This window comes from Taudactylus pleione, unplaced genomic scaffold (genome assembly GCF_031769625.1).
Source record: "Taudactylus pleione unplaced genomic scaffold, aTauple2 ptg000435l, whole genome shotgun sequence".
NCBI lineage: Eukaryota > Metazoa > Chordata > Amphibia > Anura > Myobatrachidae > Taudactylus > Taudactylus pleione.
Genome location: NW_028284837.1, coordinates 3,125,973 through 3,198,061, shown reverse-complemented (window position 1 = coordinate 3,198,061; position 72,089 = coordinate 3,125,973). Strand labels below are relative to the sequence as shown.

General features: G+C 46.5%; 2 protein-coding genes across 2 annotated transcripts in view; both read left to right on the top strand.

The window, feature by feature from the left end:
- LOC148505910 (protein mono-ADP-ribosyltransferase TIPARP-like) overlaps nt 1-5,084 on the top strand; it is a 19,522-nt gene extending 14,438 nt beyond the window's left edge. The window contains exons 5-6 of the mRNA XM_088447624.1: nt 4,181-4,429; nt 4,640-5,084. Coding sequence (XP_088303750.1) covers nt 4,181-4,429; nt 4,640-5,084 — 694 coding nt within the window. The remainder of the gene's footprint in view (nt 1-4,180; nt 4,430-4,639) is intronic.
- Nucleotides 5,085-36,584: 31,500 nt separating this feature from the next.
- LOC148505909 (protein mono-ADP-ribosyltransferase TIPARP-like) lies at nt 36,585-63,099 on the top strand. The gene is made up of 6 exons (XM_088447623.1): nt 36,585-36,773; nt 46,419-46,846; nt 46,952-47,117; nt 54,993-55,180; nt 61,845-62,108; nt 62,392-63,099. Exons 2-6 carry the CDS (start codon nt 46,422-46,424, stop codon nt 62,843-62,845), a joined length of 1,497 nt encoding a protein of 498 aa, XP_088303749.1. The 5' UTR covers nt 36,585-36,773; nt 46,419-46,421; the 3' UTR covers nt 62,846-63,099.
- Nucleotides 63,100-72,089: the final 8,990 nt, after the last annotated feature.

The following is a 72,089-nucleotide window of genomic DNA, read 5'->3' as shown; positions in this document are numbered from 1 at the left end:
TGAGAGGGGACACAGACATGATCTCAGAAACACTGGAACTTTTTATGGGGTTACACACCAGACTGAGAAAAATGCTGTCTAAAATTTACTACCCACATGCAAACATACCTGTACTTTCAAGGAACCCTAATGGTCCAGGTTTGAAGGCTATCCATGGTTGAGCACAGATGGTTAAATAAAAAAAGTTAAGTACAAATAAAGTAATCTGTGCTCAAGCATGGTTATCCTTAAAACCTGGACCATTAGGGTGCCTTGATGACTAATTTGGGAACCTCTGGTATAGGGAATGATTATTGGCCTGATGCAGACTTGCATGTGAAGTGGCTGCAATTTCTGTGCTGAGATCTCCACCTGTATTCAGAGACAGAGTGGAATATTTGGCCATTGGCACATTGGCCATTGGTTTTCATCTCAAAGCCACAGGATTTACTATGGTGAAAACTCCAAACACTGGTGATGTGCGGTGATTTCAAACCCCCTAAATTGCACGCAGTTCATTGCAACCCATTCGGCCTGGGAAATCCAGATGGGAAACATCCTGCTTCTCCATACATTTTTTTAACAGCTCATTGCCATATCTCTCAACAAATGGACTTTAAAAATGCGGGGTGTGACCTTGGGGGAAGAGCGCGTGGCTTTAGCCCATTTTCATCACTCTGGGAGGATGATATTTCTATCTGTTAAATCCACAGCTCCGAACATATGATGCCATGATGTCGCAATAAGGGTGGTGGGGCCGCGGGCACCAGGAATGAGCAGCTTGCTCTGAACATCCTAATGACGCTCCGGGCAGCTCTATATCTGATCACATAATACATAGCGCCCCCGCTGATCACATAATACATAGTGCCCCCTCTGATCACATAATACATAGTGCCCCCTCTGATCACATAATAGACAGTGCCCCCTCTGATCACATAATACATAGTGTCCTCTCTGATCACATAATATATAGTGCCCCCTCTGATCATATAATACATAGTGCCCCCTCTGATCACATAATACATAGTGCCCCCTCTGATCACATAATACATAGTGCCCCCTCTGATCACATAATACATAGTGCCCCCTCTGATCATATAATACATAGTGCCCCCTCTGATCACATAATACATAGTGCCCCCTCTGATCACATAATACATAGTGCCCCCTCTGATCACATAATACATAGTGCATCCACTGATCACATAATACATAGTGCCCCTGCTGATCACATAATGCATAGTGCCCCCTCTGATCACATAATACATAGTGCCCCCACTGATCACATAATACATAGTGCCCCCTCTGATCACATAATACATAGTGCCCCCTCTGATCACATAATACATAGTGCCCCCTCTGATCACATAATACATAGTGCATCCACTGATCACATAATACATAGTGCCCCTGCTGATCACATAATGCATAGTGCCCCCTCTGATCACATAATACATAGTGCCCCCACTGATCACATAATACATAGTGCCCCCTCTGATCACATAATACATAGCGCCCCGGTGATCACATATTACATAGTGCCCCCTCTGATCACATAATACTTAGTGCCCCCACTGATCACATAATACATAGTGCCCCCTCTGATCACATAATACATAGTGCCCCCTCTGATCACATATTACATAGTGCCCCCACTGGTCACATAATACACAGGGCCTGATTCAGACCCGGTCGCTAAGCTGCGCTCGCTTGCTAGGGGCGATAATCACACATCTGTGCATGCGTATGATTTGCAGTGTGCGTGCGCAAGCCAGTCACTGCGATTTGGAAGCATGCACTCATAGTACACTGACTGGATGCTACTTTGAGTGACAGATAGCGCCGTTTGTGGGTGGTAACAGGAGAAGGTGCTTGTGAACGGGGTAGTGGTGGTGCGAACGCAGGCGTGTCTGAGCTTCAAACGGAGTTTAATGGGCGTGCATAAATAGCAAAGTAGCGTCACTGAACACATCACTTGGTTGTTTTTTTGCCTGAACTGATAGCAGTGCTTGCAGTGGGGTAGGGTCTACCTCAAGGGCTGCAAGCTCCTGTGATGGCTCTCGATGTTACCGATGATTCATACACTTCCTGGAGATGACGTGGGTTAAGAATGAAAAGTGGGCATCTTTAAACACCAGCGTATGGTCACTGCCGTCACTCTCTAAGATATAGAGGGCGTCCTTAAGCCAGCCAATGTGATTGCGGGATTTGCATACCTGGCCCCTTTTGGAAACGAGCGAGCGCAGCTTAGCGACTGGGTCTGAATCAGGCCCATAGTGCCCTCGCTGATCACATAATGCATAGTGCCTCCACTGATCACATAATACATAGTGCCCCCCCTGATCACATAATACATAGTGCCCCCTCTGATCACATAATACATAGCGCCCCCTCTGATCACATAATACATAGTGCCCCCTCTGTTCATATAATATATAGGGCCCCCTCTGATCACATAATAAATAGTGCATCCGCTGATCACATAATACATAGTGTCCCCTCTGATCACATTATACATAGTGCCCCCGCTGATCATATAATATTTAGTGCCCCCTCTGATCCCATAATACATAGTGCCCCCACTGATCACATTATACATAGTGCCCCCACTGCTCACATTATACATAGTGCCCCATGTGATCACATAATACATAGTGCTCCATGTGATCACATTATACATAGCACCCTCTTGATCATATAATACATAGTTCTCCCGCTGATCACATAATACATAGTGCCCCCACTGATCACATAATACATAGTCCCCTCACTGATCACATAATACATAGTCCCCTCACTGATCACATTATACACAGTGCTCTAACTGATCACATTATACATAGTGCCCCATGTGATCACATTATACATTGCCCCATGTGATCACATTATACATAGTGCCCCATGTGATCACATTATACATAGTGCCCCATGTGATCACATTATACATTGCCCCATGTGATCACATTATACATTGCCCCATGTGATCACATTATACATTGCCCCATGTGATCACATTATACATAGTGCCCCATGTGATCACATTATACATTGCCCCATGTGATCACATTTTACATTGCCCCATGTGATCACATTATACATTGCCCCATGTGATCACATTATACATTGCCCCATGTGATCACATTATACATTGCCCCATGTGATCACATTATACATAGTGCCCCATGTGATCACATTATACATTGCCCCATGTGATCACATTATACATTGCCCCATGTGATCACATTATACATTGCCCCATGTGATCACATTATACATAGTGCATCCGCTGAGCACATAATACAGAGTGCCACCTGCAGAACCGTAGCAAGATGATATTTCTCCTTGTGATATCCACATTTCTTAACATGTGACACTATAATGCCACAAAGAGGGGGAGGAAGGAGCGGCATGCTCTGAGCATCCTAAGGACGAACCAGGCAGCTCTATAGGCTTCAGGGTGCCATTCACCATTCACCCTGCAAGTGAAACGCTGGTACACGGGGGAAGGCTGATGCCACCCTTTAGGCCCCTGCACCCTTGGTGGTGACACTACTTGCCCACCCCTAGTTATGGACCTGCCCCACACTACAGTACATGGCCAGTCTTGTGGTTTTCTGCTCACGTGCAGTAATTGTGTATAGCCCATATTTTTAGATAGCATCCTGCCTGCCCCTGTAAACAGAACCAGGACACGTTCTGTATGCTCTGCAGCACTGCAATGCTCTGCAATACTGTGTCCCTGTGAAATATTACTTTGTGGTTGATGTAGTGTTCTGCCCTTGCTCCTATCTGTCCAGCTGCCTCCTCTCTGTACTGCAGCAGATGTAGGAAGCCACAACTTGTACTGCAGATTGTTTATTCCAGTGACTGAACATGGAGCTTCTAAATGTCCCTGACTGCCAGGTGTAGTCTCAGATTGTAAATGTCCCAAGTTCTCCATATTGACCATATGCACAGAACAATTCCTGTTGCTTTGTGTACCTGATGTAATTTTCACCATCATTCTTATTCCCTGGCTTTTACAGATTAATATCTTCATACTAAACTATAACCTGTTGCTGACTGTAATGAAGCCAGTAAATCTAGCGTTTCAAGGGCTACTGAAAACCGTATCTGTGTCACCAAAATGGAAGGAGTTATGCGGATGAAAATGACTGACAGCAACTGTCATTAAATAGCTGCTTTTTGGCTGTTTCAGGACACTCTCCGTCTGCTTGCTAAACTCAACCGCACAGTCTAACAAGCACGAGAGTGCTGGAAGCGTGTACCCCGATACCTGGCTGATAACGGACACCTCACTCATTTTTGAGGAGACCCCGCTGACATATGCAGACAGAGAGTACTCGGGTGTGTACAGCTACTTCCACAAGACGATGCCGGAGCACAGATATTTCATCCACCAGATCTCCCGGGTACAGAACTACTACCAGTGGGAGAAATACTTCAGGTGAGATTGTGGGCTTAAATAATATTTGCTTCCATATTGGCTGAGGCCAGGGAATGTGACCGCCTGTAGCTGGCCTGCCGTCATTGGCTATAATATCACAGTGTGAGCGGCCGGTGTAAGGAGAGTTATTACTAGTATAAGAAGAGGTAGCTTGAATGATGTTAAGCTTGAGAGCATTATAGTTACACAATTTATGATTATTTGTTACAGGAAGAGGGCGTACATGTCTCAGAGTCCTGGCGACCCAGAGAAAAGCACTTTGGAACGACATCTTTTCCACGGCACAAATGCAACCAACATAGAAGCCATTTGCAAGCTGAACTTTGATCCTCGTGTTTGCAGTGTTACGCTGTACGGTAAAGGCAGCTACTTCGCTAGGGACGCCTGCTATTCTCATTCTTATTCTCCTGCCACCGCCGATGGTTACCACTTCATGTTTCTCGCCAAGGTGCTACCGGGGCACCCTTCTGTGGGCAAAAATTGTGATGTTCGTCCACCTCCTTTAAATGCAGAGGACCCCGCAAGTCTCCTCTATGACTCTTGTGTCAACAAATGCCGAAACCCAGACATATTTGTAGTGTTTGATAATGACCAGTTCTACCCCTACTTTCTCATCAAATATTCTGAGATGCAGGACGTGGTTCTACTGGATTAAGGACCCTTATTCTTATTTCAACTCTTCACTGTTATCTCACTCCCCAGGATTTTTCACTTTTTATCTTTAACCACAAGCCATACTGTACATTACAGCCCCTTTGAGGATTGTCCTTTTGTTACCCCTGTGGGTTACAAACTTCAGGCGTTGTTGGGGACCTGTTTTGAACTGTTCGTCAGCTGCAGAGCTTTTGTATTTCCCCAGGGATCAGTCCTTCAGGAAAAGAAAGCAAACAGCCGCCATTGTCACCGACGGCAATGTTGAGTACACACCACCGGCCCTCTGCCTCCGCACACCTTAGGATTGCTGCTGCCCACCTTATAGCAGCGGACCACTAAGAGAAGCCACTGTTGGGGACTGGTCATTGCATTTGCCCAGGTGTCGGCCCTTTGGTGTAACCGGCTGTCATTGTTGGGGTGCTGCAGCATGGAGTGCTTACTGCCGGTTGGAAGATCCTTTCTCTCCCTCTCTACACACCAAGACTGAGCTGTTGTGCCCTGACTATCATCTGCTGACCCTCATTCAGGGCTACAAGATTACCAGCTCGAGACAACCAGGAGGTAATCTGTGGTGCTGCCTGTGTTGGTCTAACTGGGAATCCACGGGGGTATACGTGCTCATCTTGGGCTCCTTGGCTGGCCAGGGATTCAGCATCTCCTTTAACAAAACACCTTGTCTGTTTTCCTACCAACAACTTCTCCCCTCCCTCCCTATTGTGTCTTCTCCTTTCCCCTCCTGCTCCCCACTCCCTGTCCTACATCCTGTTTCCTTCCACCCCTCCCTGGCTACACAGTTGTTCCTATGCCCTCTTAGTGCCTTGGTGCTGGACATTTTTGTCTGAACTCTCTTCAACTCTTCATCATAAACGCTCCACTACTGGAATACTGGACCCTCGCTGTCTGCGTGTCCTGCACAGAACTTTCACTCCTCCTGGAATCTTTTTTTTTTTTACTCTTTATTATTTTCGATTTACCCATTAGCTGCTGGACCTGTGCGATTTGTCCCCTGGTGCTGTAGGGGGTTTTCGTTATTCATATAGACGATCACATATTTGTGCAATCTACCACTGTTGTGTACTTTGCGCCTGCTTCAGAGATTTATGCAATGCTGATATTTATGCAGATCGAGCGATTGTTTGCCATTGTGAACGCATGTAAGCTGTACTGTACACGTGCAGTGTTTGCACAGAGGATCAATTCTCAAAGTGAATGCATTTGGAGGAGATAACAGGGGGGGGGATTAAGCAAACGTAGGGGTGTCTGACTGTTTGAACACCATTTTGTGGGTGTGCATAAATTAGCCATTGTAATCTTCTTTGCAGCATGAGACCTCTCTGCATGTCTGTAGAGATGCAGTGTTCAGACTTGGGTCCCTATGCTCGGGTAAGCTTTGTAATCATTAGCATATTTTTACAGCTGCGTTTGCATTAGAGACCATCTCTGAATCAGTCCTTATATACGCTGTGTGTGCACTGCCATCTAGTGGCCATACAGGAAATGCTTAGAGATTTTTTTTCTAATTCCTGTTTGGGTTTGTTTTCTATACTACTGTAACACTTTTTTTTTTAATACGGCATCTACTTACATTTATTTTTCTGCATTTGAATGCTGTGTGTTATAGTTTTCCTTAGTAATCCTATTTGCACTGTAATTTAGGGGCTTAGTTATTAAAGCTATTTTGCAGGATATCACCCAAAGATATTGCCAGCACAATCTAAGTATCCCATAAGATCGCATCAGATACCTCAGATATCTGCCACTGTCCCTCCATATCCTACCGCAAACCCAGCCGTCCTAGGTTTTTATGGGGGCTGGTGTGCAAGTCGGATTCCTAAGTGCTTGCTGGTGACTCTTTATATCGGCAGCTTATACACACTAATATTACACATGTTGAAGGCATGACTGCTTTGTGAAGGGCTGTCTCATCGATTATTTAATTTTATTGGTGGATTTTATTTTACATAAAAAATATTTTTAATGGTGACGGGGTCAAATATGGCCCCATCGTATGCAAATTTTACATGAATCCCCATGAAAAAATACACATCATATCTAATGTTACATTTTATAAATATATCAAATTATAGTTACGATATATTGATGATGTCTTCATACTGTGGATTGGGGGAGGTAGCTTGCTAAATGTTTTTTTGAAGAATCTGAATTCTCTAGCTGGAACTACTCAATTTACATGCATCTCGAGGTCTATAAACTATCTGGACATCACAAATACATATTCAAAAGACTGCTTCAAGATCACAGTCTTTAATAAAACCACTGATTGTAATACATTGCTTTCTGAAGACCGCTTCCATCCAAAGCCCCTTAAGAGGGGCCTTCTCTTTTTGCATTTGGTGATGGTTACCAGAATATCATCCAATAGAACTTTACTACCTAAAGTACTAAGTATAATGTGCAATAAATTCTGGGACAGGGGGTATGACAGAGCAGAAGTTGATGAAGCCATTGAACGTTGTCTAAAGCTTACCATAAATACATTACTCTCTTCCAACCATACAAAAGAGTGCATTATATTTTCAAGCACTTTTTCTATAACACCAAATTGTATGCGCCAAGCCATTTTTAGACACTGGCACATCCTCCGTAGTTATATATTTGCTACACATAGTTCACAAATTTAAAGGACTCTGAGTCTGTGGTATACAGTATTCAGACATCAACACTATTCAGATATCAGCACTGTTAATACCAGTAGGAGCTGGTTAACATTAAGAAATGGTTCATTAAGATGCACTGGTTGTGTGTATAGCCCATTCCTACAGAGTGGAGATGTGTTTACTCACCCTAGAGATAAATGTTTTAAAGTTTGGAGAGAGATAAAGGCCCAGATTTATCTATGTGTCATATTCTTGCTATCACTCATTGCTCATCTTACATGATGCTCCAGCTGATCAGCTCCTAGCTGTCATGTGATTGAAAAAAAGCAGTTAGGAGCTGATTGGCAGGAGCACCATTTAAGATTAGTAACGAGTGATAACAATAATATCACTCGTTGATAAATCTGGGCTAAAGTACCAACCAATCAGCTCCTATCACTTTACAGGTTGTGTTTGAAAAATAACAGTCACATAATCTGAAAACACAGAATGATATGTGAGAGCAAGTTCCTTGTGTACATGATTATTTGTCCATGCAATCACATGTATATAGGAAAATCTACAGTATTTGGCTGCTGAAGGAATCCATCGCACTCCATCGTTCCTCAATCAGACAAGCGATGACACCGATGGAGCATACTACCCCTTCTGTTGCTAGGCATTTTCAGGAAGCTTGCCATACAATGCGAGACTTTAAACTGTAAATGTATGCCTTTGTTACATCTGTTACACCTTTTTTACCTTTGTTACACCTCTGCATATAGGCGGAGTCAGGCAGAAATTACTACAATAAAATACGTGCAGACTTATACAGAAGTTCAATTGTTTAACACCAACGGGACTCCAGTCTGACATGTATCTAATAAAAAAATTCTACATCAACTACATATGTATCTGTATTTTTCTGCTTTGCTGTCTCTGTTAACTTCCAAATGGCAGCTTATATACCCGGCTCTCTGAAATAACTCCTGAATAAGCATTTTAAATGGTAATAGAGATCAACTATAAAATATAAAAAGAATACTAATAGACAGTAGGGGGCAATGTTGCCTCAATTATTGGCATTAGCAATAATATAATATACAATTATTTACCTGGATTAGTCACAGAGTTATCCAATAATGACTATACTTGCAATGTAAACCCTTATCTGTCTGGTCACGTACGAACCAGGCAGCAATGTTTTTGCCTGATTTATTATGGATCGTAATTTCAACCGTGCATGCAGATTGTTACGCGTGCGCATTGGCTGAACCGCGATCGAATTGTGATTACACAGAATACAAGAACCCATCACAGAGTGAGTGACAGGGGGGTGGTTGGATAAACGCAGGCGTGTCTGTCCATTTGAATGCTGTTGCATGGGCATGCATACATTAGCCACTGCGATTGCATATGCAGCTTGAGTACTTACTTGTGCGGCGAGGTTACCAATTTCTAAGGTCAAACCTACTGTAATGGTGTGTGAGAGGCCGATGTTCCTTGATGGTACCGATGTATACGCAGGACTGCAAGGTATTACGGATGTGAGATAGTGGGCATCTCCATGCTGGCTGTGCGATGGTTTGTGATTGCAGCCATTAGCATATTTTCGCAGCAGACCACCGTGCGCAATCGCAGCCGCGATTGCAATAGTGATCCGTGCTGAATCAGGTCTTCTGTCCTTTCTTAGGAAACACACATTTCTTTCAAAATACACGTTTGAAACAGCCTGCGGTATATAAGCGTCTAGCGCTAACTGTACCATAAAATGCACCATTTTGTATCCATATGACAGAAACCTAGGAGTCAATAAAAAAAATGGCCTCTATGTCACATTGTGGTGGTGAAAATGCGTAACTAAAGGACAGATTTTCACCTGCGCTGCTGCATCGCTAATAAACAGAATATGTGGGGACTGATAGGGACCCGGTTAATCACGTCAATGATTTCTAGACTTATATAGCACAATGTACTACTAGGGAATCAGTATGATTTACCCCTGGCCGCTTGGCCGGCGGTTAAAATCCCGACAGCAGAAGCCCGGCAGAGGTGAAGATCCTGATTGCTAAAGGTAAGTGCTAACTAACCTATTTTTTACCCCCTAACCCTCCCTTAGGGGTGCCTAACCCTAACCTCCCCCCCCAAGTGCCCAACCCTGACCCCCCTCTAAGTGCCTAAACCTAACCCCCTTTCCCCGCAGCATAACCCTAAGTCTCCCGGGGGGGGTGCCTAACCCTAAGTCCCCCCCGTGAGCCCCCTAAACTAACCCTCCCCCAGCGGATGTCCACGCCTGGTGCCCAGCTTACCTTCGATCAGTAAGCTGGGTGTCAGGCTCCCGGGGTAGGTCTAATGACAGGCGTTGGGATTTCAATGCCTGTCATTAGACACTTGGCAGGATTTGACAGTCGGGAAGCCGGTGGTTGGGATTTCGCCCGTTGGCTTCCCGACTGCTCCCCATTACTAGACCCTGAAGCATTTTTGCCTGGCTGATAGATTTTATGAACATTTCCTTTCATACCCGATTATCCAAGACAATTGTTTCTCACCAGTTCGTCACCCCTGGAAAGTCCATAATTACTATTCCCACTGGCCGCCTCCTCCCCACTGATGTTTTAGTGTTATGAAACTCCAGCACTTTTGGGTTGATCTTTGGAGCCAAAGCTTCTGGAGTATAGAGAAGCCGAGTAAAATACACTTTCCGAGTACAGTAGGTGGTCTGGGCGGCTGATTGCGCAATTTGTGCTAAATCACATTGCCGATAATCACAGCATTGTAAAGCAGCGGGCATGGCCACAATGACGTGTTTGCACCACCATGCCCCCACACAACTCCCTTTGCCATGCCACGCCCCCTGTTGTGCCAACATGATTGTGCCCTTGTGACCGGATGCACCTCGCCTCGCCAGGCAATCACAGATTATTTTTTATCCCTCTGGATCTTGGAATATTACAGCCAGTAACTGCCAGTTACTGACTCCACCCACTGCGCAGTGGGCGTGTAACTTGCTGCCACTACCAAACTCCTACGATTGGCACTTGGAACCGCTTACTTCTACCTACAGTATGCTACTACACTGGCACCACTTTTCCAAGGCTCCTACATCGGCACCTGGAAGCGCTTACTTCTGGGTTTGTGTGGGCACATTGCTGCAACACTTCCTGGATAACTTCCACCATGGACCAGTTTCTGCAGGGTAGGTGGCAGAGGCTTCAGCTTGGAGATATTAGGCTCAATACAGAACAGCCATAGAACAGGCTTGCCTACCCTCCCGATTTTCGGGTGCCGCTCCCGGCCCCCCGGAAAGGCAGGCAAGCCTCCCGGAAGTCTCACACCCTCCCCACCTCCCCACTGAAAAAAACAGAAATCCCCGCAGCGGGGGGCCCGGTGATGCGATTCGCGCAGAATCGCGTCATCGTGGCCCCGCCCCCTGCTTCACAATGCCGAAAATCACGGCATTGTGAAGAGGGGGCGGAGTCACGATGACGCGATCGTGCGGCTCCGCCTCCAGTGTGACCCAAAATGGCCGCCCCCGCCCCCTGCTATTAGCCGTCAATCAGCTCCCTCCCGGAAGGCTTGAGCTGATTGTCGGCAAGTATGCCATAGAACAGGACAGGGTTTTGCACTATTCTGTTGGTCACAGAATACAAGTAGATGCATTGTCTAAAAGCAAGTTTTATTGCTCAATACTCTTTAAAAAGACTAAGGGGTCTATTTACTAAGCAGTGTTAGGAGACAGAGTGAAAAGTGATAAGAAAGTGATAAGGTGCCAGGAGGCCGCTCCAATTTTAGGTAGGAGGGCCCTGATTCAGAGCGAGCGCTCTGGTCAGAGCGTCCAGATCTGAATCAGGCCCCTATGTTCCAACAGCAGCCATCATTTGAGAAATGCAGAGTGTCATAAACCTAACAGGTCCCATGAATGGATATCAGAGAAATAGTATGCGGAGTATCTTTCTGCCTCCCACAGTAGGTACAAGCACCAATGTAATGGGCACTCCCTCATGCTGTGAAGCAGACTAAGGGAGTTTATATAAGGGAGTTTCACTAAGCAAGCAGGCCCAGGACATATGAGCAAGTGGTGCTGGACCTGTGCTACTTTTACACGACAAGGAAGGAACCCTGCTGCTGTAAACATTGTAGCTAATCACCCCCCCGTTCCCATGACTGCGCAATGAGCACAAGGAGGAAGTCACTCACCTCGGAATGCTGCAGAGCTTGGTCATGGGCAGGCAGTGCACTAGTGCCGGGCAGGCAGTTGAAGCTCCCTGGTGGGCAGAGCAGCTGACTACACGGAGCAGCGCTCACACGGGAGGCAGCAGCAGCACCCAGGGGGCGGGTCATTGTGCTACACTGCTGCTGAAAGCAGCCTTGGGATAGGCTGTACATTGCCTTGTACTCATTAGTCTGTTAATCCGGGGGATTTTTTAAATTTTCCGGGGCAGCGGGAGACTCTACTGGGAACCGGGAGTCTCCTGCAGGATTCGGGAGGGTAGGCAACTATGAATAATGTTACAGCCAAGCACCACTCTGCCACTTTCAGGAGCTGAAGGTGGCGCACCCATCTCCTGCCTACCAAGGGAAGAAACAATGTAGATGGGGTAGCAACACCTAAGGGGAAGAGGGTACTGCCTACGTGTGTATGAGGGAAGCGTCACCTATGGCGGCTCCAGTGCTTGCAGCAGTAGAATGGGCGCACTTACCTCAGCACGAATTTCACAGTACAAAGTGACCACCAACACTGCGGTTTAATTTGCCATAACGCTGTAATAACCTATGTATACTAAATAAGAGTTTTGTTTTGAATTAAGAACATTGCAATAGTTTTATGCCCTATAACTGCACATCTTGCGCACGATTGTGGTTATAATATGTACACATGTAACTCATTTTTATACATTCATTGATAGGCTTACATAGGGGTGGTTATTGTTGCTTGTTTTGTGAATGGTACAATAGTAAGATTTGCAATACTAAAGGTGCATACACACACACACAACGATTTTTTGAACGATTATCGATAACAATATCGTTTGCCGTTCAGTCGTTGAAAAAATCGTTCACTTTCTGAGTTAAAATGATGAACAATTATCGTTCACGCGCGTTCACTTTTGTAGTTCAGTCAGACTGACTATCTCAATGATTTTCATTAATCATTTGTAGTTCAAAAAAATCGTTCATTACATTTAGTAAATGAATGATATTAGTAAACGATTTTTGTTCATTTTTCCCTTGAAAAAATGAACGAAAATCATTTACTAAATTCGTTCATTTACAAAAGCGTTGTGTGTGTATGCAGCTTAACAATGCATACTCATACATCCAAATAAATATATATATATATATATATGAGGGGGAGCGGGTTCGGATTTCTGAAATCCGAACCCCCCCGAGCCCCCCCGATCTGAGGCCGATCCGAGTCAGGCTCGACTTTTCCCGCCTGACTCGGATCTGAAATCGAGGCAAAACGTCATCATCCCGCCTTCCGAGTCTCGCTGGTTTTGGATTCTATAAAGGGTCCCTGCGTCGGCCATTTCTCACTCCGGCTATGGACAGTGAAGAGGGAGGGTGGGAGTTAGGGCTGGCTGGGCTGTATTGTGCTGCTGTTGTCCATAGGGGCTGGCTGGGCTGTGTTGTGCAGTCAGTTGTCCATAGGGGCTGTGTCCACTCCAAAGTCTATAGGGGCTGGCTGGACTGTGTTGTGCAGTGTCCCATAAAGGCAGTAGTCCTAGAGGGGTGCTGTAGTGTTGTCCAGGGGGTGATCTGTGCATCAGGGGTTCTCCCCCAAAGTTCACTCCAAAAAAAAATTTTTTTTTTCTGTGTTTGTGAATTGTGTGCGCAGTAGCCGCACGTGTATCAACAAAGTAGTGTCAAGCATGCGCCTGTGTCATAAGTAAAGGGCCGGCTGGCTTGACCGTTAAAGGGTGCTGTAACCCCCAAAGTGCGCTCCAACAAAAATAAAATAATCTTTTTTTCTGTGTTTGTGTGTTAAATGTATGCGCAGTAGCCGCACCTGCATCCTCAAAGCAGCAGTGACAAGCGTGCGTCTGTCTGTTAAAGGGTGGTGTAACCCCCAAACTACGCTCCACAAAAAAAAAAATATATATTTTTTTCTGTCTTTGTGAATTGTGTGCACTGTAGCTGCACGTGCATCAACAAAGGAGCAGCGCCAAGCGTGCGCCTGTGTCCCATAAGTCTGTTAAAGGGTGGTGTAACCCCCAAAGTGCTCCAAAAAATAAAAAACAATTTTTTTTCTGTGTTTGTGACTTGTGTTCGATGTAGCCGCACGTTCATCAACACATTAGCAGCGGCAAGCGTGCGCCTGTGTCATAAGTCAAGGGCCGGTTTGGACATCTGGTCCGGACTGAAGGACGTGCCAACAATTTCTGACATGTCTACTGTCACTGCATATGATACTGTCACCACTGACAGAATGGTGGAGGATTACATCGGTGACAGCATCCAAGTAGGGATGTTAGACAGTCCGTACCTGTACTGGCAGGAAAAAGAGGCAATTTGGAGGCCCCTGTACAAACTGGCTCTATTTTACCTGAGTTGCCCCCCCTCCAGTGTGTACTCCGAAAGAGTGTTTAGTGCAGCCGGGAACCTTGTCAGCGAAAGGCGTAGGAGGTTGCTTCCACAAAATGTGGAGAAGATGATGTTCATAAAAATTAATTATCAACTATTCCAGGGAGACCAGCCTCCAGAACGTACAGAGGGACCTGTGGTGGTGGATTCCAGTGGGGACGAATTAATACTCTGTGAGGATGAGGATGTACACAACACTGAAGAGGGTGAGGAATCGGTGGATGAGGAGGATGAGGACGACATCTTGCCTCCGTAGAGCCAGTTTGTGCAGGGACAGATTAATTGCCAGCTTGTTTTGTGGGGGCCCAAACGAACCAATCATTTCAGCCACAGTTGTGTGGCAGACCCTGGCGCTGAAATGATTGGTTTGTTAAAGTGTGCATGTCCTGTTTATACAACATAATGGTGGGTGAGAGGGCCCAAGGACAATTCCATCTTGCACCTCTTTTTTTTCTTTGCATTATGTACTGTTTGGGGCCTAGTTTTTCAAACTGCCATCCTGTCTGCCACTGCAGTGTCACTCCTAGATGGGCCATGTGTTTGTGCCGCCCACTCGTGTCGCTTAGCATAGTCATCCAGCTACCTCTGTGCAACCTTTTGGACATAAAAACACTATTTGGAGGTGTGAGGTGTTCAGAATAGACTAGAAAAGAGCGGAAATTAAGGTTATTGAGGATTGAGGTTAATAATAGCATAGGAGCAGAAAAACCCTCAAATTCTGTGATTTTAGCTGTTTTTATGCTTTTTTTAAAAAAAAATACAGATCCAAAACACAAAACCCAGAACCCAAAACACGGAAGGGTGGTTTTGGCAAAACCAATCCAGATCCAAAACACGAAGAAAGATCCAGATCCAAAACCAAAACACGAAAAGTGGCCGGTGCACACCCCTAATATATATATATATATATATATATATATATATATATATATATTTTTTTTTTTTTTTTCTTGCGTATCCTTACACCTGAAGCAGGGAATCGTGCAGGGGAAAGGTCAGCCAAGCGTAGTCATAATTAGATGACTAGATACATTAACAGTTTAGAAGGCATATTAATAGGAGTATTTAATGCAAGTGCTGGAGGACTAATGCAATGATGTCCAGTGGTCATAAGGACATCTAAGCTGCTGTCTGAATGGCTGCTTGATTATTAACCCTTCCCAGGGCCGGATTAAAGGGGGGGGCGACAGGGGCGATCGTCCCTGGGCCCCCACACCCAGCCATCGGGCTTAAAGTGAACCGGAGGAGACGGAACCAGTTCCGCCTCCTCCGGACACCTAACCCCGGTGCCGCCCAGAGACACCAGGCGCCCGCTGAGATTGTAACCAGCGGGCGCCCGGCTCCCTCCCCGCAGCGGCAACCAGAGCTGGAGACTAGAGCTCACTCGTTAGCTCCGGCTTACGGCTCAGGCAACGATCTATGGGAGAGACTCCCATAGTGCAGAGGAGCAGCGACAGCCGAGCGGATCAGAAGGCAGCGGGAGCGGGGCTTAAGGTAAGTATGATTTTTTTTTCTCTTTAGTGCAAGCGGCTTTTCCACTGCTGGGGGGGACATTACTCGGGGGGGGGACATTACTACTGGGGGCATTACTACAGGGGGCATTACTACAGGGGGCATTACTACTGGGGGCATTACTCAGGGGGGGCATTACTACTGGGGGCATTACTCAAGGGGGACATTACTACAGGGGACATTACTCGGGGGGGACATTACTACAGGGGACATTACTCGGGGGGGGGCATTACTACAGGGGGCATTACTCTGGGGGGGGCATTACTACTGGTGCCACTACCACAGGGGGCATTACTACTAGTGCCACTACCACAGGGGGCACAACTACAGGGGTATTACTACTGAGGGCATTACTATTGGGTGCACACAGGGGGCATGACTACTGGGGGCACAACTACAGGGGTATTACTACTGGGGGTATTTATACAGGGGGCATTACTATTGGGAACACTACTACTGGGGGTATAACTACAGGTGGCATTGCATAGGGGGCAATGCATAAGGGGCAACACTCCTGGGGGCACTACTGGGTGCACTGCATAAAGGGCATGTAATAGGGACCCCCATGTTTGTTGACCAGGGGCCCCCACAGACCTTAATCCGGCCCTGACCCTTCCAGCTGATACTACACAATTCATTCACGTCACAGCTATATTATATTAAGCCACAGCTGTCTGTTCCCATTACTTACTCAACATTTCCATATGGATTCCTACAGGAAAGAAGTTTCCCATTTGAGGGAAACAAAATTTGTATTCAATTCAATTCAATTTTATTTTATTTGTTTTTATTAGCGTCTGTATGCAATTCCATTTTATATATTCTCTTCATTTATGACAACAGAGAATGATTGCACAACACAGCTAGAAGATGCTGCATACTGTAAGAGTACAATAAGAAACACAAAACCGTCCCAAGAATCATATAATAATATACCATAAGGTGCATACACCCGCAACGATTTTCTGAACGATTATCGTTAACGATAGCGTTTATCATTCTATCGTTGAAAAAATCGTTCACTTTCTAAGTTAAAACGATGAACGATTATCGTTCATGCGCGTTCACGTTTGTAGTTTGTAGTTTAATCAGACTGACCAACTCAACGATTTTCATTAAGGGAATATGCAAAAATCGTTTGTAGTTCAAAAAAATCGTTCATTACATTTAGTAAATGAACGATTTTAGTAAACGATTTTCGTTCATTTTTCCCTTGAAAAATTAACGAAAATAGTTTACTAAAATCGTTCATTTACAATTTCATTGTGTGTGTGTGCAGCTATAGTAATACATTACCAGGAAACTGCACAGCATATACAATATGTGGAAAATTCGTGGATTGTTACAGTTTTATAAACACAAAATTCTGGGTAAGGAGAGAGGGACAGGGACAGGGAATAGGGGGGGTAAGAAATGAGTGGGCGGAATACAAAACACCTCACAGTGGGTGAATAGGGCGGCAGTAAAGGACTGGGATAGGAAAAGATCACCAGGGGTTCCTGCAGTCCCAGAAAAGTAGGGTTATAGAAAGCAAAGTGGGAGTATGGGATTAAGCGGAGCCTGGGGGAGAAGTGTTACAAAATGCAAACCAGGTACCCCAGATTTTATGACAAGTCACTTTCTGAGATGTTCATTATTGATTATGATTAATAACAATTTATTAATTTAATGACAAGAAACTTCTCTCTTGTGTATATGGTGTATTATTACTGCATTATATAGTGTACAAAAAAAAATAGGGTAATGCTAAGGATTTACTACTAACAGTGATGTGCGGCGAGGCAGGCAGAGCCTCTCCTGTCATACTTAGGTATACTCCAGAGTTTTGACTATAGAAATTCTAAGAAAAATGTCAAGAAAATATAATAAATATCTTTGTATTACTGTAATCATTTTTATAGTCGAAACTCTGGTGTAAGAAGTGTATGGTGGGTGAGGCACTGCCTCCCCTGTCTACCTTTTTTGCATATCCCTGATCAGAACACACCAAATTCCCAGCACTATATACTGCTGCACCTCTGTATAATGCCCACATGGACCCTCAGGTTCATATATGTATGTGTAACTCTGGCTCTGATACTAGCCCGTGCCTCCCTAGCCATTTACCTCACCGCACGTCACTGACTACTAACACTGTAATGCCACATCTCTACACCATAGTGAGGTAAAGGAGAAAGCATTCACAGTTACTGCGTCTGACGTATGCCTGGTGCAAATGCTGCTGTTATTGAGCTGCACCTGACTGAACAATAAAGGTATCTAGGTAAATATTTTTACATACATCGGACTGCGACTTTATGCAAATGCTGCAGCGAAGACCTTCCCTTGTGTACATCTGTGCGTCTGACTGTGCAAGGGCTGAGACGCCCAATGTCAGCCTCCGTACACGCTGTACTAGCGATTGATGGGTTCTTACACTCCACCATTGGTCGCACCATCAAAACCTGCACCAGACTTGCCACATTTCTGGCTGCCCCTTCCGGGAGGGAGCAGCCAGATCGGCATGACAGGGGGGCGTGGCCATCGTGAGGCGGCGGGGTAGGCCAGGTGTCATGTATTTGTGGGCGGAGTGTGGGGGTGGAGCCAATATTACACGCATTGTCATGTATTTGTGGGCGGAGTGTGGGGGAGGAGCCAAAATGACGCGATTCAGTGGGGTTACTAAGGTAATTGCGGGGGGGGGATAGGAGGGGCGGGCGGCAGCCGGGAGGGTTGCCTGCCTTCCCGGGAGGTCGGGAGCGGCACCCAAGTTTTCGGGAGGCTCCCGACCAAATCGGGAGGGTAGGCAAGTATAACTGCACCAGTCCTATGGCAGGTGCAGTTTCCCTGTCCGAGTATGGCCTCCTATCTGTGCCATCAAGCCAATGTGTATGCAGCCACTTTCACCGACATAACACGGCCATAACATGGAGCATCTCTGTTCGTGCGCTAAGGCACCTCCCTGTCACTACCCAGGAATGCCCAATTCATTTTCAATACACTTCCCGTGTGCGCCTGAAATTACACGACTATAACTGCGCTGTGAACTGAAACAAAGCAATTTTAGACCCTTTAATTCAGGGACGGGGAACCTCCTGCCCGGGGGCCGTATAAGGCCCCCGGAATAATTTGGTCTGGCCCTCTGAGCTTTTTCTTGCTAGCCTCATTTGGCAAGCAGGGTGCCTAGTACTACTCCGGTTCCCTCCCACACTGCAGCCAGAATCTATGCAGCTTGGATTGTCCTTAGGAATCTTCAGACAGTTCTAACGCTGCCCTTACAGCTCCCCGGAGTATCCTCAGGATGCTCCAGGCATTGCTGTAATCCCTAGCAATTGTGGCCCCGCCCCCATGTTACATCAAGCGGAGGGGGCGTGGCCTGCACCGGGCCCGCAAATAATGTTATATATCTCAAAATGACCCTCGGCAGAAAAAAGGTTCCCCCACCCCTGCTTTAATTCATGTGATCCTGGATGCTGATAATCTGCGTGATATTTACTGTCCTGCATAAGTGAATCACAAGTAAAAAATACTCTGAGATTCCCTTTAACAACATTAAACGGTCGTCCATCTTTTAGCCAAGTAATGTGGGGACCATGAATTCCTCTAGCAATACATTGTAAAGTTACTGTTTTGTGCATAAAAACGGATATCGGTGATTGCTCAGGTTTAAAGGACGAACTACTGTACAATACAAACCACATTTTTATTTTAAAGCTTTCATAAATTTTTTACCCTAAAAGTTATTTTTTTAACATTTGAAAAAAATGTGATTTCATGTGTACAGTAATAGAATGAAATACGAGCTAATGAACAAATTATTAATAAATGTCGACAACGATAGACAATACGATGTTAAACAAGAGGAAATTAAATAGGTTTTTGAAAACCATACAAAAAGGAGAAATCACTTTGGCTAAAGGTAATTATTATTCAAACTAACACACTTTACATTGAAAACTATAGAGTACATATACTGTATGAACGTCATGATAATTGTTGGCACAGATGGTGTAGTGGTTAGCATTACTGCCTCACAGCACTGAGGGTTCGATTCCCACTAAAGCCCTAACTGTGTGGAGTTTGTATATTCTCCCTGTGCTTGCGTGGGTTTCCTCTAGGTATTCCGGTTCCCTCCCACAGTCCAAAAATATACTGGTAGGTTAATTGGCTCCCAACATAAATTAACCCCAGTGTGTATGTGTGTGTGTACATAGGGAATATAGAGGCAGGGGCAGGGACTGAAGCGAATGGACAAATACTGTATTCTCTGTAGAGCGCTGCGGAATATGTGTGGGCTATATAAATAACTGGTAATAAATAAATAATGATACAGAATTTCAAATATTATAGAAGCTTCTATGATATTTATTTCAAATACATTAAATCAGTCAGAAATGTGTCTACATTTTAAATCCAAAGAGGCTACATTTCTATATATAATATTATGTATCTGTTAATTCAGCATCCTGACCCTGCCCTTCAAATGCCTATAGTTATTTTTTTTTTCCACGTGTCCAATTTCACACACGCATCCCCCATCGATACATACACCCTGTGAAGCCCTGTCTGAGCACAAAATCACACAAGCAACTGGGCCAAGGGTTGTAGTATCTTATCCCACCCAAACAGCCACCAAAGTCCGGTGGCATCCTGCAATGTTGGTCTGCTTTGAAGCTCTTCGGTGTAAAAACTGCCTGTTCTAGCTTAACCACCCTGTGTATTACAAATATCTCCTCAGAATAATCCTGATCGAAGCCTTTCTGAAATCTTTGTCTCATTCAGACCCGCTCGCAAGCGCCGATGCGCTCGCAAGCGGGTCGATGTAGAGTCCCTGCGCACGCGCTGCGGCTGCACTGCGCGTGCGCTAGCCCCGGAGCGAGAGAGAAATTCTCTCGCTCCAGGGCTTACTACAAAAGGGGCGGCTGTCGATGGTGATCGACAGCTCACACCGTTTTGTAGGCAGGGCGGGAGGGCAGCTTGCCAAATGGAGGCGTTCCCGATGGGATGCCTGCCATTTTGGGGCGGCCCCACTGACATCACGAGTGATGTCAGTGGTGAGCTTCCGGCTCTAATAGAGCCGAAAGCTCACTGGGGCTTGTGGCAGACGAGACCCTACCACAAGGGTCTCGTTGCAAGCCCCGATGGTCCATCGCCACCATCAACCTGGCCGCTCACTAAAACTGTGGATGGTCACCCACAGCTTAGCGAGCAGCCAGGAGGCCGGTTTATTTTTCAGATGCGGCCGGCCTCATTCAGAGCGAGCGCTCGAATTTTGCGAGCGGCTCTGAATGAGATCCTATATCCCTATATTTGGAGATGCGTACGTGCATTCCAACGACTAAATGCGGATTTATTGGCTTTAAAGTATTCGCCGTACATGGTATTGAAAAACTTTAGTGGGATTTACTTCACACGGCGTACACTTAATCGCTCTGCGGTATGAGTTATTATGGCTGTATATGAAGTCCCGTAAAACATCTATATATCTGTAAGTATTCTGAGCTGTGAAATTGCGCCATATCCGTGTATGCAACCATTTTTATTTTATTTTTTTCTTAATATCGGACCTTTTAAACCTGCCTTTATTTGGCGCATATAACTGATCAACGCCGCTATGCGGGGAAATAATACTGTGTAATACGCCTTTTTTCATCCGCATTTTCCGTTAAGCCATCTGGCGTACAGGGCCGCCATCAGGGGGGGACTGCCGGGACTGTAGTACTGGGCCCCGGAGACAGAGGGGGCCCGGCTGACAGCGGCAAAGAATGTACTGGGCGGCTGGCAGGGGCCAGGGAGAAAGCATCAGCGCTGTGGAATTTCACCTATGTAGTAAGTACCAGAGCCGGCCGTGAGCTGTGATTGGCTCGCGGAACGGCAGCCAATCAGGAGCAGCAGCTCCTTATCAGCCAATCAGGAGCGCCCGGTCCTGATAGGCTGCCGTTCTGCGAGCTGTGATTGGCTCACAGCCGGCTGCCTAGTTCAGATGCTGCAGCGGCGCGGATGCTGGCAGACGACTCCAATTCAACTCCATAGTTGAATTCCACAGCGCTGATGCTTTCTCCCTGGCCCCTGCCAGCCACCCGGTGCATTCCTCGCCACAGCTAGCTGGGCCCAATCTCTCTCAGGAGAACGCAGGTATGGTGACCCTGCCCTGTGCCCCCCACTTCTCTTGTCCAGTCAGCGCTGTTCCCTCCAGTCCAGCCAGTCTTTCCTGTGCCCCCAGTCCCCCGTTCAGCCAGCCAGCCTTCCCTGCCTTGCCCCTCCCCCAGTCCAGCTAGTCTTCTCTGAACTCCCCTCCTAGTCCAGCCAACCAGCCTGTCTACCCTGTGCCCCCTCCCCATATCCAGCCAGCCTTTCCTGCCCCCCCCCCCCAGTTCAGCCAGCCTGCCTTCCCTGTGCCCCCTCCCCATATCCAGGGGGGGGGGGGGCCCTGCCTATTTTTTTAGTACTGGGCCCCAGAATTTCTGATGGCAGCCCTAATGGCGTAACACGTTGGGGTTTTTCTTTGTGGGCATATTCTGCTATTTTACTTTTATACCTACAAACCGAATGTTCATATGGTCTTTTAAATACGTTGTTTGTCTAAGGGTTAATAATATTCATTATACACAGTCAATAACGCATTACAAAATACTAATTTTATATAAAGGGTTTAAAATACATCTTATTTAGAAAAATTATCATTTGAAATCAAAGGATGTTAAACTATTGTAGCAAGGTCGGAGAACTGGTACCATCTCCTGGGGTAGATGGCAGCTGAGAAATCACACAAAGGGCCTGATTCAGAGCCACTCATAAGCGGCAGCTCGTTCGCTCCGAGCGATGTTTGGCCAACTGCGCATGCGTACGGATCGTTATACGCATGCGCGAACCAGTCAGTGCGGTCGAAATTCATGTGCTTGCAAAATAGCGAATGCCTGCTAACTTGAGTGACAGAAGGAGGCCTATGTGGGTGGTAACAGGGGAAGGTGCTTGAAAACGGGGAGTGGAAATCAGAACGCAGGCGTGCTTAAAGGTCAAAACGGGCGTTTTATGGGTGTGCATAATTCAAACAGCAGCGTCATTAACCACGTCACTGGGTTATTTTATAGCCAGAACTGCTCACAAAATTGTGGTAGCAAAAACCGACCACAAGAATAGCGAGCAGTTCATACCCTGTTCGATGTACTCGATTAATCTAATAAATAGCGGACATGACGTAGGATGCGAGTGGCCAGGGGGCGTAGTTTCCCAAAAAACGACCGCAAGTTTTGTTCGCTCGTTCAGACCTAGAGGCGTGAACAGACCGCAAAGAGCAAACGGTTCATTTGAATAGCCACCCCTATTTTCAGGACGAGCGAGCGCTAATTGCGTCCGGCTCTGAATGAGGGCCAAAGTCCACAGGTCTGGTGCAACTGGTCTCCACCAGTTTTATTAGGCAGACAAACAAAATAAACAGAAATATAAACCCTGCCGTCTGGCACTAACTATACAGAAGTGATCCTAGCTCACTAATAAACAAAGTATTAGAAGGGTTTTTCAGGTTTAATTTGCCTGCTTCTCATCAACCTGCTTCTCACACAGAGACATGAAAGTCTGTCCTTTCCCCAGGCAGTGCCTCTCCCTAATGATCAGCCTCATAGCACTAAAAACAGCCACACAGCTGAAAATCCTAATTAGCCTCCTGTGAAGCTAATAACCCCAAAAATCTCCTAACACAAACACCTTCCTGAGGTTTCAAAAGATATAGGTCAGGAATCTAGGGCAAATATACCTGCCTTCCACTATGATGCCAGTGACCTTGTCACATATCCCCCTCCCCTGTTTCCACCCAGGAGGTGGAACACTTGCAGCCTCCAAACAAAAGATGTTGGACAACGTATCTGCATTAGCCAGTTGGGACCCAGGCCTATGTTCCACAGTAAATGTAAATTCCTGCAAACCTAAAAACCATCTTGTTAAGCTGGCATTTTGGCCTCGCTTTACTGACATCCATTTTAATGGGGCATGATCCGTCTGCCCAAGAGGTAATACCTCAAAGTGTCTGATGCCCACTTAATGGCCAACGCCTTTATTTCAACAACAGCATACCTTTTTTCATGGTCATTGAGTTTTCTGCTCAGATAAATAATGGGGTGCTCCTCCCCATCCCTACTTTGGGACAACACTGCTCCTACACCTATCTCTAAGGCATCCGTCTGAACCACAAACTCTTGAGAAAAGTTTGGTGTTATCAACACCGGTTGTGAACACAAAGACACTTTCAATGCCTGAAACGCTTCTTCAGCCTCAGGACCCCATTTCACCAAGTTAGACTGTTTCACTATTGTAAGGTCTGTTAGTGGCACTGCTGTGGTGGCAAAATTTGGGATAAACCGTCTCAGTGATCCCTAAAAAAGCTCTATCTTGTTTTTTGTTTACGGGATGGGGCCAGTTTTGTATGGCTTCAATTTTGTTTGACTGGGGCTTAATCAAGCCTCCCTATGGTGTAACCCAAGTATTGAACCTCTTCCATTGCTAAGCAACATTTCTTAGGGTTGGCTGTCAGGCCGGCCTTCCTAATTGAGTCCAGTACCACCTGTACTCTGACTAATTGAGATTCCCAGTCTGGACTGTGGATTACCACATCGTCCAGATAGGCCGCTGCATACTGTCTGTGGGGTTTTCAAAATTCTATCCATTGTACATTGGAAGGTTGCTGGGGCCCCATACAACCCAAAAGGCAACATCCTATACTGGAATAGCCCTTCTGGAACAGAAAAGGCTGTTTTTTCTTTCACCCTATCAGTTAATTGTATCTGCCAATAATCTTTTTACTTCTGGAACCAAAGGGACTGATGCTACTGGTAGGCTTGGTTCAGCTAACAGAGCTAACCTATATTTCCAGGGTTTGATTAACATGGTAAATTTGTTCAGGCTTCCTCTTGCCTGGTTGGTATACTTTATAGTTAACCTCATCCACTTTCTCCCTGATTTCATATGGGCCTTAAAATTTAGCCAAAAACTTGCTTTCCACTGTGGGTATCAAAACAAACACTCTGGGTCTCATTCAGAGCCGCTCGTACCGAGCGATGGTCGCACATCTGCGCATGCGTATGGGTTGTAATACGCATGCGCGAACCAGTCAGTGCGGCCGAAATTCGTGTGCTCACAAAATAGCGAATGACTGCTAATTTGAGTGACAGGATGAGGCGTATGTGAGTGGTAACAGGGGAAGGTGCTTGAAAACGGGGAGTGGAAATAAGAACACAGGCGTGCCTAAAGGTCAAAACAGGCGTTTTATGGGTGTGCATAATTAAGAAAGCAGCGTCATCGACCACGTCAGTGGGGTGTCTTTTAGCCAAAACTGCTCACATGATTGCGGTAGGAAAAACCAACCACAAGAATAGCGAGCAGTTCATACGCTGGTCGATGTACTCGATTAATCTAATAAATAGCGGACATGACGTATGGTGCGAGCGGCCAGGGGGCGTTTTTTTTCAAAATAAAGACCGCATGTTTTGTTCGCTCGTTCAGACATAGAGGGGTCAACAGACCGCAAAGAGCGAACGGTTAATTTAAATAGCCACCCCCTTTTTCTGAACGAGCGAGCGCAAATAGCGTCCGGCTCTGAATCAGACCCTCTGTCCCCAGGGGAAAATGTAAGTACCCGGGCATTCCGGTTATACACTCTCTGTTGGGCTTGTTGGGCCTGCTCCATATGTTCTTTGACCACCACGGCCACAATCCTATCTTGCATCTGAGAGACATGTTCAATTACACTTTTATAGGGTGTGAGTTATCCTTCCCATGTCTCCTTAGCAACATTTAGCAACCCTCTGGGATGTCTTCCATACAACAGATCAAAAGGAGAGAATCCTGTGGAAGACTGTGGTACTTCTCTAATAGACATCATCAAATATGGCAACAAATAATCCCAGTTTTTCCCATCCTTGTCAACAACCTTTTTTAGCATACTTTCTAAAGTTTTGTTGAACCTCTCGACCAATCCATCCATTTGAGGATGGTAAACAGAGGTTCTCAAGTGAGTAACTTTAAACAATTTGCACAACTCCTTCATAATTCTAGACATAAAAGGGGGTACCTTGGTCAGTTAAAATTTCTTTTGGTATTCCCACCCTGCTGAAAACATGCACCAGCTCTCTAGCTATACAATTGGTTGACATATTACGCAAAGGGATTGCCTCAGGATATCGAGTAGCATAATCCACTATTACGAGGATATACTGATGTCCCGGAGTAGACTTTAACAAGGGCCCAACCAAATCCATGGCTATCCATTCAAACGGGACCTCTATAATAGGCATGGACACTAGAGGACTCTTGAAATGGGGTCTAGGAGCATGATACTGGCACTCAGGGCAGGAAGAACAGAATTCAGACACATCTTCATACACCCCAGGCAAAAAGAACCACTGCAAAACCCTTTCAAAGGTCTTTTCAGTCCCTAGGTGTCCTGTAGTGATATGACCATGAGCAAGGTCCAATACAGTTCTTCTATATATCTGGGGAACAACAAGCTGTTCTACCACATCCTCACCCCTTTTTGTCACTTGATACAAGAGCTCATTGTTAAGGGCCATGTGTGGAAACATAAGCCTGCTATCTGGGTCTAACGGGTTCCCATTAACAACTTCACATTTTCTCTGGCTCTTATCAAGGTGGCGTCCTTTAACTATTCAGATGCAAACAAATCCTCTCTCATTCAAGGGGAGGTAAGCTTCCAGCCCTGTCTATCACCTCTGCCTCCTCTGGAGGAAGTACCTCACTTTGTTCCTCATCATTTACCACTTTCCCAGCCATACTAGCAACAGGGCAAGGGATGAGGGTTCCAGAGTCACACCTACAGCCAGCATATCACCAGGATGGTCTACTGGCTCTATACTGTTCGCCTCTGCGACCACACGGGTCATCCACAATTTCCATAAATGGGGAAAGTCTCTCCCTATTATAACATCATGTACCAAGGAAGGGACCATTCCCTCAATATTCACTTCAGCAGTATTATAATAACAGGTGTCACCATGTATGCAAGTTATGTGGAAGGCTGTGCTGGGATCACGAGTTTGATCCCAGCATCAGCCGACATGCAGGGGCAGGCAGGAGGGATGCCGGCGCTGGGACAGTAATGTCCCTAGCGTCGGTGCAGATACCGCGGGCACCTGGTGAAGGGACCGCCTGGTCCCTTTCACCAGTGCCGGCGGTACTGTGGCGCCGGGAGAAGCTTGGCTCCGGGCGCAAGCTCAGCAGAGCTTGGCGCCCGGCAGCCAAGAGGCGGCGGGTAGCCGGCGCTGGGAGAGAGTACTTGCTCCCAGCGCCGGTCAGGCGTTGGGCGCGGCGGGCATTTGGCTCTGGCCGCGAGCCAAATCTGGCTCGCGGGCCAGCAGCCAATCAGAGGCGGACACGATGAGCCAATCGCGGCTCGCCGCGTCATAGCCCCGCCCACTCGCGCCGTCTTGTATTAGACGGCGCAGAGCGGGAAAAGTCAGTTCGGCGGCGGAGAGGGAGGAGAGAAGACCTCCCGAAGAGTGGAAGATCGGCGCGGCAACAGGGGCGGCGGCCGCGGAAGAGGCCAGAAGACGCCGCTGTCAAGAGAGAAGACAGGCGGCGCCGGCTGGAGGAAGAGAAGAAGAGGCGGCGCCGCTGGCCAGGACGGGCCAGCGGCAGAAGAATGCGGCTGAGGACCGGAGAGGACTGCGGGGGTGGGAAGTGAAAGAGCGTCACGAAGCTCCCCCCCGCAGCCTCTTCCAACGTAGCAGGTAGGCCCTCCGTGAGGCCCACCATATACCCCCTCCCTAGACCGCCAGGATTGTCGGGCGTTAGGCCCGTGGAGCGTTGTCGGGCACTAGGCCCGTGGGTAATTAGGCGGGCACAAGGCCCGGGGCACTATAGTGGGCATTAGGCCCTATAAAAGGATTGGCCCGTAATAAGGTGTGAGTGGCCTGGGTACTAGGCCCAGGCCACTAAATGATCGAGTAGGCGGGCACTAGGCCCGTGGCCATAAACCAGGCGTAGGCCTGTACCCATACAGGAGGGCACTAGGCCCTATATTTGAGCCCCAATAAAAGTGGTCTGGACATTAGGCCCAGGCCACTACCAGAGCCCACCGTTAGGCAGGCCACTAGGCCTGAGCTGCAAAATAGAGCGGGACTCTGGGCAGTAGGCCCAAGTCCCTTGAGTACCCCACAGTAGGCAGGCATAAGCCCTGAGCCGCTGGTAAGACCCTGGGCGTTAGGTCCAGGGCCCTGAGCCCATTAGGTAGCCCCCGCATAGATGATTAGAGGTGTGAGCAGTGGTGGAGAGCTGTACGGCTTCCACCCATGAGGTAGTGGTTTCCCCAGTCACCGAGAAGAGGAGCTGGCCAGCTCTGGATAGGTAGCAGACATTTAAAGGGACAGCACTGTGTTTTGCTCTTGTGTATTTAGTCTGTGTTTGGTGTTCCGTGCAGGGCAAATGTTTAGTTTTGTTATATCTGTCGCACTACACACACTGTAGGTTGAGGGTGATGCCGTTTTAGTATGTGTAGTTGCTTGACATAGGTTTAGGCCCTGCACGGCTGTGTTGTGTATCTCCTTACAGGGACCTGTAGGAGAGTGAGCGGACGAAGAGCAAGAGTGGACACGGTGAGAAATATCTGTGTGTACTGTCTCTCCCTGTTTGTTTGTCACTACCTATCTCCTTCCTTCTGGGCGGACGGTGAACCTTGCAACCCGGTGCAAGGACGGATCTTCACCTGGTGCGTGAGTACCGATAGGTGAAAATTCGGCATCTGAGGCCAAAAGTGCCAATGATGATCTTCACTTAAAACCTGAATTTATCCCCCAGTTCAGTAGGGCGCGTCGGTCGACGTGAGGAAGGACGGTACTCATCTCGTCTCCTTCCCCCTAGGTCATCGTGTCCGTGTTCTATTCGGAGGTTCCAGGACCGTCTGCTCAACACACGGCCTGAAGGTGAGAGGGTGCGACGCAAGGTAAGTAACAGACGTACACCTGCACGGCAGCAGGCATTGCACCGCACTCGCCCCTCACAGTTACACCAACAGTTGTCCGCTGGCCCTTTAAAGCATTTACCAACCCATCTTTCACAAGGGTGATTACACTTCCTTCCAACAATGCCTTTACCCAGTTACCTCCCATAACCACCTCACACATTTGTTTTTCGGACTCAGTTGAAGGTGTAACAGTACAGACTAACCTGGCAAAGAAAGACATTCTGCGACGTTCAAAGACAGCATCACATTGCATAGGTTCTTATAAAACTGGGCAATTAGCAACAACATGTCCTGGCATAACACACCTAAAACATTTAATCACATAACTGTCAAGTCTTTTAGGCATGTGAGACCTTTCTGGACCCACTGACCCATCTTTAAACCAAGCACTCACAGTCTCTTCAGTTTTAAGTTCTCTTAAATGCCCAGGACCATTTTCCCATGGAACAGTCTTACCGGGTTTCACCGAACTGCGCTGTCGTGGATCTAGGGGCTGCTAAGGTATAGCCAGCAGTTCCTCCGCCGCCAGATACCTTTCCACCATCTCCACTATCTGGTCAGCTGTCTTAGGATCCCCGTGGCTCACCCACTTGCGTAAAGCCATGGGCAGGGACCTCAAGTAATGGTCCATGACAACTCTTTCATCCATCTGAGGTCCAGTTAGTGTCTCTGGTTGTAACCATTTTTTGGTCAGGTGAATTAGGTTGTACATTTGTGAGCGGGGAGGTCTGTCCATATAGTACACCCAGCAATGCACACGTTGTGCACGGACCGACAAGGTAACTCCCAGGCGAGTCAGAATTTCTGCTTTAGATTTTCATAGTTCAAAGCATCCACCAAGCTTAAGTCAAAGTATGCTTTATGAGGCTCGCCAGAGAGAAAGGAGGCCAGCAATCCAGCCCACTGATCCTTAGGCCAACCCTCCCGCTCAGCCGTCCTCTCAAAGGCAGTCAAGTACGCCTCCACATCATCAGTCTCTGTCAATTTTTGGTAGGAAATGGCTTTCCCTTAGGGAGCCGTTTTGAACGTTTGGGGAAGCATTTCCAGGCCGTACTGTAAGATGCTGCAGCACCTCTTTTAGGACCTCACGGTCCTCGTGCTGTTGCCACTGGGTTTCCTCAATCTCTAGTTGCTGTACCCTAGAGGCATCTTGATGTACTGCTGTCGCTTTTGGCAAGGCCTTGACAATATCCTCCATATTGTTGGGTTTTCCAGCAACTTTGTAGCCTCTTTCACCCAGGACATGTATCAGTACTGGTTTCCAGCAAAAATGGGATGTCTGGCCCTTAAACTGAACCAGATCCACAACACTGCAGGCAAAGCACCATCTGGACTTGCTTCTATGTGTGAGGCACCACAGCTCCCAGCATGTTCCATTGTGCAGAAGCCTCTGCAGAGTGTCACACCTGCAGTTTTACTCTGTGGCACATTTAATTTCAGTCCAGACAGACACAGACCTGCTTTCTGCAGAACTCTCAAAGCTGCTGCTGTGTTCACTTATGCGCAGATCATTAATGCCCGCATTCTCCACCACATGTAGCAAGGTCGGGGAACTGATACCATCTCCTGGGGTAGATGGCACTATGCAGCAGCTGAGAAATCACACAAAGTCCACTGGTCTGGTGTAACTGGTCTCTCCACCAGTTTTATTAGGCAAACAAACAAAATAAATAGGAATAAACACCTTGCCGTCTGGCACTAACAATACAGAAGTGATCCTAGCTCATATAAACAAAGTATTAAAGGGTTTTTCAGGGTTATTTTACCTGCTTTCATCAACCTGATTCTCACACAGAGACACGAAGGTCTGTCCTTTCCCCAGGCAGTGTCTCTCCCTAAGGGCTATTTCACATTTGCCGGTTTTGGCCGGGCGGCAAAAAGCCCTCGGTTTTTAGCCGGCTGTGAAATATAGTAATACACGAAATTAGCTGGGTCCTCTCACATGGCACGGCCGGCAGAAGCCAGTGTGTGTGAAAGGAAACATTGTTTCTTTTACACCACTGGCGTGCAGGTACGGCAGGGACATGGCACGGCAGCCGTCCTGCACAGTAGATATTCCCGGCTATAACACGGCGACCGAGCCGTCACCGTGCCGTAACACTGTATATAAACACTAGTAACTGAATGCAGAGGAATAGATTGCTACACTGAGGTCAAAGTGTGACAGGTTATAACCTAATAATTTAATATGGCTGTAAAGGTTAAAATAAGCATGGCTTTTATATATACTGGATCTGTGCCAAGCCTGTGGTAACTATAACACTAATATATATATATATATATATATATATAATATATATATGGAAGCTATAAAATATGCAACATGTGCCAAAAGAACCTTGTAATGGGTGTATAGCAGAACAAGAATGCTCCACAATGTTAATAATGAAAGAAGTGTTTACTGTTAGTGTAAACGTCTATACACAATTATAGTAAAAACAATGCAAAAATGACTCCAAAATGCACATCTATCAAAACAAAAACAAAAACAAAATCGAAATGAAGTAAATTCCAGTCACAAAAGAAATAACAATGAATGGAGAAGATAATCTCCTAGAGGTAATGCAGTGAGTTTCGTGCCGCACGGAGGCAGATAATGACACAAAAGGGAATCGGGTTCAGTGGCAGCAAGAACCAGCCACTGTATAGAGAGTTCTGATGAACCCTAATGGAGAGTGGCGTCCCACAGCTCCAACTAGGGAAATGTGTGTAGAGTATTATAGTTTGTGAAGTTGCCGCGTTACTGTAGAGGTGATCTTGTTAAAGATGGCCTGCATAGATGTTATAAACGGGTGGAATTGCCTCGCAGGGCCGGTGTTAAACTCTGGACTTGCTTATGGCAGTCGGGGTATATGGGTAACAGCGTAAAGCTCCTGGTGAAGGGGGCAATGCTACTGACCTTAAACCAACCGAACCTGTCGCGGCAGTCTTGGAGAGACCGACTCTGGCGAAAAAACCTTGCCGGGCCAAACGTCAGGTGATCTCTCCTTCGGAGTCTTACCTGTGTCCGATGCGGGCGTCTCTAGCTCCGTCTCGGTCCGTCTTCACAGTGTGTGCCGTCTGCACGCTACTGCCTCTGCCGGGAAGCTCCTTTCCTGGTAACTTCCGGGTACTCTTGTCTTCAGGTCTCAGATGTCGGAGGTTGCCGCGGGTGGGTTTCTCGGTTTGCCGGCTGTACAGATGTGAGGGGAGGGGGTGGAAAACCGCTATTCGTAGCAAGTAGAGCTACGTGAGAGGTGTAAGTGAAACAGGGTCTGTGCTCCTATGCGTATCAGCCTTTGCGGCCTTATTATATTTATATATAAATATATATAAACACACAGGGGATCAGAGTCCACCCACTGCTTGGGTGTTCCCACCTGACTCAGATCCAGCTTCGAGGCCGTATGTCATCCTCCCAATGTCGGATTCTCATGAGACTTGGATGACGTTCGGCCTCTATTTAAGGCGCTGCACCCGGGACAGCTCTGCAAAGTTAGCGAAAGACTCCAGAGACTATATTGGCTTTGCTGTTAAGTGACTGTAGGGTATTGGGTAGACTGCACGCTGATGTATGCTGCGCTACTCTGCTAATTAAAGTGGCTGTAGTAGCCTGTGTCCAGACTCCAGACTCCATTGGCTATCCTGATGTATGCTGCTGAATAAAGTACTGCCCATCTGCTCCAGTGTAAAAATAAAAAAATGAATAATATAAAAAAAAAAAAATAATAATAATCTATTATTTTTTTTTGTGCTGTATCCCACTGTATACTGTTCAGGTATGCAAGCAACGTGACTCCTTGGGCAATAGCCCTCTGTGTGTATAAGCACCGTGACTCCTTGGGTAACAGCCCTTGGTGTGTATAAGCACCGTGACTCCTTGGGTAATAGCCCTCTGTGTGTATAAGCACTGTGACTCCTTGGGCAATAGCCCTCGGTGTGTATAAGCACCGTGACTCCTTGGGTAATAGCCATCTGTGTGTATAAGCACCGTGACTCCTTGGGCAATAGCCCTCTGTGTGTATAAGCACCGTGACTCCTTGGGTAATAGCCCTCTGTGTGTATAAGCACTGTGACTCCTTGGGCAAAAGCCCTCGGTGTGTATAAGCACCGTGACTCCTTGGGTAATAGCCATCTGTGTGTATAAGCACCGTGACTCCTTGGGTAATAGCCATCTGTGTGTATAAGCACCGTGACTCCTTGGGTAATAGCCATCTGTGTGTATAAGCACCGTGACTCCTTGGGCAATAGCCCTCTGTGTGTATAAGCACCGTGACTCCTTGGGTAACAGCCCTCGGTGTGTATAAGCACCGTGACTCCTTGGGTAATAGCCCTCTGTGTGTATAAGCACTGTGACTCCTTGGGCAATAGCCCTCGGTGTGTATAAGCACCGTGACTCCTTGGGTAATAGCCATCTGTGTGTATAAGCACCGTGACTCCTTGGGCAACAGGCCTCTGTGTGTATAAGCACCGTGACTCCTTGGGCAATAGCCCTCTGTGTGTATAAGCACTATGACTCCTTGGGTAATAGCCCTCTGTGTGTATAAGCACCGTGACTCCTTGGGCAATAGCCATCTGTGTGTATAAACACCATGACTCCTTGGGCAATAGCCCTCTGTGTGTATAAGCACCATGACACCATGGGCAAGAGCTCTCTGTGTGTACAAGCACTGTGACTCCTTGGACAATAGCTCTCTGTGTGTATAAGCACTGTGACTCCTTGGGCAATAGCCCTCTGTGTGTATAAGCACTGTGACTCCTTGGCAATAGCCCTCTGTGTGTATAAGCACAGTGACTCCTTGGGCAATAGCCCTCTGTGTGTATAAGCAAAGTGACTCCTTGGGCAATAGCCCTCTGTGTGTATAAGCACCATGACTCCCTGGGCAATAGCCCTCTGTGTGTATAAGCACAGTGACTCCTTGGGCAATAGCCCTCTGTGTGTATAAGCACCCTGACTCCTTGGGCAATAGCCCTCTGTGTGTATAAGCACCGTGACTCCTTAGGCAATAGCCCTCTGTGTGTATAAGCACCCTGACTCCTTGGGCAGTAGTCCTCTGTGTGTATAAGCACCGGGACTCCTTGGGCAATAGCCCTCTGTGTGTATAAGCACCATGATTCCTTGGCCAATAGCCCTCTGTGTCTACAAGCACTGTGACTCCTTGGGCAGTAGTCCCCTGTGTGTATAAGCACTGTGACTCCATGGGCAATAGCCCTCTGTGTGTATAAGCACCGTGACTCCTTGGGCAGGTCCTCTGTGTGTATAAGCACTGTGACTCCTTGGGCAATAGCCATCTGTGTGTATAAGCACCGTGACTCCTTGGGCAGTAGCCATCTGTGTGTATAAGCACCGTGACTCCTTGGGCAGTAGCCCTCTGTGTGTATAAGTACTGTGACTCCTTGGGCAATAGCCCTCTGTGTGTATAAGCACCGTGACTCCTTGGGCAAAAGCCCTCTGTGTGTATAAGCACTGTGACTCCTTGGGCAATAGCCCTCTGTGTGTATAAGCACCGTGACTCCTTGGGCAATAGCCCTCTGTGTGTATAAGCACTGTGACTCCTTGGGCAGTTGCCCTCTGTGTGTATAAGCACCATGACTCCTTGGGCAGTAGCCATCTGTGTGTATAAGCACCGTGACTCCTTGGGCAGTAGCCCTCTGTGTGTATAAGTACTGTGACTCCTTGGGCAATAGCCCTCTGTGTGTATAAGCACCGTGACTCCTTGGGCAATAGCCCTCTGTGTGTATAAGCACCGTGACTCCTTGGGCAATAGCCCTCTGTGTGTATAAGCACAGTGACTCCTTGGGCAATAGCCCTGTGTGTGTGTATAAACACCATGACTCCTTGGGCAATAGCCATCTGTGTGTATAAGCACTGTGACTCCTTGGGCAATAGCCCTCTGTGTGTATAAGCACAGTGACTCCTTGGGTAATAGCCCTCTGTGTGTATAAGCACCATGACTCCTTGGGTAATAGCCCTCTGTGTGTATAAGCTTCGTGACTCCTTGGGCAATAGCCCTCTGTGTGTATAAGCACCGTGACTCCTTGGGCAGTAGCCCTCTGTGTGTATAAGCACTGTGACTCCTTGGGCAGTAGCCCTCTGTATGTATAAGCACCGTGACTCCTTGGGCAGTAGCCCTCTGTGTGTATAAGCACTGTGACTCCTTGGGCAGTAGCCCTCTGTGTGTATTAGCACCACGACTCCTTGGGCAATAGCCCTCTGTGTGTATAAGCACCGTGACTCCTTGGGCAATAGCCCTCTGTGTGTATAAGCACTGTGACTCCTTGGACAATAGCCCTCTGTGTGTATAAGCACTGTGACTACTTGGGTAATAGCCCTCTGTGTGTATAAGCACCGTGACTTCTTAGGCCTTATCCCTCTGTGTATATAAGCACCGCGAGTCCTTGGGCCGTAAACAAGTACTGTGACTCTGCTGGCCGTACCCCACTTCCCAAGTTCAATTCCATCTTGCACTACCTTTCATTTCTGCCACTGCTGTGTGGCAATGTTTCATAGATGTGCTTTATACTGTGTTGTCTGTGTTGCTGTGTCGCTTGGTAACCAATCAGCTCACTGCAACCTTTGGTCAATAATGGTGAAAACTATATTTTAAACTGTGAGGTGGTCTAAAGTGACTGTAAATGACTGAAAATTAATGTTATTGAGGTTAATAATACTCTAGGAACAAAAAAAAGCCCAAATTATGTTTTTCTAGCTTTTTTTGGCAATTTTTGTAAAAAAATCCAAATCCAAATCCAGTCATGGCAGACTTGGCAAATCCAAATCCAAAGCCGGACAACGAATCAGAGCCAAATTCAAATCCGGCAAAAATGGTCCGGCGCACATCCCTAATATATATACTATATATAAAATGCACATGCAAGGCGGCACTCAGTAATCTATCTCAGGCAGACAACAGTAGGTTACATCATCAACGTTTTGAAGTTTAAAATCTCGCCATCAGGATAAAATACATGATGAAATGTTCTGACCTTATACCAGATCCCCCACACCACGTGCACCAACGGCTCCCGGACCCAGTGAAAGACGCCCACTGATGATGTCATCACCCGACACCCGTTGCCATGGCTACAAAAAGCATATACAAAACCCATAAAAGATACATTACCAACACCTGGTATTTTGATAATAAACATAAGCACATAAAGACAGACGCTTGTAAGCGGCAAGTACAAAAATAAACACTAATTAGTGGCAAATATAGAACACATACATAAGGGGCATAATATATATTTTTTAATAATGCAATCAAATGCCTATAAACTATCCGAATAGTAATTAACAATATGATCCCTAATAGTCTAAGCAGAAACATTATCATAACTATCAATCCAGTCTGATTACATTTAATGTAAATTGTCATAACCTCCATGAGATGGCATCTCCCAATTAATTTACATTAGCAAAACGTTTTTATGCGGTAGAAGTAATGACTGACCGGGTAAATATGGGGACATATATAATCAATGACTGGTAATTACGGCAAATCAATGGTGGACAACCATTGGACCTCCACCATCCATAGCAAAACATGCTAAATCAGTGATTAACCATCGATGGTTGGTAGTCATCAATGGTCACCCCTAGGGCTGGCCATATTGCAGTATAGCAGAGGTTCCCAAACTCTGTCATTACAGTCCAGGTTTTAAGGATATCCATGCTTAAGCACAGGTGACTTAATTAGTACCTCAGTCAATTTAAAATAAATAACCATCTGCAGTGTACTGTTGTGGCTGGACCTGGTACTAGGAACCAATATGTCAGTGTTCCCTTTCCTTCTGTTCAGGTTGCATCCACACTATAATGGCAATAGACACACAGCTGATACTGGGAGGAGGTGGAGCTGCCTGGCTGTGAGGGAAGGAGAGGAGTGGGCAGGGGACAGGTGTGGCTGGCTGGCAGGATAGGTGATGATCATCAGGGGAGTCATTCCCAGCACATACAGATCAGAGGCAGAATGTGGGGATAGCAGTGGACATAGCTTATAAGACCCGAGGCTGACCCCAGTAGCATGCAGAGAAGGAGAAGTCTCTAGAGAGGTGAAACTTGAAGGTAATTTTAAATTGGTTTATTGGTAGTAATGTATAAAGGCCCCCATACATCAGCAATTGATTGCAGCAATCGTGCAATTTGCAATCGATTGTGTATAAAACTCTGGGCCTGATTCAGAGCCGCTCGCAAAAAGCGAGCGCTTGCTCAGAATCAGGGCGGGCGCTTGTTTTTTAAGTTGCGGCCTCCTGGTCGCTCGCATAGCTGTGGGTGACCACCCACAGCTTATGCGAGCGGCCAGGTGATGGTCGCGATGGTCAAGACCATCGCGACCATCGGGCTTGCGACGAGACCTTTACGGTAGGGTCTCATGGCCGCAAGCACCAGTGGACAAGAGTGATGTCAGTAGGGCCGGTAACAAACGGCAGGCGTTCCTGCAGGAACACCTCTGTTTGCCCAGCCACCCCCCCTCCCCGCCTTCCAAACGGGGCGAGCTGTCGACCAACATCAACAGCCGCCCCTTTTGGATGCGAGCATCGGAGCGAGTGCTTTTTGCGCTCGCTCCGGGGCTCGCGCACGCCATTGAATCAGGCCCTCTTTCCCTTTTTCAATCAATTGTGGCAATTCTGCAATCTGCAATCGATTGAAAAAGGGAAATATTTTTATACACAATCGATTGCAAATTGCACGATTGCTGCAATCAATTGCTGATGCATGGGGGCCTTAACTTATGATATTGTGACAATCTACCCCTTTGATTATCTCTGTGCAGCAGGACAAAGAGATATTGCTTCTCAATGTTAAGGAGAATTTATTAAAAATCCAAATAACTCCAAAAATGTGACCAATCGAATCAGATAAAAACAGAAAAAATGGAAAATTGAAAATAGGGAAAATTGGGAAATCTAAACAGATGTGTCCTTTATACATCTTGGCTGCAGTCCCTTACATCACACCAGGTTCCATGGGGATCTGCTAGCGCCGGGCATCTTTTATGCCGAAAATGTGTCTAAGTTGCGATGTGATGTGACTTGGACGCACCAGCAGACTGTGCTGATTAATTTGGTATGAAAATCTGAGGGCCGGATTCACTATAGATCGATACTACAAACAATGCTAATGTATGCAATCACAAAGCCAGCATTGAGGCGCCCACTACCGCTATCTCACATCCGTAATATCTTGCAGTCCTGCGTATACATGGGGTACATCGAGTAACATCGGCCCCTCACACACAATTACACAGGTCTGACCTTGCTTAGAAATTGCTAACCTCGTTGCACGCAGTGAGTACTCGTGCTGCGTATGCCGTCGCAGTGGCTAATTTATGCACGCCCATGCAACGGCGTTCAAACGGACTGGCACGCCTGCGTTTCTCTGACCACTCCCCTGTCATCACCCCCCAAATGCTCACATCCTGTTACTCACGTTCTGCTTTAATGATCGCCATCGATTGATCTGCGGACGCTGTTGCGATCCATGTTGAATCAGGCCTTGTGTATGAAGTGCTACAATGTTGCGACTTGGATGCATTTTTGGCAAAAAAATAATAAGCCAGATGTTTGCAGAGTACCGGGGGACCTGGTGGCTCACTCAAGCCAGGCAAGTCGCTCTGAGTGGCGTATTAAGGCTAGATGTGTGTGTATATATATATATATATATATATATATGTGTGTGATTATTTCTGAGCATTAGGATTGGCTGCCTCATAGTAGCTCCATCCCTGTATTTTGCTGAGTTTATCTTTGCATGGTTACAGCATCCCAAACATGTCATTTGTATTGGAAGCCATGCACTTCTACTCTGCCGCCCTCCAGCACTATGCATGTAGGAGAAAGCTGGTGGTTACTAGGACCAGCCGGGACTCAGCTAGGAGGGGTCTGACCTCTGCACACGTGATGGCACCTCTGTGTGTATTTACTCCCCAGCATCCGTGAGGACAGGTCAGACCAGGAGACTCTCTCGCAGCCAAAGATCCCTAAAGCAGTGACGATACTATAAATGTTGCTCACCCCCTGCCAAAAAAGTTTCTGGTGCCCCTCCCCCGTCTAATACCCCTCCAAAAATAATTTTTTGTGTGCGCGCCTCAGGTGCACTCTAGAAATAGGTTTGTGGTTTTGTGATACAGTAATGCCCCTTATAATACATTATGCCACACAGTAATGCCCCGTACACATTATGCCACACGATAATGCCCATTACATCCCACCCTGACAGATCTACCTCACCAACCCTCCTCTCCGCTCCTGCCAGTCTGTCACCTCAGTTCTAGACAGGTTGCACAGTTTCTATGTCCGTGTAGAAGCAGATTATTGGGAACATAGGTTATAACCTGTAAACTCTGCATGTATCAGGTTAGTGCCCATAATGCAGTGCCCCTTGTAGTTGTGCCCTCTATATTAGTGCCCCCTGTAGTTGTGCCCCATATGCTGTTCTCCTTGTAGTTGTGCCCTCTTTAGTGCCCCCTGTAGTTGTGCCCCATATGCAGTGCCCCCTGTAGTTGTGCCCTCTTCAGTAGTGCCCCATATGCAGTGCACCTTGTAGTTGTACCCCTTATGCAGTGCCCCCTGTAGATGTGCCCCTTATGCAGTGCCTCCTAAAGTAGTGGTTCCAGTACTTACCTCATCGCATCGCTGGCTCCACGGCCTTAGGGCTCCCGCTGACTAGATCTAACTAGATCCAGCAGGCGCGCAGGCTCCTTACATCGTAGGTGATGTCATGATGTCTCCCGCACACTGCATCACTGGGAACGCTGGCCTCTAATCACTTTAGAGGCCAGCGTTCACATTTGCAGTGGCATAGCAATGGCCCCCACGCCCCCCTTAATCTGGCCCCAAAGCCACCGCGGAGTGTGTGGGGGCCTTTGTTACGACATTGCCCTAGAGTGCCCTGCTGTATACTCAATTGCTAACTTAACTGTTAATTAATGAAGATTGAGATAGACTGAAGTATGGAGACACACCTATACAGGTGATCCGGATGAGACTTAATTATTATGAATTCCTCATTGGAGGACCTAAGTTTAAAAGTACTCACAGGATCACAAGGAAACCTACCCTCTGACGAAACCGCCATTTAACATAGCGGAGAAACGCGTAAGGACTTCCCCTTCATTACACCAATTTGGTTCTTCTTGCTCTGGCTGCCAACAGCGACTCCAAGTATTGCAGTGCACGTGAGGTTTAACCGCTTGCAGAGCAACATTAGCATCCTGGCACCTAACGGTCGTGGAACACTTTTCACGGACAAAGAGAGTTACCCTCCACATCAGCCGGCGGGCGGTAAGCATTAGCATCTTGCTCAGGTGGGGGAGAGCTGACTGTAGCTAAACACACCGACAGATGGACTCTGTTATCCACACAAAGGCAGACTGTGCTTTATATTGAAACATTCATAAGAGTCAAAGAATTTATTGCTACATATACTGATCCACGGAAGTCACGGTGACTAATGCTACAAAGTGGAACTATTTATTTACCAACTGTATTGGCTAAGATTATGGCTGGAATACATTAACATTTTTTCCTATATGAGAGGAAAAACAGACTATTTTGATTCCACTACTTGATTGGTGCTGTCTGGAGCTGGAGCACAAATGGCTATTTAAATACTTTTATTTTTATATGTAAGAGATACCCACTGCAGGGGTGAATCTCTTCCTTTTTTTTTTTTTTTTATATATATTTACATAAGCCAAGTTACAATTTTACAAGTTTTGGTTCTTTATATATTTTGTGTATCTATATATTTTTATTTATTTATTCATTTATTATTTTTCAGTTATGTGTATTTATACATTGTGATATTAAATTGTAAATTTTTTTTTAGAATTAGCGCTCTTTGATAAGTCGATATCAATATTTATTAACACTGATTCTCAGTGAGGAGATGTATACAAATGGACGGTACATTCAGATTTTTATATATTTTCATACTAGGTAGTAAATAATCTGTAATTAACATCAGGAGCAACTTTTTCCAAATACTCCAACTATTCTAGCTATTAGTTATAAGTTGTGAGCGCCTGAATTCTGTATGAGCTGTATACTCACAAGTTCACTATGCCACCACCATTGTACACTGGGTCAACAGTGCTGCTATCCACCGGTGTCAGAACCGTGATCACACCCGGCGCACTGTAACAGCCAGCAATACCCTGAGCTCCAGCCTACAGCAAACCGTGTATTACATCTACAACTATTACACTTGGATGCCGTCAGGAAGCTGACAATCACAATGCCGACCGCCAGCTTCCCGTCTGTCAAATCCTGGCAAGGTACTAATGACAGGCGTCGAACTCCCGACCTACGCCGAAAGCTCAACGCCTGGCATACCGAATGAAGGTGGGGGGTGGGGGTCTTGGGGGGAGTTAGGCTTAGGCTGCGGGGAAGGGGAGGTTAGTTTTACGCACTTAGAGGGGGGTTAGCATTAGGCACTAGGGGGGGGGGAGGTTAGGGTTAGGTACACCTAAAGGAGGGTTAGGGTAGGGGGTAGCTTTAGGGGTACTTACCCAAATTACCGATCGGGATCTTCACCCCTGCCAGGCTTCCGCTGTCGGAATGCATGCTGCCTGCTGCTCTTCATGATGTATAATAAATCTAAGAACTGGTTACGCTGCACCACATGTGGACAAACCACCACTGGCACCGCCTACTGCGTCATACATCTAATCACCACTCACACTCTGGCCAGTTATATTATACTCTGGTGTCTCAATCCATCTGAAGAACTACTGCTCCCAGCAAATTCTGCATGCGCATCATTGTGATCGTTTACACAATCACCTGCTCTCACCACCATCTCTGCTGAGTGTTCATCCCAGCACCCTGCACCTGCCACAACTCACGCAGTCCCTCTCTCCTGCCTGAGGGTGTCGCTTTCTGCTCTGGTGCTTCTAGCACACTTAGCTAATGCAACAAACCGTTGCGGTATACACCAGAGTGTGCTAGAAGCACCAGAGCAGAGAGCGACACCCCAGGCAGGAAGGAGGAACTGCACGGGTTGTGACAGGTGCAAGGTGCTAGAATGAACACTACTGCTAATCATTTTGCTGCTGAGGGCACCATCATAAAGCACTTCCGTATAGCAGCGCTAGTTTAGTATCCAGCGCACTAGGAGTAGCAGAGGCGGATATTAAAACACCAGAGAAATTAAACATTGCTGCAGCGCTAAAACTTCATTTCTGCAAAAGACGGTAAAAATTCAAATTTTCACCTACAGTTGTAGAAATGAAGAGATAATGAATAGGCTTCTAAATACCATTGTGGAAATCCGTCTTGGCAGCAGGAAGCTGGAGTCTTGTGGTATTTATCATTAAGGGATTCATTCATCATCACTTAATCTATACAAAACAGGTGAAGATTAACACTCTTACATACTTTTGTATAAATTAAGTGTCAGGACCGTTCGTTAAGTTCTGAATACATTTTTTTTTTTTTTTCGGTACTTGGTGGTGTTACTGTACAGCCCCCGATAATCTCCACAGGCTGCCGTTTTTCATGGCTGCCTGTGCAGATTTATATGGCAGAGACTGCACCCTGTGTATATCCCTTCCTGCTGTCTCTGCACTGCTGAGCTCCGGGAGCTGAGAGCTCTGGGGCATTGCAGCCCACACTGCCTCCTGCTCCTACTCACCTGTCACATTCTTCCTCCTGTACAGGCTCCACTGCGCCACTCTGCCAAAGAAAAGAAGACAGGTGGGGGGGAGGACAGAGTACATACCGGGAAACAGATGGTGGAGCAGAGAGGGGACAGAGGGCCTGATTCAGAGCCGGACGCTATTTGAGCTCGCTTGTTCAGATAAAAGGGGCTGGATATTTAAATTGAGCGCTCGCTCTTTGCGGTCTGTTGACGCCTCTATGTCTGAGCGAGCGAACGAAACATGCGCTCGCTATTTTGTAATGACGCCCCCTGGCCGCTCGCATCATACGTCATCTCCGCTATTTATTAGATTAATCGAGTACATCGAAAGGCGTATGAACTGCTCGCTATTCTTGTGGTAGCATTTTCCTACCGCAATCATGCGAGCAGTTCAGACTAAAAGACAACCAACTGACGTGGTCGATGACGCTGCTTTGCTAATTATGCACACCCATAAAACGCCCGTTTTGACCGTTTGACACGCCTGCGTTCGGATCTCCACTCCCCGTTTTCAAGCACCTTCCCCTGTTACCACCCACAAACGCCTCATCCTGTCACTCAAATTAGCAGGCATTCGCTATTTTGTGAGCACGCGATTTCCGACCACACTGACTGGTTGGCGCATGTGCATTACAACCCATATGCATGCGCAGATGTGCGAACATCGCTCGGAGCGAACGAGCGGCCGCTTACGAGCGGCTCTGAATCAGGCCCCAAGCGCACACCATGGAATGGCTTGCGGGGGGGGGGAGAGAGGAGACAGAGCGCACAGTGGGCAGACTCCTAGAAAATAATGCAGAGGGGGAGAGATATTACAGAGGTTAGCGGGCCGGGGGCACAGACTTTGGCAGCTGCAGGGTGGGGGGTGTAACTGTGCACCTGATTACCTTTATGTCAGGCTTGCTTACCCTCCCGATTTGGCCGGGAGCCTCCCGATTTTCGGGTGCCGCTCCTGGCCCCCTGGAAAGGCAGGCAAGCCTCCCGGAAGCGGAAGCCGGCATCCCTCCCTACCCCCCGCAGAGTTAATATCAAAACCCCCGCAGCGGGGGGGCCCGGTGATGCGATTCGAGCTGAATCGCGTCATCGTGGCCCTGCCCCCTGCTTCACAATGCTGAAAATAACAGCATTGTGAAGAGGGGGCGAGGCCACGATGACGCGATCACGTGGCTCCACCCCCAAATGTGATGTCATGGCCGGGCACGACCCCCGCTGTTAGCCGCCAATCAGCTCCCTCCCGGAAGGAGGGAACTGAGGCCCTGATTCAAAGCCGGACGCTCTGACAGAGCGCTCGCTCTGAATCAGGGCCGGCCCTCTGGTTTTTTAGAGTGGCCTCCTGGCCGTTCGCACAGCTGTGGGTGACCACCCACAGCTATAGCGAGCGGCCAGGAAGATGGGAACGCCTCCGTCTGGGCAGCCACGCCCCCGGCCCACCCACCAAAGGGGGCGTGCTGTCACTCAACATCGACAGCACTCCCCCTTTGGTACGAGACCCGGAGCGACGGATTGCCCGTAGCTATCCGGGACTCGCGCATGGGCACTGGGCCACCATCGACCCGCTTGCGAGTGCATAGCGCTCGCGAGCGGGTCTGAATCAGGCCCTGATTGTCGGCAAGTATGCCTTATGCACCTTTCCACCTCATTGCCAAATGTGCCCAATAACAATAGTTTTCATTCTAGCACCCTGCACCTGTCACAACCTGCGTGGTTCCTCTTTCCTGCCTGGGGTGTCACTCTCTTTGTTCTGGTGCTTCTAGCACATTCTAGTTTGCATCTCAGTAGTTTGTTGCATCAGCTGAGTGAAATCGAAAAGTGCATAAGGGCCGTCTTCTGACTGTATGCAGGCGGCATCAGAGGCGGGCTGGGCCGGGGGGCCCGGGCCGGTCCCATTTTCAGCACTTTGGGCCGGCCGGCCGCGCCAGCGACATGCACAGTAAAGTTGCATTGGGAAGACTGTGTCAGTCAGTATGACACAGCTGCCCGTGCAGCACCGCGGTGTCCAGCCCCGCCCCTTACAAGTAAAGGGAACGGCCCCCTGTCAGCCCAGACTCTACTACCTGGCTCCTGAGTCCCGCATGCCGACCCGAATCAACCAATAACCCCTACCTTCCCCTCCGCTATGGCTCCGCCCCCAATCTCTCTGCCTGAGGACAGCGCGGCCATAGCCTGTTACAGAATAGACAGACAGGTGCCTGCTGCGAGAACTGCAGCGCCTCCAGTACTCCCCGGGTTTCTGCCTCTAATTCCCACCTCAAAGACATTAGTAAATGTCTTTGAAAGACAAGGCATTTCAAGAGTCTCTGAAGGTAATTGAGTTCTTGTCCTTTTTTTCCCTCTCCATTCCTAATACCCAGTGTCACCTAGTTCCTTCTGCAGCCCCTGCCTATTCCTCTTGTCCCCAGCTCCCCTCCACCTCCTCCAGTATGTGGCTCCCCACCCTTTCTAATACCCGGTGGCACCCAGCCCCTTCTCCTGTCCCTGCCTACTCTTCCTGTTCCTAGCTTCCCCTCCACATCCTCCTGTATGTGGCTTCCCTTAACATCTAATACCCTGAACCCAGCTCTTTCTCCTGTCCCTGCCTACTCCTCTTGTCCCCAGCTACTCTCCACCTCCTCAGTATGAGGCTCCTCACTCCCTCTAATACCCAGTGGCACCCAACCCCTTCTCCTGTCCCTACCTACGTCTTTTATAACCAAGCTCAGCTCTACCATCTCCTTTATGGGGCTCCCCTTCCCCTCTAATACCCAGTGGCACCCAGCCTGTCCCTGCATATCCCTCCTGCTCCCATCTCCCCTCCCCCGATTCCTCCTGTCACCGGCTCCCCACCTACTAGAATAAAAGGACAGAAGAATGCACAGCTAGACACAGAGAATTCCTTGACCATATTTTTGGTATATGTTTAAAATGTATATATTGGATCGTCGTTTTTCATAAAATTATGCTGAAACTACAGTTTCTGCATAATTTTATGCATCACCGCTATGTCAGAACAGTCTAATGCAGAAGCTATCACAGAAATCTCCTGCAGAATGCTAACTACTGCAGCAGTCTGACCTCTAGGTATAAAACTGATGCTATTGGGTAGAGCTTATTTCCCCTTCGCACTAGGGACCTGGAAGTGATGTGAGTGAGGGCGGAAGTGCAGTTCCATTCCCATAAAGGCCACCTAAAGAAGAAACTTGTCCGCTTGCCATGCTTTGGGTTCGCCAAAAGGTTATATTCCCCCTCTATGCCCACTTGGATGGTAGGGAATGATGTTGGACAGTAGCTGATGACGTCAGGGTCCTCTCTGTGAAGGGAAAGTAGACACTACCATGCTATTGGGGGTGTCAGCTGGGCATTCTAGGAGTATGTGGGGATGTGTGGTGGCATATGGGGAGGTCTGAGGGGTATATTGGGAGTGCTAAAACATAAATTATGATGGGACCCAGAAATGGTCAGGTAGGACCCTATTTTATATTTTTAAGTGGAGGGTCCCTGGAACTCACATATTTTGTTGCTCAGCGCGATCACTGGGCCAGTGATTTTTTTTTTGTGTGAAACAAAGAGTCAATAACAGAAAAAAAGTCATATATAAGCCCTGTCATCTCCCATAATGAGCATTCCCCCTTGTCACGTCACCCCCTAGCATGTGAGCAAAGGCAGGGCAGGATGTGATTTCACTATTACACGTAAAGCAGAATACCTCTCTGACCTGTAATAGGTTCAAAAAGAAACATTTGGCCGGAGGGGCCCCACATAACTGCTTTAGAGGGTCGGATGGCAGGGTGCCATCTATACTTGCCAGGGCCGCTTGCATGCATTTGCCCCCCAGGTTAAAAGTTGCCAGCCAGCCACTGGGCGGCATTGTGTTTCAGAAGTGGACTGTCTGATTGAAGAATGATGTTCCTAGGTTAGAACTAATTGGAATAGGTTTAAGTGTATTTATCGTCCAAAATCAAAGACCTTTGGGGATTGGCCAAAGTGCATATCACATAGGTGTCCCTCAGTATCAACAATTGTCACATTACTAGGAGCCCTAAGTAATAGAGTGCCCATGTGTTATTGTTTTTCTGTTTATTTCTCCTGAAGGACATGCCTCCAGCTAGAAAGCGCCGTAGGAAATCAGCGCATGGTCCATGGAGGGAGGTTACGGGACTAGAACCAACAAGAGAAGAAATTGCTCTGCATGAGCTGGAATCTGGGAATGAGACTAAACCCGTTGAATCCAGTGGGCCTCCTGTGGTCAAGGAGACATCAGAAATCCCACAGGAAGGACAACTGATGACCACCATGTGTCATATACACCAGTATGAGGACATAGACATCTGCTCAGATTACCTGGTTGGGCGTTGTTCTCCATTTATTCTTTGCCCGAAACATCACACGGTTTTACCATATGAATGGCAGCTAAGGGACAAAAGCACAAACATATGGTGTAGCGTGAAAGACGGGGCCCAGCAAATCCTGGAGAGGCTGTACAGTAATCCCGCTAAGGCACAAGCGACTGTAATGCACCAGTAAGTGTGGTTATAAATGATCATTTAAATGTGCTCTGACAATAGGTTCCTTCACCTCTTTTCCTATAAGTAACTCCTACTCGGCCCTTCTCTCTCCCTACCCAGGGGCTCTGAGATCATCATTGACCTCACTTGCATGATGGTCCACAATAGCCAAGTGTTCGATTGTGTTCGACGTCTCTCCACCTCCAGGTCTTCTGCTGTGGAGTTCCATACCAACTACAAGTACTACTATGAGGCCAAAGATGATGTCTGGAAGGAATATGGTCAGGTAAGGGAGGGAGATTTTATTTTCACATGTTAATGAATATCCAGCTACACATGGGATAATAGGGTGTTCATGTAGATCAGGGGTGGGGAAACCTTTTTTTTTTCTGTTGGGGGACATTGTTTGCGGGCCTGGTGCAGGCCATGCCCCCTCTATGTGATGTCACATGGGGGCAGGGCCACAATTGCCAATGATTACAGTAATGTCCGGAGCATCCTGAAGATGCTCTGGGGAGCTGTAAGAGCAGTGGTGTGATCCTCTGAAGTGTTTTAAGGATGCTCCAGGCGGCACTGCTGCATAGACTCTTAACGAAACTGGATCAGAACCTCTATATACCCCTGCCTATACCTTCTAAAATCCTTCCTGTAAACCTCTAAGAATAATGTACGCAGTCAGACCGCAAATAAAGACTTAGACGTGGAATCTGTGGTTCCAAAGCACAAGTGTTATTCAGGTAAAAGTTCAGACAGTTACACACAATTGATCTATATGCAATTTAGGCGTAAAAGGAAATAATACAGACCCAAGCACAGTATACATACGCAGCGCTTCCGGACATGGAGATAGACATCAGTAAGAGACCCCTAGTCATACAGCATTCAGCATGAAGACTGAAGACTAGCATTTGTGCACTCATATTTATACCCCCCCAGAATAAACAGGACAATAGGGGAGTCTGTTGCTGATGTCATTGGTTCCCAGAGGAGAAGCATATGTTACAGAACATTTAACAGGCTGATTCAAATAGACTCTCCCTGCCTCTAACAGCTGGGGATCTTTCTAATCATGCCCTCTGTAACATCCTAACAGTTGTTAATGAAATAAAACATTTTGTTGCTTGTAGGTTCTGTGATCCATAACTTGAGTTTGCATGATGCGATCTCTCCATTGATAACACTGGAATGCTGTAAAAAATATACGCATCAGAACAAAGCCAAACACAACTTGCTTATCATGTATAATACCTTAGTTATCAAATATCTTTATTTCTCAGCATTTAAACTAACTGAACCAACTTAAATCATATACTTTAAAGCTTATTAAACCTTATGTGTAAATATGTAATGTGTGAGTATTCGGGGTTTGATATAAAGACGTATTAATGTGTGTATGAAGATGGGTGCACTTGACTCTAACATTTTAGCATGCTGGGCCAGATAGTTCTACATGTCCTCTGTCAGCAGGCCCCCACGTTTCCTGTGTTCAAAGGAAACTTTATTCTCCCGGTCTCTTGTGTGAAAATGCAAAATATCCCAGCTACAAGAGACAGACCTAAGGTGACACTCTAGCCTTTGAAATCATGTCATTGCAGGAAGCTTGCTAATGTATTCTAGCCAGACCACCCGTAGTGGGCAAACACTATGCAGGAAGCTTATCTACATAAGCCAGTTGTCACCTGGCCACTTGCTCTAATGCAATACTGTAAAGCCATTTCTGGAATATATCCTTTATAATACGTAAAGTAATGAAATAGGCTTTTAGTGAATCGCCATAACCTATGGTGATGGTCACAGATGCATTCGCATGATGCTAATGGTATTATCGCCACATGTACTAAAATGTGAGTTTATCTAAAATGGCGCTTAGGCGGTCATTTCGCAAAATGGCGTCTTGCGGCCAGTCGCAAGATGGTGTCGCTGCGATTACATTTTAAACTGATCTCGTCTCAGCCAATAATCCAGCTTCAACCCTCTGGCTGCAGGGTGCCATTCTAGGGACCCTGCTAGCCAGATGAGGCTATCAGAAAAAAGCTCCTAGAGCCAGACCAAGTGATTCCGCGGGCCTTATACGGCCCCCGGGACTGAGGTTACCCATCCCTGCTGTAGATTGTGAGAATCTCACTTTTCATTTACTACCATGAATTATTGTTGATGTAGTACAAGCATGTAAATGTGCTATAGCGTTCATTCTATTTCCCTGTACCTATTGTGACTCGTGCAGTACCTCTTTCTTCCTGGGGTGTCTATTCTAGCGCACTCAGCTGATGCAACAGACTGCTGAGATACAGACCAGAGTGTGCTAGAAGGACCAGAGCAGAGAGTTTTACCCCAGGCAGGAAAGAAGAATGGCACGAGTTGTGACGGGTTTCCTCCCATGAACTGCACCTAACAACATAACAGAGTTGAAGCTGTTTTGTAAGGAGGAATGAGGTAAAATTCCTCCAAGCCGATGTTCAGGACTAATGACCAATTATCGGAAATGTTTAGAAGCAGTTATTGCTGCACAAGGGGTCATACCAGATACTGAAAGCAAAGGTTCACGCGTTCGGTATGATTTACCGCCGACCGCATGTGGCAGCCCGACAGGAGGAAATCCCGATCGTCCTATAGGTAAGTATAGCTAATCTAATTTTACCCCATAACCCTAACCCTCCTTTAGGGTGCCTAACCCTAACCTCCCCACTGTGCCTAACCCTAATCCCCCCTTCCCCTAGCCTGACCCTAACCTCATGTGGGGGTGTCTAACCCTAAGTCCCACCCGGGAGCCCTTAACCTAACCCTCCCTCCCCCCCGTGGCTGTCTGGCCTGGCGCCCGGCATCCCTTCGATCGGGATGCTGGGCACCGGTCTCCGGCGTCAGTAAAATGACAGGCGTCAAGATTTAGTTAAAAGTTAAATAGTCTGGAAGCCGGCGGTCGGCATTGTGCCCGCCGGTTTCCCGTACATATACGAGGTTCACATACTTTGACACTCACAGATATGTGATATTGGATCATTTTCCTCAAAAAAAAATTTTTTAAAAAATGAGCAGGTCTAATATTTGTCTCAATTGTGTGATTTGTTTCTCTTTATCTACTTTTAGAACTTGTGTGAAAATCTGAGGTAGTTTTAGGCCAAATTTCAGCAGAAATATAGAAAATTCTGAAGGGTTCACAAACCTTTGAACACCACTGTGTACGTACGTGTGTATGTATGTATGTATATAGGTTAGAGTTGGGGATCGTGCACATAAATTGGTACAGTGCGAATCGCAGTGGATCATGCGCTTAGATTCCCTCTCACCCCGTGGCCTTAACGAAGCTTTAGGGTTACATTGTTTCATTTGAATCTAGCTTGCGGTTTCAATACTAGGTCAACATTAATTAATTACTGGGCATTGTGTTAAAAATCATTTTGCATCATATGTTCTTCATATTGCTTCAGGGGTAAGCTGTTAGCTTCCCTTGATATATTTAGACATGTTTTATGAGTAATGTCTAGTCATTTTTAGTGGCTCTTATTTCACGTTGTGTTGGTAATATTTACTGTACTTTTGGATATTACAGGTTTATTCTGTTATTATATTTTTGTGTTGTTTTGGATCGACAATTTATGATGAACACAGACTGGTTTTTAAACTTTCTATTTTAATGCATGTTTTGTAAGTTTGTATTTTTGTGTGTCTTGTGTTGTTGCTACAGCAACCTTTGTTTTTTGGGGGGGGATGTGATGTCACAGCCTGTTCCTTGGACTTCCATTTCAGGAAGTGATGGCTCTGGGAGGCATGGTCTCTAGCTGTTATATTTGTGGTGTAAGTGTTACTTGTATGTTTGTACTTTATGCTTGACAAAAGCGCTGATTAAAGAGCTGAAACGTTGCTGTCACGGCCAGGGTTTCTCGGCATGGTGGTCACCGGGTATTACCTGTGAGGTCGTTAAGGCGGGGGGTCTCTGGCAGTGGTGCTGGTGTTTGGCGAGGGGCATTGGCTGCGCGTGGTTCTGTGCAGGCACATTGTCACTAGGCCTGGTGAGGTCTGGCGGTGTTTCCATTGTGTTGGCATGGGCGCCGACATCTTGCCTGCGGCCATGTGATTCCAGCTGTCCAATCCTGGTAGGTCATGTGCTCATTCCAGCCAGTCACAGCGCGGCACTTAGTATTTAGGAAGGTCCAGAACCTTCTTTCCTTTGCCAGTGCAACGTGTTTCTCAGCTGCGGTTGAGAGAGAGTTCCTGTGCCTTACCTGCCTGCTTGTATACGCTCCTAGCCTGAACCTTGCCTGCTCCAACCTGCTGGACTTAAGCTGGCCACACACTAGACCAACTTACATCCAACCAGCCAACTTGTTGATTGGTTGGAATGAAAATCTGGTAACGTATGGGAGTAAATGATGATCAGCAATTTGCTCCTAAATGCCAGAAAACAGATGAAAATGGTCGTTCAGACAAGTTTGAACAAATTGTTTTAGCTCAAACATTTAACAAACAACAGTTTGGGTCCATTTTCCAGCGTTTGGGAACAAATTACTGATTGTATACTTTACCAGATTTGCATTCCAAAAAATCAACTAGTTGGCTGGTTGGACAGATAATCTTTAGATGTGTGGCCAGCTTTACCCTGCACCCTCCACATACCTTCTCACCTGCCTGAGTACCTGAACCTGCTGTTTCCCTGCACCTTGCCTCTCTTCACTCCCAGCTGGACTTCATTACCTCAGCCTGCACTCATTACAGCTCATCATTCCTGCATTCAGTTACAGCTCATCATATCTGCACTCTGTTACAGCTCACCATACCTGTATACTGGACTATTCCTGCCTGTCACTATCTGGACATTCTCCCATTAACTCCCACTACAGTTATCAAGTGCACCTTAGTGCTATACCTGGACTTTTTTCATTTGCCATTCCCATGTCTTCTAAGCCACTTATTAAAAACTCCACTTTTTCATTTAAGTCTGCTTCTGTGTCTGCTCCTATCACCACCCCTGGTCCACAACAAAATCAGGACCTCACAGTTGCAGACTCAGTGTTTGAATTATTTTATCACGGAGTGCCGCCCTGTGGATGCTATTTTCAGTTTGTCCTTGCTTCGGGGCTGACTGTGGTGGGCACCCGGCTGTCTATGATCTGTATCTCGCGAGTGCCGGATCTTGGATTTATATGTGTCTTTGTGCGTGTGTGTGTGTATTCATGTATGTGTGTGTATGTATGTGTATGTGTATGTGTATGTATATATATATATATATATATGTATGTATGTATGTATATATATATATATATATATATATATATATATATATAATTATATATTTTACAGGTTGGACAGGTTGAGTCTCCCATATCCAAAATGCTTGGGACCAAGGGTATTTTAGATATAGGAATATTCCGTATTTTGGAATATATGCATACCATTATGAAATGTCTTAGGAATAGGGCCCAAATCTAAACACAGAATTCATATACACAGCCTGAAGGTTATTTTATACAATATTTTCAATAATATTGTGGCTCAAACAAAGTTTGTGTAGATACATGAAATTCATTTATATGTCGTATATACCTTATACACACAGCCTATAGGTCATTTTATGTTTTATTTGTAATAATTTTGTGCCTTAAACAAAGTTTGTGTACATTGAACCATCAAAAATCAAAGGTTTCACTATTTCAGTCATGCTAAAAATATATCGTATTTTGGAATATTTGGATATGGGAGGCTCTACCTGTATATTCATAAAAGTGTCTTAAGCTGCCATTTCAAGACCTCCGGGGTCTATTCATCAGGCAGCATAAGTGAAAGGGAATAATTTATTACCTTAAACAACAGTGTTTATGAGGGATGGACCCAGAAAAGTGCGTAAAACTCATCCATCTTTGCTAGTAAGCCGCGGGGACTGACGTCATCTGTCTATGCTCCTGACGAGTTGAACCTGTTGCCTATCATGGCTGATATAAAGATCATTCCTACAATACCACTGTGTGAGAGAGTGGGAAGCCAGAGTGAATACCACAGGAGTAAACCGCAGAGCCCTTACCGCTCCTACAACGGCAGCGGGTGTTCACCTCGCCACCTGACCTGTACCACTATACTACCATAGGTGGAAAGTAGCAACATTAACACTGAGAGTCAGCACTCAGTGCATGGCGTGCAGGCTCTACACACGCAGGTGATACCGGCCTCCAATCCCCCACACACAGAGCCAGAGGTGGCAAAATATTTCACTCCCGTTGGAGCGTCTCATCAGCTACCTTGCAGTAACTTTGACCATACAACATTGCTCATAAGTGCCATACTCAACACTGGGGTGATATTGGCAACCCATATTCTGCAGTCTATTCACATCTGGCTATTAGCCTTCGACATATACCTACTAGACATTAGTAAGGTGCACTCTATTGGGACTTCTATAAGAACAAGGGGTTGCAGTCAGGAAGCCAACAGTCAAAATACTGACTGCCAGCTTCCCGACTGTCTAATCCCGGAGGGGTCTAATGATAGGCATCGAAATCCCGACACCTATCATTAGCCCTATGCCGGGGGCCCAACACACGGCATACCGAATGAAGGTAAACCGGGCGGCAGTCGCGGACAGCCATGGGGGGGGGGAGGGTTAGGTTTCAGGGCTCCCAAGGGGAACTTAGGGTTAGGCACCCCCCGGGAGGGTTAGGGCTAGGCTAGGGGAAGGGGGTCTTAGGCAACCCCCCAGAAACTTAGGTTTAGGCTGCGGGGACGGGGAGTTAGGTTTAGGCACCCCCAAGGGAGGGTTATGGTTGGGGGGGGAAAGGTTAGTAGTACTTACCTAGATCCCCCGCTGGGATCTTTACTCCTGCCAGGCTTCTGGCATCAGGATTTGAACCGTGCGGCCGGCAGTATTACATACTGATTCCAGAACAAGCCTCTATATCAGAGGTTCCCAAACATGGTCCTCAAGCCTCTCCAACAGGTCAGGTTTTAGAGCTATCCATGGTTGACCACAGGTGGTTAACTCACATTGACTAAGGTACATAATTAAGTCACCTGTGCTCAACCATGGATATCTCTATAACCTGGACTATTGGGGAGCCTCAAGGACCGCGTTTGGGAACCTCTGCTCTATATTATCAGATCTGTGGGACTAAACCATTTATTTTTATGGTTTTCTGCTGTGAACACAGAAGGAATTACAATTACAACATCACATATTATTTGAAACTATGTAGCGGCAGTTAAAGTTTCAATCAACCTCCCTGTTGTAATGGTTTCTGTCCACTACCAATAGATACACCCTTGTGCATCTTCCTGTGTGTTTTTAATGTGCATTATCTGTGGTAATAAAAGTTTAATTTCTTTTTAATCAAAATACCAAATGTCTGCAGATATTTAAAAATAAATAAATAAAATTATTTATATATATATATATATATATATATATAGTAAAACAACAAATGGTGTCCAGCGCTACAAATACTTTATGCACTGTCTCTCTTCCAAAGGATGTTTCTTAAATGTCCCAAAAACAAATAGAAAGTACACTCCTCATCAAATGAGTGGCAGCTTCCGTGGTCTCCAACGACAGACTGTTGCTCAAATAGTCCGCAAGTAAAAGTGTTCAAAAAGGTGTATGAAATCCAATATACCACTATATTCTGGTTGGAAGCTTTTTCTCTTTACAAGGACAACTCCCATATAGCAGCAATCAAAAAAAAAAAAAAAAAGAAACCGATACGGAGCCTCCCCTGTCATACAATTGAGATGTGAGGGGCCACACCACGGGCAGTAACTACAGAGAAAGAGCTAATAGAGGCATGCCTCTGAGTATGGGTGGTGTGTTTTGACCATTGATGGACACCTTGGATGTGTCATGTGACCAGGAAGTGCACTTCAGTGTTTAGAGATTGGAGTGGAGTCAGCAGCAGCAAAAGAAGACACAACGATGCAGGTAGGAGAATTGATGCACACTGAAGCTTAGTGTAGTGAGGAGAGATTTACTGTGAGTAGGGAGTGATACCAGCTTCCAGCACTCAGACCAATCTCCATGTGTGCCTCCCCAAACATTGACCTCACTACAGGTCACTGGAAGTGGTGGAGACCACCTCCTCATACAACAATTTACAACCTGCTCTGAGCTTCCAGAGCTTAGTTCTCCTTCTATACTATTGCTGGGTTATGTTTTTTCTTATCCACCCTTTCTTGCCTCATGCAGGACTTCATGAAGAGTATAAAAGATGGCTGGATGGACAATTACGAAGAGGTGTTCTGTGAAAATTCTGGATACATCTATTCTCTTCATCTTCTGAACATGGTGCAAATGAACCTTAACACTGGAACAGTGAGGAGGATGAGGAAACGACCAGAATTCAGATCTTCTGCCTCAATGACATCAAAGCTCTGGTGAGAGGGGGAAAACATAATTCCAGAAGCATTGGTAGAACAATTTATGGGGTACTTTCTGTGCATGGGATGACTTTAGGCCTGATTTATAGTTGGAGTTAAAGTGGCCACAATTTCCAAGCTCGGAATAAAAGTGGACCTTCGCCTGTATTCCGAGTCAGCAGAATTTTTTTATTTATGAAATATTATGAAGGATGCCTGGAAATGTGAATTACTACAAAAGTACCAGTAGAAGTTACAAAATGCATCCTGCTATATAAATGTATAAATTTATTACCGGGCGTGATTTTTGGTTGTTAGGAAACCGCGGCACTTGGCATTTGGTTTTTATCACAAAGCCACAAGATTTAATAGGGTGAAAAACCCAAAACACTGATGTGTGGCGATTTCAAAACCCCTAAATCGCATGCAGATTATGGCAACCTATGGCCTGGTAATACAGATAGGAAAAGCAGGATGTTTCCTTACTTTGTTTTTTGTTTTTTAACAGCCCATTGCAACTCCGACTGGTCCTACAGAGATGTTACTTGACCACACATGTGCCCATACACTGCAATATGCCAAAATCTACATGGCACTGGACCCTTCCTGCTATCCCTGACCTGCTTGTACCAGGGAAATAACTAGCATGTTAATATTTACTCTTAATAAAGCAATAGTGCATAGTGCCCCCTGCTGATCACATGATGCCTATCGCCCCCTGCTGATTACATGATGTTTATCGCCGCCCTGCTGGTTGCACAATTAAAGACCACACAAAGTAAGGCCAGGAGAAAACTATAGTGGGTTGAATAATCCTAGGCATATCAGAGGATTTGCCAAACCTATCCTATTAGTATGGTGGGTGGTTTTATATGTCGCAGAGACTTGAATGGGCTCTAGCTCTCTCATTCCTCAAAACCCTCAGCCATAAAGCTCAAGTTCAAATTTTCCCTCGCAACATCTTTATCTGACCCACTTCTATATTTTTGAAAAGATTGTTCAGGAACCTCTGGCATGTGCACAGTCATCATGTCTTGTTTATCCCAGGGAGAATAAAAACTGAGCATCTTCTTCTGTAGACTGTGACTATTATTATTCTTTTGATTATCAAGTTCATTCGGGAGTCGATTCGACCAGCAATAGAATTCATCTCTCTCCTCATCCATAGAAGCACTGCCTACCTCTGAGCAATCTTATGTTGGTCTTTGGTTCCTTTCCTTAAAACAACCTTTGGTGCTCTTGTTGTTGGATCCTATTCTTGTTAATGTCTTCTGGAGCCATTCCTCCTTTTTCCATGATGCAATGTATTTATCAATATGATATATATGTATAAAGTTAGTCTCTCTCTCTGTCTGTCTGTGTCTCTATCTCTGTCTCCTTGATATGTATGTATTATTCAGTACAAAAAGTCACCAACATTCTCAAATGTCCTAAATCTAATGCATCTGAATTAAATTTGAAGATAGTATTGGAATTAGGGAAAATAATCCCATTACATTTCTGTAATACCGGGATTGAAACAAATCTCAGTCCTGGGATTGAATTGAAAACACAAATTGGTATACACAGGGAAAAAAAACCCTCACACATTGGCCCCCACAGAAACAAACACAAAATGGCCCCTACAGGAAAAAAATAAACACATTAATTGCCCCAGCCTCTCGCTGAAGACTGACCTGACCTCACTGTGTCTCACAACAAAGCCTGCAAGCTGCAGCCACTTCACTTCAATTTGCAGAGAAGCAGACAGTGGAAAAGAGGAGCTCCCAGTCCATCACTTATTTACAAATTTCAGCCACCTCATTGACTCTAGTGACTCTGCCTTAGTCAGTCATGAGTACTGCAGAGTACACTGTGTGGGCAGGATATCATATGGCTGATTGACCCAACTCATACTGCTGTATTGTCATTTATAGGTCACAGCCTAGGCCAAGCGTGAGCCACTCAAATAGCCTGGGCTATGACCTATAAGCCCATTGCAAAAATACTGTCTGCAGAGGACGCTGTGGCTTCAGTGATCTCTGAGACATTTTTTAATGTGACTATGGTCAAAATCCTCGGATTGCTAGCCCCAATACCAGGAATAAAATCGCTCACTTTTTGAGGCAAAATCCTGGAATTCTACTGATTGAAGTCCCAAGATTAGCTTCCCTAAATGGCATTACATTTTCTTGTGTCTTGTATTCCTCCATTGTGGGTCCTCAGAGGCTCTCCACCAGCCTTTGGTTTTTTTCCACTGCATCAGGACACTGCCATTCCTCTGACTCATGGACTGTTGTCTTCCTCCAGACATCATCATAACTTTCATCCTACTGGTACTTGCTGAATTCCTAAAAATCAATCATCTGAACCTCCTTCATAATGGATTCTTGCAAATTCTCCCCCAATTTTGTCTACTGCCATTAATATTAATACTGAGGCACATTTTCCTTCAGCTTGCTCCCTAATGGGCTAGATCTTGCTCCATCTCTGCTCTGTAACATCAGCGTTAGAGACCATGGATGGGATAATTTCACTCTGTAAAGGCTTCTTAGTGGCCACCAGAACTGCACATACTACACCCAGTTGTCCCCTCAAGTCGTCCACTACCCCAGTTCATTCACCCCATAAAATCTCTGTACTATCACCTTAATCTCTCTATTTTAGGTACCATTTTAATGACCTATCAATGCCAAGCAGGTTTCAGGGGAAAACCCATTTCTTTCTCACCATTCTAATATATCTTTGCTCCCCAGATGTGTTATTTGATAGTAAGTTAATTAAAGTTACTGAGGATTTCCATCTGGATCTCAGCGGTGCCTCCAAATGTAACCCAGTTTAGATGAGTAATTCAGGTTGCTTAAATAATGTTGTACTGTACATCCACCCAAGCTGTTGCATATGGATATAGTACCCTAGAGGAAGTGCCCTGGAATTATCCCTGTAGAATATTGTCTGTATTTATAAACATTTAAGTCTTCTAACAAAAATGTTACAATTGATACACCAATTAAGATGTAACACTTATACAAGCTACTTCACTTTAATTCAGAACACCTCTATTACTTAAGATATCCCCACTGGCCTTTTAGTTTACTTTTCCCAAAACCCCTTGGTACAATATAGCTCACTTGGTCTTATCTACTTATAAAAATTCCTTTACCATACTCGCTCTTACTACAGATGTGTCCACTTGCAGATGTGCGCACACATTGCACCATGCGATTAGCCGTGTGTGCCACGGTACGCCATGCCGGGCACTGCGTACATACCATGCAATCCTATGGAGTCGTGAATGCGAAAGCAGCCCGCATACCAATTTGCGGGTGTGTGGTGCGATTTGCCACACAAGCGGCAAAGATGCAAGAGGACCTGTACCTACAAAATTACATTTTGAGAAATTGGCTATTTAAATTAGTTTTACCAGTACTTATATCATTCATGTACTATATTATGTCTACAAGTCCTACAGATTGCCAGAAATGGCAATATAATGTAGATGTACAAAAAGGGATGTTGCAAGCCTTAGCTTGGTAAAGGGTCTAAACTTTTGGCTGATATTATTTATGTCACTGACCTATAAATATAGTTACTTAGTTGCGGTATCTGGTTGTCAAATAGTTTGAATGTATATTCAATAAGCCAACCTCTCTGACAGCCTTTGATGGATACATATTATTGTAAAAACTACAGACATACTGCATCCTATTTATATTTCAGTCTCACTCCTGTCAGAGTATACTTCCTAAGACACAATGGGCTTTATTCAAATGTGGATGGTATTGCACATCCGCAAGGAATACCGTATACCAAACATTTAAATGCTGCAGGAGGTGTTTATAGGAAATGGATGCCTTCTGACAGCAATTGCGATCTGAGGACCTCATTCAGAGCCGCTCATAAGCGGCCGCTCGTTCGCACCGAGCGATGTTCACACAACTGCGCATGCGCATGGGTTGTAATACGCATGCACGAACCAGTCAGTGCGGCCGAAAATCGTTTGTTCGCTATATAGCGAATGCGTGCTACTTTGAGTGACAGGATGAGGCGTATGTGGGTGGTAACAGGGGAAGGAGCTTGAAAATGGGGAGTGGAGATCCGATCGCAGGCGTGCTTAAAGGTCAAAACGGGCATTTTAAGGGTGTGCATAATTAATACAGCAGCGTCATCGACCACGTCACCTGGTTGTTTTATAGTCAGAACTGCTCGCAATATAGTGGTTGGAAAAACCAACCACAAGAATAGCGAGCAGTTCATACGCTGATCGATGTACTCGATTAATCTAATAAATAGCGGACATGACATATGGTGCGAGCAGCCAGGGGGCGTATTTTTCAAATAAACGTCTGCATGTTTTGTTCGCTCATTCAGACATAGAGGCGTGAACAGACCGCAATGAGCGAACGGTTCATTTGAATAACCACCCCTTTTTTATGAACGAACGACCGCAAATAGCGACCGGCTCTGAATCAGGCCCTGAGTGCAGCATGCATAGATGCTGGCAATGGATCACCATTGTGTCCATCGGTCGTGCTGGCGGCAGCACTGGTCAGTCTGCGTATGCTTCAGCAGGATGATGTTCTACATTATGCTGTGCCCAAACGTGTGATGTCATTATGTCACAACAAAGGGGTGGGGCCACCAGCACCAGGAAGGAGCTGTGTGTTAGGAGCCTCCTAAGAATGCTCCAAGAAGCTCTCTAGTCTCCAGGGTCCCATTCCAACCTCCATGCAAACAGCTGCCATCACTCACCCATCTCAAGTTATGGACCTGTCCCACCACTGGTGGTGCTCCACTGTTGCAATGAAGGGAAATGGCATAAACCAGAAGCTCTCTAGTCTCCAGGGTCCCATTCCAACCTCCATGCAAACAGCTGCCATCACTCACCCATCTCAAGTTATGGACCTGTCCCACCACTGGTGGTGCTCCACTGTTGCAATGAAGGGAAATGGCATAAACCAGAGACACACAGCATGAACCAGCCAGCTGCTGGTCATCATTGCCATCTATCCTAACTCAACCTGCATCTTATTTTTGGTCCTAGAGAAGGCTGTTGCTTTCCTTCTACAATGCAGGGCCAGTCTTGTGGTTATTCATCCTCATGTAGTAATTGTGTGTAGCCCATAGTTTTATATCGTATCATGCATACTTCTGGAAACAAAACCAGGACACGGTCTGCATGCTCCACAGTACTGCAGTGGTCTGCAACTCTATCAGAGAAATATTATTATGCAGCCCAGTGATGTACTGTTTTGCCCCTGCTCCAGTCTGTCCTGTATGTTCTTCGGCACTGGGAGTAAAGGTGCGTACACACTGGGCGATAACGATATCGTTATTGTTCAGTCGTCCACTTTATCGTTCATTTTTAACATCAAAACGATGAACGATAACGATGACGCGTGTTCCTGCGGGTCGTTCGTCATTATCGTTCATCGTGTAAACATACAGGCCAACCCCTACGATATTGTCGGGGTGCTGCATGTTGGGGAATGGGGGAGAGAGCCTGGCGCTGAATGATATCGTCAATTATATCGCTCAATGTCTTGAACGACATTGAGAACACCCTGCCGGGGACACACTAAATGATCATGCTTAAGCCACAACTTGTATTGCTGTTTGTTTATTTCATTGACTGAGTGCAAAGCTTCTAATTGTCCCTGATTCCCAGGTGTAGTCCCAGATGTAACATTTTTTCATTGGAAAAGTCCCTAGTCCTTCATTTTGAACAGTTGCACAGAACAAATTTTTGTTGCTTTGTGTTCCAGGTACAATTCTCACATCCCTTTTATTTCCTGGGTTTTACTGATTTGGTATTTTTTGAACAGGAACCTTTGGCGTAAAAAAACATATGTACTAGTTCCATGACAGGGATTTGCAGTCAGGTAGGTAGGAGAGGCGCTGCCTCCTGCCTACCTGACTGCAAATCCCTATCATGGAACTCCTAAGATTTGATATAAAAATGATTAAAATAATACGAAGAAGATAGAAGATGTTTATTGGGAATCATATAGTTAACACTCGCCAGCTATGTGGAACTCCCTAGGACTGCAGGGAAATGAGAGATGAGGCAGCAACAGCTCAGCCTCACTTCTGTGTAGTCAGACACTGCACAGAAAGAGATCTAATAGAGTCATGCCTCTGAGAATGGGGACATGCCTTGAGCACTGATGGACACCTTGGATATGTCATGTGACCAGGAAGTGCACTGTAGAGTTTAGAGATCAGAGCTCAGCCAGCAGCAGCAGCAAGAGAAGACACTGTGATGCAGGTAGCAAAATCAATGGACACTAAAGCTTACTGTAGTGAGGAGATGGTTACAGTGTGTAGGGGGCGAGACAGGCTCCCAGCACTCAGATCCTTTTCCATGAGTGCCTTGACTGCCATTGACCTCACCACACATCACTGTTCCATGGTGGGGATTGTAGTCCTCAATGACTACGCAGCCAAATGTCCATGACACTCCAAATGTGTCCATATTGCAACAAAGTAAGATTGTGTGTGTTAAATGTGGGGTTCAGTTAGAAAGCACACATCAATGACTGTCCCTGTTGTTGCTACAAGATTGGAGCAAGTACATCTAGCATTTCAATGGCTGCTTAAAACTCACAGCAAAATTGGATCTGTCACCTAAATGGAAGGGGAAATGAGGACAGAAATGAATGACAGTGACTGTCATTAAATATCTGCTTTTTGCCTGTTTTAGGACCCTCTCCAGTTGCCTGCCCCCTGTCCTCTCCCCAAATTCAACCACCCAGTCTAACAAGCAGAAGACTGCTGCAAGTATGTACCCTGAGACCTGGCTGATAACAGACACCTCACTCACTTATGAGGCGATCCCTCTAACATGTGCGGATAGAGAATACTCTGGTGTGTACAGCTACTTCCACAGCACGATGCCAGAGCACAGCTATACCATCCACCAGATCTCCCGGGTACAGAACTACTACCAGTGGGAGAAATATTTCAGGTGAGATTGATGGCTTAAATAATATTGCTGCAATGTTGGCCTCAGGACTGGCAATGAGACCGCCCACAGACTGCCTGCATGTATGCTCAAGCATTTCCCAGAAGGCCCCGTAATGATCAGCTGTCATTGGCTGTAATATCACAGTGTGAGCGGCCAGTGTAAGGAGAGTTATTAATATAAGCAGAGATAACGTGATCGATTTGAAACTTAAGAGCAGTATAGTTGGGCAATTTTGCTATTGGACAATATGTAAATAAATGCCATTTATGGTTATTTCTTACAGGAAGAGGGCGTACATGTCTCGGAGTCCTGGTGACCTAGAGAAAAGCACTTTGGAGCGACATCTCTTCCATGGCACAAAGGCCACCAACGTAGAGGCCATTTGCAAGCAGAATTTTGATCCTCGTTTGTGTAGAGTGACTCTGTATGGTAAAGGCTGCTACTTCGATAGAGGTGCCCGCCATTCTCATGACTATTCTCCTGCCAGCGCCGATGGTTACCACTTCATGTTTCTCGCCAATGTGCTACTGGGGCGCCCTTCTGTGGGCAAATCTTATTATGTTCGTCCACCACCTATAAATGCAGAAGACCCCGCAAGTCTCCTCTATGACTCTTGTGTGAACAGATCCCATAACCCGGACATATTTGTTGTGTTCGATAATGACCAGTTCTACCCCTACTTTCTCATCAAATATCGGAAGATGAAGAATGTGGTTCTACCAGATAAAGGACCCTAATTCTTATTGCCGCTCTTCACTGTTCTCTCACTCACTGGGTGTTCTGTTTATTTATATTTGTACAATGCAGGATACTTACCCCACTATTTCTACAGTAGGCATATCAGTACATTCTTTCCTATTCTCTTAAGCTGCAATAGATGAAGATACTGTATGTATATGATGTAAATTGTCTGTATATATTCCAATACTGTTGTGCACTGTATTTGCAAATTAGCATTATGTAGAATGTTTTGTATATGAATACAGCTGAAATTATGGTTAATGAATGTGTTGTGTGGTGCAATTGAAGTGGATCATGGCGATATGTGCAAAATATTGTAGTGCATTGCAGAATGAGGGGAATATCTCTCTAGTAAAGGATGGTGGGGATGATATAGACAATATTGTATTATTACACTCTTTAATTTAATATCCAGGCTGATTTACAATAGCCTTTTATCTGAAAGGATGTCAAGAGGGAAAAAGGACAGTGAGGGGAAGAATTACCCGGGCTTGGGCTTGTTGGAGGGACCCGGCGGGGGCCCAGGTCAGCTGCTGAGGGGCAACATATCATGCCACCTGTTTCTTGTCACTCTGGAAACATTCCTTTCCATATGCACCTTACCTATATGGTGGCTTCTCACAATGTGGAACATCTGAAGAAATGTATCCTCTCTGGGAAGATGGCATCTTCAGTCAGTATTCACTATTCATGTAGGTCACATTATCCGGAAGATGATAACAATGGCTGTTTGTGTAGGATTATTAACAAGGTCATTATCATACAACAGCGGTTAAACCAGACTCGTGCCTCATGCGTCTCTCAGCCACACCATCATCTCCCCCTGCATCGTCTCTCAGCACACCACTACCTCCTCACCGCATCGTCTATCAGCACACCATCATCTGATTCAAAGGGAATTAAAGGAGTTATTCAAATTTCTAACTTAGTCAGGGACTGTAAATAATGTTGGTAGTTCCAGAGCTCATTAACAGACAAGTTCAGTTTGACCTGCAAGGCTTCAAACCAGCAACACATCCCATGAACCACCAGCTGACCATCCCAAAGGCGACCCTATCTGTTACACATCCCTATTGCCCCCGCCGAGCACCCAGGAATTGTGTTTGTGCATAGGCAATGTGAAGGGAGAAATAGTGTATAATATATAAAGTAGGCCTCCAAGCTTCTTCCTGTAGGCTAAAGTGGGGCCTATAGTCAGATGAGAAGTCAAGAGAACAATTGGGAGCCAGGGGATGACAGCTCCTGAGAGTAAGAAAATATTCCTCGATTTGTGGCTATTCCTTCCCTGCCCCTTGCTGAGACCAGATCCAAATCCAGGTCAGATGGTCAGTATAATGATAGAAAATATCACAGAGTTGAAGACCCCCACCCCCCCTCCCTGATCCTTCTGCCTACAAATATATTAAACCTGCTCCTGCTACCCCCACAAACAAAGCCTCGCTGTTTCTGCAACTCCATAAAGAACCCCAAAGGCACCAGCATTGTAAGCGTTTGGAACAAATAGGGACATTTTTATTGGATAGGTGTGGGTGAAGGGGGGGGGGGCGGATTCATTTTTACAACCATAATCCTACCAAAACAAGAAAGACGGAGATGTTGCCGGCCTTACACTTCTGAATAAACTTTCTGTAGGGCTGGTTCAATATTGGTTTGGAAAAGCTGAAAAATCTGACTGGCAAGAATGACACTCAGAGAATTGCCATGTGTACTGAAAAGCCTGCTTCAGACTATGTACCTCCTGTGTGGATGCAGTAAGATCTGAAACCACTGACTTGGAGTCATTTATTTTAATATTTGATTAACTGAATATCTTGAATTCTCATGATTGGTTCAGGAGCGAAACTGTAAGGTTGGAAACTATGGCCCTCATTCAGAGCCGTATGCTCTGAGCAGAGCGCACGCTCTGAATGAGGGCCGCCCTCCATAAAAATGGAGCATCCTCCTGGACGCTCGTATAGCTGTGGGTCACCACCCACAGCCTATACGAGCGTGCAGTTTGATGGCCGCGATGGTCTTGACCATCGCGACCAACGAAACTGCGAGCTGGAGCCTGCGGTTGAGGTTTTCAACCGCAAGGCCCGGAGTGATTTTGGCTCTATCAGAGCCAAAATCACTCCCACTGACATCACTAGTGATGTCAGTGGGCCGGCACGCCCCCAGCACGCCCACCAAAGGGGGCGTGCTGTTAATCAACATCGACAGCACGCCCCCTTTGATCAGACACAACGAGCGAAGGACTTTCCTTCGCTCGTCGCGTCTGGTGCATGCGCACGACGGAGCTCCCTCTGTCGTGCGCATGCTCAGTGCAGAACATCCGCTCGCGAGTGGATCTGAATCAGGGCCTATGGCAAGAGTGTCAACAGCGAGCAGCACTAGCTAATGTTCTTCTCCTCCCACAAGAATGCCAGTGATATCAGGAATAGCTCTAATGGCTTTTGCGATGATCTCCAAACACAAAGTAAAGATTAGCAGGGACATAGGACAACCCTGCTGAGTGTCGTTGGTAATTCCAATGTGGAGTCTGCAACTGATTCTCTATTGCAATAGGGCCCTTTGCATTTACCATTATAACTTTCAGGATAATTATACAGGAGACCATGGCCATGTTTATCTATCAGAGGAAAGGAAAAGCAAAAAGGCACACATGCCAGGACAATAGACAGGAAAGGAAAAGGTAGGGAATATATCATAAACTACATTTAAAACCGATAATGATGTAATAAGATGGAGCATGAAATCTATGCTAGAAAAATACAAAATACAGCTGCCTTGGAAAACATTGGGGGACCAGCCAGCCCTCAAACAAGAAAAAAGGCAACGGCAAAAAAATTACCTCCCTAGAGGGGGGGGTGACAACACCAAAAATAACAATTGAAAAGATATAAAACAAAGCCTCTCCTGACAATTAACCCAGGAGAATAAAACTTTGTAGGCTAAATGGCAATGAGAATTAAAAGGTCTCCAAGAGTTCAAAATAGGTAAGAGGCCTGCGAGGTCACAAAACTGGAGCTAGAAAGTCAATCTAGACAGGATTGTGAAAGGGATGGGTGGGGATCTACTCTGCTCGGCAGAGCGCTAATGTTTGTGGGGCTTAGGAGGGGATCACTAAGTCGCCTCTTCAAACAAAGGTAAGGTATAGGACCAAGGATGATGAGTAAGTGGATAAAAAAGACACAATTTCAGGAGCTGACGAAAGTCAGCCCACATCTTCCAGATCTGCAGACAATGATTCCGAATGACAGCTCCGTGGGGAGCAAAAGGCCCTGAACACCATCTGCTACCTCTCTTACCCTCTGAGGTAAAGAGGAGACATCCAATTTGGAGAAAAAGGATGACCAACTAGACACGTCTACCTTGGGAATGTTGAGAGAGTCACAGAAAGAGTCCAAAGTAGAGGTGACCCTCAGAACCTCCTCTCCCTGGGAACCTGAAGACAAACTTGAAAGCCCCAAATGTATTTGGACTTCTTGAGTTCGGCCAGAAGAAGTTGAGGAGCTTCTGCTGCGGGAGAGTGTGCTATGACAAGTCCGGGAAATGCTATATCTTACTTTCCTCAAACTCAATGTTTTTCAAAAATCGAGTTTTGACAAGATTTTCTTATTGACCATACAATAGTGGAGTCTAGAGACAACATGTTTTGGATCTTCTAATTGAAAGCACTATGGGTTCTTTCAATTAGAATCAGGGTGTTCAAAGCATTACTCAGAACCTTGTTGAATATCTGAGTCAGAACATCTATGATATTCTGTAGGGGGGCGGCCTCCAGGATCCCGCAGACGGAAAGATTATCGCTAGGTCCTCTATTAACAAGGACATCTAACCATTGAATGGAAGGTCCTCAACTTCATCAATTTAGTCACCAGCAGTTCGTATAAATAATTAATTTGGTGCTCCAGCCCCTCTTTGGCCTCTTTCAAAGACACTAGCTTGCCAGAAACTTCCATCATGTCAGCCTGTAGGAGATCCAGTTTCATACTCCTCCTCCTCTCCTGAAGCCTCCTCTCCAGATCTTGGTTTAAATCTTGGTAAGTAAGGTCTTTAGATATTGCAAAATCTTAGAGTTACCGCCAGGAGGTGCCACCGGAGCGACAGTTTTTGAAGCTTAAGAGTCCAGGGGCTTAGCCGACTACCAGTACGCTTGCTGCAGATGACGTGGGTGAATGACATCACAACTGGGTGGGTACATGTAAATACCTGCTCAGTTGTGACGTCAGTCACGACACATCGGACCGATGATTGGTAAGTGTGTATGCACTTGTCAATTGTCAGGATGGCGGATTGGCCGAAAAGCCAACCAGTCATCCTAGCGTGTACCCACCTTATGCCTGTCCAGGTAACTGATGTATCATGGCATTCGGTATGGAATGCCGGCTGCCGCATGACCGGCAGTTCGAATCCCGGCTGCGGCAGCTCGACAAAACAGCAGAGCCCGGCAGCGGAAGACCGACAACGCTGGAAATCCCGATTGTCTAAAGGTAAGTATAAACTATTCTATTCTAACCCACTAACCCTCCTTAGGGGTGCCTAGCCCTAACCTCCCCTTCCCCGCTGTCTAAACCTAAATCCCAGGGGGGGGTACCTAACCCTAAGACCCAGAGGGGGGGTGCCTAACCCTAACCCTATTCCTCCCCCTAGCCTAACCCTAACCCTCCCGGGGGGGTGCCTAACCCTAAGTCCCCCCCGGGTGGCCTAAACCTAACCCTCCACCCCCCGCAGCTGTCCGCTTGCGGCGCCCGGCATCCCTTCGATCGGGATGCCGGGCGCCGGTGTGCCGGCGTCGGGAAAATGACAGGCGTCTGGATTATAGACGCCTGTCATTTAACCCTAGCTGGTATTAAGGATTCTAAATGCCGGCGGTCGGGATTGCGAACGCCGGCATCTTAAACGTATCCCGCATGATACAATACAATATTAGCTCTAATATCACTATGTGTGACTGTTCTATAAATGAAAGGATAATTAGCACTGAAGGATGTGTACTTATCTCACACTTATACAGTGTACCTGACAGTGTTGTCTATTTAATTACCATACTGCCTCTAATTCCTGGGTCTACTGAACAATTAACTATTTCATTACACCCATCAGTGTAAGTACTATATCCATGTTTCCTACAGCACTTCTATCCCATCCTTGGTATATACAGGCGCCAATCATCATCTGTGCATGGTGTACGCTGGGACCATGTCAACATTTTTGATATATGTACTAAATCCTATCTCATGTAATATTTATTTGTACGTATAACCACAGGGGGGCCAGCAGAGTGAGACTAGGAGCAGAGCTACACAGGTGCGTGCAGTTCTGATGTTTGTACAGCTGAGTGCCCAGCTCCTTATTGAACACACCTCAGATCTATGGAACGACCCAAATTATTCAGCCCCTCCTTTTGTCCCTCAGCATGCCTGTAAGCAAGCAGTTTCCTGCAATCTGATTGGTTGATAGATCCAACCATCCACCCATTAGTGTGTGTAGAACTTCCACCACTATGATTGGTGAATGGCCAGCGTCATCCACCAATCAGAACTCTAGCAGTCATTTACAGGCTATGACAGGCCTGTCATACCCTGTAACAGTGCGGCTGCAGCACACTGGGCCTGATTTATCAACAAGTTTTACAATTCACAACGAGTGATAAAACTTGTTGCGTATGATAATTAGGGATGAGCGGGTTCGGTTCCCTGAGAACCGAACCCACCCGAACTTCGGGGATCCGGGGCGATCCGAGCCCAAGCTCGGATCTCCCTGTCTGCCCCGGATCCCTCTCCCGAGGCAAAACCTCGAGATCTGCTGTCGGATCTCGAGGTTTTGCCTCGAGCGGCCATTTAAAAAAAAATGCCTTTGCCTTTAATGGGCAAAGTGCTGATTGGCTGACAGAGCCGTCTGTCACGGCTCTCAGCCAATCAGCATTATGGTGCTCATTTGCATGTAGCACGGACTCGTGAGATCCGTGCTACATGCATCTGTGTGATTGACAGTGACACAGAGCACAGATGGGTCAGTGAGACCCGTCTGTGCTGCTGTGTATTTCAATGACACAGATGCACGCACGGACCAGGAGATCCGTGCTACTTGCATCTGTGTCATTGACACAGAGCACTAACGGGTCCGTGAGACCCGTCTGTGCTGCTGTGGTAAATAAAAAAAAAAAAACCTGTGTAAAAAGAGAAAAAAATGGCGTCCTCCCCCCCCAAAAAAGAGCAACCAGCCCCGGGCATTAGTGACCCAGTGCTGGGTGTGCTTAAATACAGGGGACAAACGACATAGGGGTCCCCTGTACTTAAACACAACCAGCACCGGGCTAGTCAGAACCAGAGCTGGTTGCCAAAATACGGGGGACAAATGACGTAGGGGTCCCCCGTATTCTGCGCAACCAGCTCTGGGCTCTGATCCGGTCCTGGTTCTGGAAATACAGGGGAAAAAAATGAGTAGGGTTCCCCTGTATGTTCCAGAACCAGCACTGGACTTTTTCTAGCGGGGGGCTGATGCCACAGCCAGGGGAGCCCTTTCACCGGGCCCCCCAGCCGCAGCATCAGCCCTGACCGCTAGTCAGCCCAGGCCGGGGATCCCTGGAGAGCTGGGGACCCCCCCAATAAAGGGGTCACCCTCTCCAGGGCACCCCAGGCCCAGGCTGATAGCCCGGGGCTATCCCCGCCACCCCTGGTGGCGGTGGGTGGCGGGTTGATTGTGTGGTGTGGTGTAAATAAAGAATATCAAACATTGTCTTTACAAGTAGAACTGCAAGTCCCAGCAAGCCTGCCCCGCATGCTGGTACTTGGAGAACCACAAGTACCAGCATGCAGGGCATTAAGGGCCCACTAGTACCTGTAGTTCACCTGTAAAAAAATGTTTAAAAAAAACACAGGACACACACACCGTGACAGTATAAGTTTATTAAACATACATACACACACACACACACATGTACACATACTCACCTATGTAACCCTGTAGCATCGGTCCACTTGTCCGGTAAAGTATCCATAGGGGACCTGTGAAAAAAAACATACTCACCATCTCCTATGCGAGGTTCTGTCCTCTTCGTTCCAAAGTAGGCATCCCCGGACTTGGCAAAAAAAAAAAAACGAAAACGCGATCCACGAACTTAGTACCGTTCTATAGAACGGTACTTCCCGAATGAGAGCTTAGCGGCGGGGTATCACCATGGAAACCCCGCTGCTAAGCGTTCATTGGCTGAGAGAGGCCATCTCCCGTCTCTCTCAGCCAATGAACGGCTCCCTCCATTGTAGTCAATGCTGGGAGCCGCAAGGTTATTAAAGTTTACCCTGCGGTTCCCACCATTGACTACAATGGAGGGAGCCGTTCATTGGCTGAGAGACGGGAGATGACCTCTCTCAGCCAATGAATGCTTAGCAGCGGGGTTTCCATGGTGATACCCCGCCGCTAAGCTCTCATTCGGGAAGTACCGTTCTATAGAACGGTACTAAGTTCGTGGATCGCGTTTTCGTTTTTTTTTTTTGCCAAGTCCGGGGATGCCTACTTTGGAACGAAGAGGACAGAACCTCGCATAGGAGATGGTGAGTATGTTTTTTTTCACAGGTCCCCTAGGGATACTTTACCGGACAAGTGGACCGATGCTACAGGTTACATAGGTGAGTATGTGTACATGTGTGTGTGTGTATGTATGTTTAATAAACTTATACTGTCACGGTGTGTGTGTCCTGTGTTTTTTTAAACATTTTTTTTACAGGTGAACTACAGGTACTAGTGGGCCCTTAATGCCCTGCATGCTGGTACTTGTGGTTCTCCAAGTACCAGCATGCGGGGCAGGCTAGCTGGGACTTGCAGTTCTACTTGTAAAGACAATGTTTGATATTCTTTATTTACACCACACCACACAATCAACCCGCCACCCACCGCCACCAGGGGTGGCGGGGATAGCCCCGGGCTATCAGCCTGGGCCTGGGGTGCCCTGGAGAGGGTGACCCCTTTATTGGGGGGGTCCCCAGCTCTCCAGGGATCCCCGGCCTGGGCTGACTAGCGGTCAGGGTTGATGCTGCGGCTGGGGGGCCCGGTGAAAGGGCTCCCCTGGCTGTGGCATCAGCCCCCCGCTAGAAAAAGTCCAGTGCTGGTTCTGGAACATACAGGGGAACCCTACTCATTTTTTGTCCCCTATATTTCCAGAACCAGGACCGGATCAGAGCCCAGAGCTGGTTGCGCAGAATACAGGGGACCCCTACGTCGTTTGTCCCCCGTATTTTGGCAACCAGCGCTGGTTCTGACTAGCCCGGTGCTGGTTGTGCTTAAGTACAGGGGACCCCTACGTCGTTTGTCCCCTGTATTTAAGCACACCCAGCACTGGGTTACTAATGCCCGGGGCTGGTTGCTCTTTTTTGGGGGGGTGCACGCCATTTTTTTCTTTTTTTACACAGGTTTTTTTTTTTTTTTTTACCACAGCAGCACAGACGGGTCTCACGGACCTGTCATTGCTCTGTGCCAATCACACAGATGCATGTAGCACGGATCTCCCGGGTTCGTGCTACATGCAAATGGGCACCATAACGCTGATTGGCTTCCTGTCTGCCACTGCAGTGCCACTCCTAGATGGGCCACGTGTTTGTGCCGCCCCCTTGTGTCGCTTAGCATAGTCATCCAGCTTCCTCGGTACAACCTTTTGGCCTAAAAACAATATTGTGAGGTGTGAGGTGTTCAGAATAGAGTGGAAATGAGTGGAAATTAATGTTATTGGGGTTATTAATAGCGTAGGAACAAAAAAAGGCCCATTTATGTGATTTTAGCGGGTTTTTTTTATTTTTTAAGAAAAAATCCAGATCCAAAACACAAAACCCAGAACCCAAAACACGGAAGGGTGGTTTTGGCAAAACCAATCCAGATCCAAAACACGAAGAAAGATCCAGATCCAAAACCAAAACACAAAACACGAAAAGTGTCCGGTGCACACCCCTAATGATAATGGTGCTCCAGCCAATCGGCTCTCAACTGTCATCTGTTTGAAAAATGACAGCTGGGAGCTGATTGGCTGGAGCACCATTTATCATATGCAGCCAGTTTTATCACTCGTTGATACCAACTGGTGACCAGGAGCAGGAGACGGGCAGTGTAAGTCCGGGGATCTCCCCAGTGGCTACTCCAACCCTGTGGGGGCCGGATCACAATTCTGGCTCCCCTGCTGGTGCACCCTCCCTGACATCCTGCTCGCCTCACTGCAGCCCGAACTGCTGGGGGAGCGGTCGTGTAAAGCGCAGAAAATGTATGTGG

Coding starts and splice junctions, on each gene's coding strand:
- LOC148505909 (XM_088447623.1), top strand. CDS start 46,422: ATGCCTCCAGCTAGAAAGCGCCGTAGGAAATCAGCGCATGGTCCATGG. Junction 46,847..46,951: donor CAAGCGACTGTAATGCACCA/GTAAGTGTGGTT, acceptor CTCCCTACCCAG/GGGCTCTGAGATCATCATTG. Junction 55,181..61,844: donor TCAATGACATCAAAGCTCTG/GTGAGAGGGGGA, acceptor TGCCTGTTTTAG/GACCCTCTCCAGTTGCCTGC.